At 42.0% G+C, this 60,948-nt stretch overlaps 2 long non-coding RNA genes across 2 annotated transcripts; both read left to right on the top strand.

Moving 5' to 3' along the window:
• Window positions 1–4,360: 4,360 nt before the first annotated feature.
• LOC140002253 (uncharacterized) lies at window positions 4,361–9,315 on the top strand. The gene is made up of 3 exons (XR_011808569.1): window positions 4,361–5,598; window positions 8,091–8,164; window positions 9,180–9,315. It is a non-coding gene; the product is annotated as an uncharacterized lncRNA (long non-coding RNA).
• A 6,999-nt stretch (window positions 9,316–16,314) lies between these two features.
• Window positions 16,315–31,734, top strand: LOC106015305 (uncharacterized). The gene is made up of 3 exons (XR_001187240.5): window positions 16,315–16,454; window positions 17,779–17,918; window positions 28,609–31,734. It is a non-coding gene; the product is annotated as an uncharacterized lncRNA (long non-coding RNA).
• The last annotated feature ends 29,214 nt before the right edge of the window (window positions 31,735–60,948 follow it).

Raw genomic sequence — 60,948 nt, 5'->3', positions numbered from 1 at the left:
TTTGTTATCACTTTGTAGCAGTGGATGTTAGTTGAACGATATGAAGATTTTAATTAGAGCCAGAAGCTTATACATGGAGAGATTAAAATAAAGAAGCAAAAAATGAATATAATTTATAATTTTTAAGGATTGTCTTTAAACACTCGATTCCCTCTTTCCTCAGGTTGATGTGTTTACAGATTTTTTTTCAAAATAATCCCTCTGTTTCTCATTTTAGGAGCCAATTAATTTTTTAGGGATACTATTCTGAATTATATTTGTCAATGCACAAAGCCACAGACCCGTTGCTGACAACATTTTCCCAAGCTGAAAGTACATTTTAATAAGTGAACTCTGCATACCCAATGGCAAGGAAGTCTGTGCAAAATTAAATTTTATTCAGCAAGCATAACAAGATTGTAACTATATGGATATTACTTTTATGGGCACAGATCTGGGCGTTTTAGACAGAAAGCTAATCTGGAGGAAATCTTTGTGGTGTTCAGAGCTGATAAAAAAAAATATTGTGAAGTACAGTATCAGTTTGCAGTTTCTCTTATGAATAGCTCTTCAATCTTTTGGAATTTACTCCATGGGAATTAGCACTGAGTTGTCTTATATTATTAATTCAGCAAGAAGTTCCTTTATTTGTCGTCCCATGTAGCTCTGGGTCCCTACCTTGCAGGGCTAACATGTGCTGAAGATGTTACAGACAGGGAAGTGAGTCAGTCCCTTTCCGTAGGCTGACACTGTGGTACTTTGAACTTGAAGGTCTTCAGTCCTGGGTTTAACTCAACCTTTCCATGATTCATCACCAGCTCTCTCTCAACACCTCATCTCCCTGTATTTGTCATGAACACCTCTTGCCTAATAATCAGGCTCCCTTTTCATGCCAATTGATGGATGTTTCCACGGTCAAAGCTCTGTGGCAGCACAATTATATCTTGGGCTCTGGAAGAGCCATTGCAGGAAAATTCACTGACTGTGTCAGGTGCAATTTCCCTGGTCTACAGCAGGTCTGGTGAAGCACTATATGAATCAAATGGAGTGACAGCCATTGGCATTGGTTTGGTTTTATTCTCTCTCTCTCTCTCCCTCACTCTTTTTCTTCTCACAGAATTAATTTTGGTCACATTTGTCCATATAAAAATGGCTGCCATCAATGCTTGTTAAAAAAAATATAAGTTATTGGACAGAAGACTGCTCAGATGGGAATATAAGGTGTGGGAGGGAGATATGGGAAAAAAAAAAAAAAAAAAAGGAAAAAAAAGAGGACAAAGGCAGAGCTGGAAAATGCGAGATGAGGAAAAGAGTGGGAGGTCAAGACGATGTCAGTGAAATGAACAGCTGGGAAAAACTGCGTGGAGTAAGGCCAGGGAAGATGATGATGGGAAATGGGAAGGACCTTTAGCAAGAACAGAAAGAAAAAGTGAGAAGAGCAGAAGGTCTTGCAGATGCAATAAGAAGCAGATGTGATTTCCTATTCATGTAGGCAAATGTGTATGTGTGACTCATTGAAGACAGATTTACAGGTAATGTGACTCAGATCTGCAATCAAGTGAGTTATTTTTCCCTAAGCTGAAGTTCTGCCAGCTGCAGCATCTAATCATCCCTGGCTGTGGCTGGGAAGTATTCAAAGGCATTTCTGAGGCCAGGTGCATTGACCCACAATGTATCAGGCCAGCAACAGATGGTGCCTAAACTGCAGTCTCTGCGTGGATCCAGCCTGTCCTTGCACTCACGTGAGGATGTTGGGTGCCTGAGTGTTTTGTTCTGCAGCAGGTGGGGGTTTGGGCTCAATTTGGATGTACAGGTCGGTGGAGAACACACCAGGCTGCCCACCTCTCCTAGGGCTGGCCGGAAAGCATACAACAAAGACAAGGACCCTCTCTTTCCCATTGCAGACCAGGTGGAGACACAATGTCACTGCATTTCCTCATGGCATATGCCAGGCGGAAGGGCTGAATTTCAGATAATTTTTTGCATTCTTATTGTATGCAGCCTTTGGGGATTTTGCAGGATTCCTTCCCCAGGGACAGACCCAGCTTGCTGCCAACAGGGAGGCTGTAATGAAATCTCATCCTCCTGCCATGCAATATAAAGTGGAGTTCATCCCAGCTCCCCCCATTGGGGTGCCAGATGTAGATTTGGCTATATTATATCTAATTTATACTGGCCTTCTTTTAGTTTAAATCCATTACTCTTTGTCCCATCACTTCACTCCCTGATAAGGGGACCCTCCCCAGCTTTCCTGAAGATGCAGTTCAATTACGCTGTTGTGGACATTTACTTGAGAATGGGATAAACCACACCCTAAAAACAAGTTTCTCTCCAGTGACTATACAGGGAGAACATACTACTAAATCATAGACATTTGGTTATGAGTCCACCTTTGTATTGACAATGTGTCGTATACACCTACACATAGATATGCATATGCTATTGCATGTAATAATAATTCCTTGGCCATCTCCCAGATTTTGCTTCCTTTTCCTATTCAACTATATTATCAGGCTGAAATCCATCCTTTCCTTTGTGAGATTAAATGCTCTCCTTTCATATGTCATCGTGAAAGATCAGAAATCGCCCCAGTCTCAGGGCCAGGAGGAAGGAAAAGCAAGGAAGCTGTGACTGTGCTGACTAGTAGAGTTTGAGTTTTACTCAAGGCTTCCAAGGGCAGAAGAAAAAGCCTCTCAGGCTCAGGAAAATCAAGCTGAATCAAGCACTTGATTTTTTTTTTCTTCTTGGATTTAGAAAGGAGCTTCGTTCAGAAATATACCAGTATGTTTTTGAGCTGGTACGTCCTACCAAGAGTACATGACTTGAAGTGAGCTTTGAAATCAAAGACCAGTTTTGTCTTCTGTGCTCATCTTAGACAAGATCTGAAACCCTGTGGGTTGATGTATCTTCTTTTGAATTGCTTTCAGACTTTTATGATTGGTGCTAGATTTGGGATGTTAGCTGTTTACAAGTCAACGCATATTTGGAGATCCACTGTTCACATTTTTCTTGGCATATATATCATGTCTGCAGGTAAAGGGCAGGTGACTGAGGATGCAACATGTCTCTGTCTCCTCAGGCTATTTTGATCAAAGATGTGGGGAGAAAGGAAGCCAGACTAGGTATTTATTTTCTCTAAAGAGAACTCTGTCACCCAAGCAATTAAATTAAATGTCTTGGCATGCTAATAAGTATTTTTTTTTTAAGATGTTCTTTTTAAGATGTTCCCATTCTTCCTATTTTTTTCTCAGGTGTCCAAATGTGTGAACAATTAGTCTCCTTTGCTGAGGTTCATTAACCATTGCTGGTTCATAAATTGAGATTCAGCACCATGGTTTCCCAGGTTAGAGCAGACTGAGTCATTAAGAAAAAAAAGCCTGAGTACAGTGTGGTGGGATGTAACTTTCTGATCCTGTCACAGATAAATATTCCTTTACAGCATTCATCTAATGACTCATGCAGTATCTTTGATATCTGGAGAGTTTGTGGCCATTTTGTTTACTGTCCTTAGTATTATCAGTTGAGTTTTTAACTTCATTTTACTTCATTTCTACAAATCAGGTTTTTCAGAGAAGGAAATTGCTATTCCAAAAATATTCTTTGGCTTTTGTAAGTAGCATGCAGGTGTCTAAAACACCATTTCTTTGGTATTAGCAAAGGTATTAGGAAAGAAATATGGTGGTTTGTTTTTTTTTTTTTTTTTTTCTTTACAACTATGTTTTGCTGCCATCTGGAGTGACAAACTCTCTCTCACGTTCCCTTTGCCTATAGGCAGGCAGGTAGTCAACAAGAGGCACTAAAACCACAGAGAAATTAAAACTGCTGAAGAGAGAAACCTGGAGTAATTGAGGGGGTTGAAGAGACCAGAGGAGAGGAAATTTGGAGACAATCTTCTGTACCCACCTAAAAAGTTCTTGAATGCTAATTCTATTCAGAGAAAGAGAGATAAACAAGGTCGCCTTCACCCAGACTGGCCATTATGTTCCCAAGAAATTCCCAAGAAATAACGGGGATGAGCAAATTCCATGCCTTAAAGATTTTCACCTCCAGGGTGAAAAAATGCATTGAAGAGTGTTTGGAAAAAAAAGGGTGAATTTCTAAAAACTCCAGTAACTCTTGAAACTCTCTGCTAAAATGAACAAGAGAAGAGACCTGTGAGACTATTTTCTGCCTTTCCCAGACCTCCTTGGGGGTTTAGTGTGAAACTTGAGTGTGCTTGAGGGACATGGGAAGTTTGAGCCAAGAAACTGGTCTGACACCTGGGGAGAAATCTGGAGGAGCAGCAGCAAGTGGACTTTGGGCAAATTTCCTTCTTGAAAGTGCTCAGTAAGCTCTGAGATAAATAAAAGAGCATCCAATAAACCCACCGTGCCCGCATCTTACCCATCCAGCCACTTGTCCGCATCTCTGCCATGAGGCTGGGACACCCTCTCAGATTTCCCCTGCACTCAGACAATCTTTGAAAGGATGGGAGAACAGAAATACATTCAACCTGTCCTGCAGAGTGAAAATCAACAAAAGCAGCTGCTTTCAAGGTGCCATTCTGATGTCACTCGGTTCCCTTCGTGAAGTCATTGCTTGGCGTTTGTTGCTATAACAACCCCTTGGTCTTTTTCAATATTACTCACGCAATACAAATGCCTGCAGGTGTGTCACCCTTGTGAAGTTTACCTTTGAAATATTCATTTAAAAATATCTCTTCTGTGCACTATCTTACCGGGACAAAGCACGTGGGTTTACAGAAATGTTATTTTTGAAGAAAAAAACATCTCTAATTCATCCTGTGCAGTCTGAAGAAAAAAATAAGTAAACTAGAGGAAAGAGCATTCTTTGGGTGAACTAGCTTCTTTGCTGAATAGCTTTCTCTTTTTTTCAATGTTTCCAAAAGCTTTTTGAAGAGCTCACTTTAACCACTTATTTGCTGCCTTTACAATTTCTTTCTCTGGAGGGGGATTCAAAGCAGCTTCAACTCTTGTAGTCAGGCCAATGGCTTTCTGTATTTTTCTGTATTTTGTATATTTTCTAGGAATGTTGATAAACAGACCAAATGTCTCAAAGGACAGAGTTCATCATTTTTCTGAGCAGCATAAAGCTCATGCCAAATATCTGCCCCTTTGGTACACCAGAGACTAGCAGGAGAGATGCCAATAGAGCAGGTCATGTCATGGAGGGGAAATCCTTTGCAGCAGCACTCGAAATGCCTCTGATGGTTCTGGGCCAGCAATTAACTGTCATGAACGGGTGCAAGAATGACACAAAGCCAGAAAGCTGCAATTATCCACTCGGAAATGCCTTCGTACCAGCTCACTGTGTAAACAAGCTCGTTGAAATAGTCACGGCCCTGTGCTGTGTCGCAGTGCGGCGTGGTGTGACAGGTCTGGGGACCCACGGCTGTGCTGCCACAAACCTTGGCACCTGGCACTCATCACCTGCTCCTGTCCCGGTCACACTCCCTGACAGCAAAAGCTACAACAAAATGGTTAGCATCTGGTTTTGCTAATGCAAATCTGAAAGAGGCGGTGCCAACGAGCATGGGACAGACCCTCAGAGATACTTTTGTCTCTCCATTGACTACAAAAGGTGACAAGCCTCTGGTTTTGGGGCCAGGAGCCAGCAAAGGTATGTGGGATTTCCCTGGCCTTGTTGGCTTTTAGGTATAGTGCAGGAGGAGCTATGGTGAAGCTGCCTTTTGGAGCATTACCCTTTAACTGGTGGAATATATACTGCCAGAGTGTCAGAAGTATGAGGGATAAGCACTGTAAAATAACCACATTCATGAAATGCACAAGCTTTCACACACAGTATTTTAAAGTGTTTGGTTTTTATTTGAATTAAAGCTTTTAAAATTATTATTATTATTATTGATCTTCAAATTTTAAATTGTATTTTATAGCTTTCAATGATTTTGGAGCTTTGAATGATTTTGGAGCTCGAGCTCCTTTTGTTTTATTACTCTTTTCTGTAAAGAATAGCTCTGAACTTCTGCTAGAGGGACATAGGTTTGTCACAGCAAAGCTGGGTACGTGTATTTCCACCCTTCACATCCCTGGGGGTACAGATTTCTAAAATGACAATGGGCACACCTGGCAGGGGACAAGTGACCTGCAGGCAGCCCCTGTGTCCTAGCAGAGGGGTCAGCCTGCAGCTTTTTGGGGGGGGATGCTCAGAAGATCTCTGCCTCCAGCAGAATTTGCTATAACATCTCTAGCAGCACATTTGGCTCTCATCTTGCCAGAATTAAACAGGTTAAACTCTCCAGAGGGGTTTCTGGGAAAAAACACAGACAATGAAAGTCAAAGCCTAATTCTTTTGAATCTCAAAAAAGTCTTCTTATTTCTGAACTCAGGGAAGCAGCATATGAGGTTTCTACTGTATGAGATTCATGCTTGGAAAAGCTGTAAAAGTAAGGACAAGAGGTACTTAAATACATGTCTGATTTCAGAGGGGTAAAAATTCCATTAATGGCTTCATTCTTCCAATTTTCAGTCAGATAGACTTACACCACGTTTTAAAGATGATGCTGCAGGTCGTGATTTACAAATTATTAATTATTTTGTGTGTGTGTGTGTGCTTGTTTGTTTTAATAGACATGTTTCTTGGGAAAAAAAAAAAATCAATACAAAGAAACACATTAGCTAGACGGAAATATTGGTGTATAAAACAATCTCATGCCTCAATAAAAACACCGAGTTCAGCTTGAGTCCCCATGCAGTCATATTCATGTAAAACAAGTCTGGCTACAGGATCCGTGAGTCAGTGTTTCTGCTGTCAGGTTTCTGAAACGTGGGCTGACAGCACTCAGCACGGCCAGCATGCTATCACAATATCCAGAGTAAATAACTGTGGAAATCTTTTTCAGTCCTTGTTGAAGATCGGAGAAAGAAGCTATGGGAGAACGGATGCTGCTTGATCATGACATCTGGGATTAAGCCTTTTTTTATTCGTTTCTTTGTTATTATTGCTTCAGCAGGCTGTTCTCCATTTCTTTCCAGTTATGTGGTTTGACCTCAGTATTTTTTGATTGATATTGGCACTGTAACCTCCTTGGGAACCAGGGAGGATGGTGAATTTTCAATGGCAAGGGAATTTTCACTGGCAAAAGATTTGTACTCATGAACTCAAAGCAATGCACATCAGTGACCTGAGCACAAAACAAAAGTTTGTCTGAGCTCTGTACACCGAGGTGCACATTTTAGTCAAACCCATCCTTCCTTGGGTTGTATACCCACCTGAAAACCAGCTTCTCCACCTCTCTTTTTTGACTGACTTATGACTTAAGATTTGTAGCTCTTCTTTGCTACTGCCTTCGGAGGCAGCAGGAGGATGCAAAATGCTTCAGTGACCCCATTGTAGTTTTGAAGAATCTTAACTTGTTCTGGGCTTGAGGGGGCATGGAGACTTCATTTAAGAGACTTTTCCAGCAGGGATTTTAATTTAGGGGCAAGGGGAATGGGGAACGGTGCCCAGCTGTTTTCACAGCCTTGGCCCACGTTGTCTCTGTGAGGCAAGCAGAAGGAGGGATCCAAAGCCTTGCTTTGCCGACAGAGGGACACATGTCAGGGATGGATAGAAGGGGATGCTAAGTGACCTCAGACATGATGTCTAGCTGTGTTGTGGAGCTGAGACAGTTTTACTACAATTTCACTGCAACTCAGCTCTAAAAATGAAGCAAATCTATGTGGCATAACACTGGAGCACGAAGAAGGGTATGTTCAATCTTTCTGTGGCCCAAAGTGTATTCCCTGTTTAGGTGCATGAGAAGCATCCTAGAAGAGCCTTTTTCTTGCAGGTGAATCTTAAAAGCTGTTTGTAGAGGAGGAATGCACATAGGATACAGCATCTGTGGGTGCTGGCAGGCACAGGTACAACAGCTGCCTGCAGCAGGCAGGTTTCTTCCTAAGGGCTCCTCATCAGCTTTCTCTGAATTACCAGGCAGCTTCTCCTCCTGCCACTGATTTCAAATGATGCCTGAATCGCCTATGCCTTACCCAAAACTTTGGTAAAGGCAGCAACGTGAAAGTCTCTGGGGGTTATTTCCTTGAGGTTTGGGTACCAAAGCCTCACTGGTAATGAACAAACTCCACTAGTAATCCTCCTTTTCCTGGTTGTAGCTTGGTCCTCACCAATTCATAGCCCTCAGTCATCAAAGAGAAATGCTGGATGGAGAACAAAGCCAAATTTCCAGGTATGTGCCTGCTAGACTATCTGCACACTAATGATCTCTCTCTCTCACTTCCCTTCCATATATTTATGAATGTTGCTCCTTGTTTGATGATTTTTTTCCATTCGCTGTTGTCAGATTGTCAAAACAGATTGTGACTCTCATAAATGTATTGCAAGTAATTGCCAGATATTTTTTACATGCTGTACTTGAGCTGCAGCTTAATCATTGAAGATACTTCTGAAATTTTGATCAAACTTTTTCATCGATTTGAAAGCTGTTTGGACTGGAAGCAGAAATTGTGATACATCTTAGTTTACATCCAGGTCCCCATTCCTGTTAATGTGTACACTCAATGTTCTGCAATAATAAAATATAAATGATTTTTAGGACAGTCTACTCTTTATTGTTGTCATGTGCTACAAGGCAACATAACAAATTTTTAACAGGCCCTCAGCAAATACTGTTTCTCTTGGACAGTGTACGTTATGAACATACATTTCGTCAGAAAAGAATATGGTGGTTAAATGTGAAGATGCATTTGTTGGTGTGTTTTGGGATCGCCTATATGGTAAAACTGTGATTAGAAAGTAGTCGTTTTTTTATTGTTTGCTATGAAAGATTTAGTAATGACTTGACCTATAGAGGACGTCTCTGTCCCAGTATTTGGAAGCCTTATGTACCAAAGAAAATAGCTGTTCTTGCAAACTCTGAGATCAAATGGGATTCTGCCACAGATGTCACCAAGAGCGAGCACAGACTGTAGGGTGGTGCTAGGGATTTTGAAGGCAAAACTGGCAGAGGCTGATATTTGAGCACCAGAGCTCCAGCTCATCCCACCTTCTCCTTGTGTGCACACAACTGCCTGGTTTCCACCAGGCTGGGTGGCTCTGACAGCCAAAGAGGAGTTGTTGCTGTTGTACAAGGCGTGTTTGAAATAAATCTCTTTAAACTTTCTCTTCCTAAGATCAAAACATTCACTAATTTCCCAACCCACAACCCACTTCTTTGTCATCTATTAATTTTCTTTATCCTGCAGGAACTTACTGTTAATATTCACTAAATATTCCTCCAAAATGGAATTGTCCCAGCGGCATTCAGCCTGTGAGGATGCTAGCAGTGGATCAGTGGCACAAGGAAAGTTCTCTTTTGCAAGACCCTGCCTGCTGGCGAGTTGGTACTGCCTCATCCCATTGACTATATTAAAAAAATATTCAAAAGGGTGTACTCTGACTAGTTTTGAGTTGCCTATAGACAGTTACTGTGAAATATTTTGTGCAGTGGTTGGAAAATATGATTACTATCTTCCTCATAAGACCTTCTTTTCTATAGATCTCTACAATGTATAATATAAAAGAGTAATTTTATGGGTTCTTTTTTTAATAAGTTTTAGTAATTATACTTCTCATTCAGAGTTTAAATTAATCTGGAAATCTGTAATATGGGATCCTAGGCCTTTGTTCAAAACATAACATTCAATTCCCAAAGCTGCTGCAACTATACATCCTTCTGCAGTCCATATAATCTCTTTCTGTTCTCTAGAGGAAAGGATTTCCCATTTTCCACCAACACAGCAAGGTTCATGTTTCCCCAATATGGGATTACCTTGTCCTGTGGATTGTCTCTAACCCCGTAGATATATTAAGCCACAGATATATTTCTGTCTGTGCTGGCAGCCAGTGTTGCTAACCTCTGAGACAATCCTTGTTCATTGATGAAAAACACACTCCAGTCTCTGAATTCTTCAGGGGAATTATAGCTACACAAAGGATACGTCTGGCAAACATATAACTTGCTGTTGACATGGTTTCTTATATCATCAAATTTCACTAAGGTTAATCAGCTGGCTTTAATTGATACAAAAAATGTTATTGTATATTTGCAAAGGGCTATTCCCAATGAACACAACCCTAAACAAAATTCCTAAAGAAAAATAACAAAATACAACATATTTTTGATTTGCTTTTTGAGTGTTGCAGACAGTTGGGAACAGGTGACAACCTTCACACTCCTAGGCTTCAAATCCCTAGTGAGTTTTTAGTTACCCGTCTGTGCTTCTGCTCTGCTGCAATTGCCTCACCATGCCCTCCTGACTCTCCTCCAGTAGAAGCCATTCTTGTGAAGGGAGAGCTCTTTTCCAGTTGTGATCATTTACACTTGCCCATGCCTAAAAGGCTCTGAATCAGATTTCTTCCTTTCTCCCTGGTTCTTTGCACTGGAATTTTCTTATCTCCTTTTAAAAAGTGTTAATGGTCTGAAGCAATAGCCTGTTGGGTGCTATAAATGAAGCATTCTTGGTTTATCTGGAGGTGCAACAACAGTTGCAAGTCTTCTTGACTACCTGAATTATGTACTGAAAGCAGTGTTCACTATATAAAATATTCATTATACATATGTCTTGCCAAGCTCATATTTCCTAGTCCATTATACACTCTTTTTAGAAATACCATGTGATGTAATAACACTATAAATTTGACACTTAGACTGCTTTCTATGTTACTTTCTCCCTCTCTGTTTCTTTCCTTTATATCTAATGGTAGATATAAGAAACCTTGAAACAGGTAGCCCAGGATAACCAGTCTCTAGGGTATACCCCAGTTGAGACTAAATCCTAAAGCACAAGGCCAAATCACAGAAAGGTAAAAACAGTACATGAGCCACAGTTCAAAAAGCCCATCCGTCCTTTCTTTCTAAGAATCCATAAAATACATCTCTCTAGCAATACAAACATGCTTTCCTAACATAACATTTTTGTTAAAAGTATGAAGATGCTAAAGAAGCTCTCATATGTCATAAATACCATGTCATTCGAGAAGTATGTAGCCTTTAGATGTTATGAAGAAAAGTAATAAAAACATTAACTTCTTTTAATAATGAGGATTATTTTTAGCTTGAGAAGTACCCACTGTAAGCTATCAGAAGAGAAAGTGAATTTCTCCTGACTCTTGTCTTCAATACAGAAGAACATCCTTCTTACACATATACTCTAAAGCAATGACAAGTTTGAATTAGTGAAGAAATTATTGGGTAAAGGTCTATTATCATCTAGGACCATTCTGGCCTAGTTAACGATCACAGAGGGCTATGATATTGTCTAATTAAAGACTCATTCAAGCTTAAGATCCACTCAAGGAACACTCAGGTAGACCTCTCAGGGCTGGTGATGTGACAATGCCAGCATCACACGTTATTACCAGAGTACTGATAGTGAGGGCTGGCTGTCCCATGGGAAGGGATGAGCAGGGAGCCCAACACAACCCTGTGCAAACCTTAGCCTCATCCAAAGGGCCTGATATCAGGGTTCAATAACTCCCAGCTCAGCGAGCAATGAACCAGGACCAGGATACATCCAAGAGCTCCAGCCAGAAGCGAGAGGAAACAGGGACAGGGAAGAAGCTGGCTCTGAATCCATCCATACTGGTGCACCTACAATGTCGCTCCATCAGGGACTGAGAGCTGGAATGGGGATAGTAAGGTGTCGGTGCAATAGGATTTTTATCAGTCAAGCAAAGAAAAACAAATACATTTCAGTTTTTCAGATTCAGACATCTTTATATCACAACAGTTAAGTGTTCATTTTTTGTTGAGTGCTATTCCAATATCAAAAAGTCCTCATAAATAATCCACTAATATTGGACTTTCATTATAAGGTCACTTGCTTAATCCCATGTAGGCAGTGACAAATGGCAAGCTGTGTCTGACTCAACCATTTCCCTGGCACCCTCTCATTACATGCGTTTGGAATCAAACTGCACTGTACCCTGCTGAGTAACCTTTATAAAGCATGCTGCCTGTTGGGTAGGGTTTGAGGAAAGGCAGAGCAATTCAGACTTTGCATGAACAGAAGCCAATTTTAAACTAGATTGAATTTTCACAGTAAGGCTAATAATTTTGATGCTCAAACTCAAATAATTGCTATTATAATTGTTTTCTAGTAGCCACAGGTGTTCTGGCTGCTGCTCAACCTAAATGAAAGGACCAGGACTCCTGGTTTAAAAAGCTCGTGAAGTTCCTACTTCTGTGAAGTTCACTGGAAGTCAGTGGGAATAATTTTCATAGGTGCATAAACCTCCTTGTGAAAGGACACAAACTTTACGTTCCCTTGGGTGTCTGGGAAAGTTTATTCCAGGTTTAGATAAATTTACCAGGCAAAGAACATGCTTGGTCTCTGTGAATGAGCTGAAATTTAAAGCAGCCTTCCTGGGAACCATGAAAATGGTCACACTGGTTCAGAGCAAATATCCATCTATACCCAAACTGCTCATAAGCAGACACCTGGGGAAGAGATAAAACAGGAGAAGTCTGTGTGATACTTCTTCCTGCTGTCATACCCCACTGCTACCGATTTCAGCTTGAAGGATGTCCTGTGCTTGTCCTGATTTGTCTTTTTAGTAACCTCCAAGGGGTCTTTCTTTTATGGACTTCTCCATTCTCCCTGTGGCACCATTGCTTACCTAATATTTCCTTGCATTTTCTTTGCTTTTTTGACTTCTACTAAATACTGTGCTGATGGTTTGAAGAAAATAGCTGTCATTTCCCAGGGCCTCCCTCCTCAGTGGTTATGCTCGGCTCAGAAGACTGTATTTTGTATCCTTGTTTCTCCATGTTTATCTATAAATATGACATTCACTTTGCCCAGAAGGCAAATCATATTACCTTCACAAACTGTATGATACTATTATTATTATTTTTTCATATCATAAAGCGTACTTTTATGTGTGTTCTCCAGAATGTCTGTATAGAAATACTGACTTTAAATATTTAATGTGAATGCATTTGACTATAATCTCAGCAGGCAGCAGTCTTGAATAATTGTTATACTTTAGATGTGGCTAATATCAGAAATGTAATAGAAGAACTAAACTACCAATTCAATGGTTTTCATTTCCCATGATATTTTGCTTATTTTCTCTTCATAGATAAAAGAGTGACTACAGAGAGTAAACTTGTTGAAGACACAGGCTTTCCCTTTATGAAGCTTCAGCATAATGGACAAATAATACATTAAATTGCTTCTCCTGAGTTATCTATGCTGTTAATTAAAAAAAAGCAAGCAAACTGAGGGTCAAATTAACTTGTCACTTATCGCTGCATGACTAGATTTAAAACAAGTGTCCGCCCTGCTCCAAAATGTAATAATCCATGTATTCCACTTTGTGGCCACTGATCAGCTAAATGCAGAAATGAATTTTTCTCCAGGCAGATAAAAAATAAAATAAATGATCTTTCTTTAAAGCTTGATAAGTCCTAAAGCCCAGCAAACATTACTGATCTCCTTGTGCTCAGCAGCACTGCTTCAGAAGGGAGATATCATTATAGTGTCTCTTTGCAACAGAAGACTTTTTAGTTAGTTCAATAAAGATAAAACAAGCTTGGTGTATTAATAAGCTGCAGTCACACTAATATATACTAAGCCTGTTGTCACCAGCCATTATAAATGATGTCTTAGTATGTGGTTCATATCCACAGGAATCTCATACAAAGACAATAAACTTCATTATATTAACAAATTAATTTTTGTTCTTTACCTCACGGAGTTGAAAATATTTCTTTTTAGACCTTCTGCATTAAGAATTAAACTACTCTAGCAGCCAGCAAGTCTAGGCTTGCAAATGCTGCCCTTAAGTCTCTGACTTCTGAAATCAGAGACTTCCAGTAAGTTCTGGTTAACTGTAATTTAATAGTTTTAAAACACATGGAAATTAAAACCTTAGAAGCCATCAAACTCATATCCTGCTTCACCAGACAATAAGGAAAAGATGTTTCAAAATGAATAGAGCAGTGGTCTATTATAAAAATTCAGAAGATATAACCCAAAGACCAGGATTTAAATGCAATTAGACATCTGTATGTCCTCTAATTGCCAGTCTTGCAAATATGTCATAAGAATGGTTTCTCACGGTGCATGCCAACTTTTTTTTTAATGTAATTACATGCTTCCACAGATTCTTATGCCTACTCACACAGAGAAAACTTGTCTTCAACCAGTATGTCTATACTTCCTCCGTTATGCAGGCTGAGAGCATCTGCCTGTGGTGAGAGCGCCCCCAGCTTAACCAGAGAGTGGGTCTGGGGAAAACCAGCAGCAATGCATCCCTCCACATCTGCCTAGTTGCCCAGGGCAGATCATAGAATCACAAAATGGTTTGGGTTGGAAGGGACCTTAAAGATCATCCAACTCCAATCCCCTACCATAGACACCCACTAGATCAGGTTGGCCAAGGCCCCATCCAGCCTGGGCTTGAACACCTCTGGGGATGGGGCATCCACAGCTTCTCTGGGCAGTCCAGACCAGTGCCTCACCACCCTTACAGTGAAGAATTCCCTTCTAATGTCTAGTTTAAATCTATTGTCTTTTACTTTAAGACTTGTCCTATCATCATCTACCCTTGTCCTATCATCATCTACCCGAGTAAAGGGTCCTTCTCCATCTTTTTATGTCCCCTTCAAGTACTGAAAGGTTACAATGAGGTCTCCCCAGAGCCTTCTCTTTACCAGGTTGAACAGCCCCAGCTCCCTCAGCCTTCCTTCATAGGAGAGGTGCTCCAGCCCCTTGATCATCTTTGTGGTCTCCCTCTGGACTCGCTCTAACAGCCCCACATCCTTCTTGTGCTGGGGGCCCCACACCTGGATGCAGCACTCCAGGTGGGGCCTCAGTAGGGCAGAGCAGAGGGGGACAATCACCCCCCTCCACCTGCTGGTCACACTTCTTTTGATGCAGCCCAGGATGCAGTTGGCCTTCTAGGCTGCTAACGCTCACAGATGTGCTGAATCATTTGGCAAACAAGATCAGCATTGCTAATAACAATGAACTGATGTGAAGCTTCTTTCACTTCAATTGTTTTTGATTTGGAAATGACACAATCAGTAAATATTCATGCACTGAGCTGTATTACGGGCAAAGGGTTCTGCATGCCAGACCATTTTCTTTCATGGAAGTCAATGAGTTCATGGAAAGCATATGGATGAGACTTTGTAAATTAGAAAAGCCCTTATGTGAAAAGAAAACCTAGATGATATAACATAAGCAGGCAGGTATAATTAAGTGCATTCATAGCTATAAATAATGCATGATTAGGCTATTACAAAATTATCATATTGCTATCTGTCTTATGCATACATAGTTACACTCATGCATAGCCAAATATCATGAAAAATGAAATAATATATAATAATAATGGAATTAATATCTGCAAATTCACTCTGCGTTTCCTTCCCTGCCGACTGGAGACATCCTTCCAGTTTTGAAGCCAGGTAAAACAGAAGTGCCCGGTGTTAGATGCTAGACTAGATCCTGGCTTTAGTGAGCAGCAGAAGGGAATGAGGTCCAAAAAGGAGACACTCCATTTCTTCAAGGATTTTACTGTTCAGCCCTAAGTGTCTGGCCTTGGGGACAGCAAGCAACAATCTTCTCATGGACTGTGGTGTCCCATGATGGTCCCCCTCCCCAGCACTGCAGCCTCTTGAGGGGGACAGGGATGGTGGTGGGGATGGGGACACAAATGATGACAGCTGTGGGCCCTGACTGAAATTACCCCAGAAAGGGGTGAAAGCCAACTGTCCAACAGCTTGCTCTGCACCAGGCTTGTTTACAAGCTCTAAGCCAGACCCAACGTTAGGCACTGGCAGTCAAAACGTCAGCTCCACACTGAGTTGTGCTGGGCAAGGAGCATTTACAGAGGGGATTTTTATAACATACATTCACCTCTTTCCTTACTAGTCATTCATCCACACAAGGATGTGTATCATTAACAGTGTTCTTCATCCAGGCTTCTTTAACGAAGGCTGGATTTAATAAGCCACATTTCCATCACTATTTATTGCATGGCCAAACCCCCAGGTAGCAGCACTCAGCACGGCTCACATCTGGCTCCTTCAGAGCACTTGAAGATCTGCTGAAGAAAAAGGTCATTTTCAATTACATTGGGCTTCAAAGTAGCAGTTTAATTTGGGGGAAAAAGGTCAATCTATCCCCTCCCAACATTGAGAAGGCAAAGCCCACCTGATTGCTTTCTCCCACCAGCATCTGTGGGCTGTTATCACTGTCTGACCAGGCCTTGCAGGTATCTATCTTTCAGAAGCATTTTGATTATTAGCTGGCAGTCTTGTTCTCTCACAGCAGGCATTAACGAGGAGCCATCACAATGGGGACTGTGGTATAAGTGTGCGCACCAGCTAGGAGTGCCTGGATGCCCATACTCTACTTTCCTACTCTCTCTGCAGGATGTGCTCAGCTAAGATGCTTTGTTATAGGTCTGCTTCCTGAATCAGACTTTTAAGAAACAGGAAGAAGGGTGTAAGAAAAGGCCTTGAGGTAAAGTTTTCCAAAATATCCAAATCTTATATGCCAGAGGCAATACAGAAGTGAAGTAAAGCCAGGAAACTGGGCACCAGGGAGAGGAGCTGCTGGAGACCTGGTGGGGTGGTCCCTGAGGAGCTGCAGATTAATGAGTCTTTCTCTGATACGAGACTTTGGGTCATCCTGTAGTGCTTTGGACTGGCCATTTTTCTCATTTGGGCAGCCCTCTATCTTCTGGATGGAAGAGGAATGTTCTGGCATAGACAAGGTGGTAGTGCTTCCTTTTGGGAGAAGAACAGAAAAGGGATTAGGCAGCTGATGCTGTGGAGGGTGGCAGGATGAAAGTCTGTGCCTTTTATTTCTCACCAGAAGGGGATGTGCCTGGAACAGGCAGAACAGATAGCAAGGAATGAAAGGAGCAGGCAAAGGGAGAAATGATCGTAAATTCAAACTATGGGACTAAGCAGCCTCCAGATACTCTGAACTCATCTCAACTTGGAAATGCCACCAAATCCTTCTCATTTCTGTGCTGAGCCTGCAGAGCCAGACAAATCCACCCTGGGGAGCAGCTGAAACCAGAGCAATATCTTAAAATGGCTTTGTGAGACAAAACAGGGTCTGCAAAAAGGCTAATAACTCCTCAGTCATGGCAGTTTAAGTTTTCCCTGCAGGAATTAGAGACCCCAACTGGCCCAGGTGCTGTTTGGGGTTGGCAGATCTATCACACATGATTTGTACTTTCTCCTGAAAGGTCATTCTCTGTGGGCCAAGGTGAGGGGAGTTTTATGAGTCGACAAATGGTTGGGTTTGCATGCTGCTTGGGGGAAACCTACATCCCCATGCCCCTTCTCCAAGCAATGCAGGCAGCAGAGGGTGAGCATCCTCCACTGAGCTGACATCGTGGTCCTTGCTGTGTGACCAAGGCAAATGGAGCAGGCTCTGGGTGCAGCCTTGGCTGTGCAGGGGATGTGGAGCTGCACTGGATGTCCTTGGCATCCCATGTTGCTCCAAGGCTGCAACCCATTCCCCAGGCTGCACCTGCTGGGCTCTGGATCATTACTGAGAAATTGGAAGGATTCAGTGGCTTTTCCATACTGAGGTGAGTTCAGAGCATTCAGAGACTGTTCTGACTATAGTTTTAAACACTGTAGTTTGCTCTAATTCACTTGCCATTTTGGCTGAAGTTAATTATTTTCTTATGTCCCCCATATGGTGCCAGTGTCTAATGTAATCCAGAAAGTAATTAAATGCATCAGAAGTCCTTCAGTTCTCTTTCTGTGTTAGCTTATCCTTCAGGAAGCTGGCTGTTTAAAAACTCCCTTTTTGTGTCTTTTATTAGTAAACGTTAGAGTAAAAACCTGCATTGGCCCATCTCAGTCCTTCCCAGCTGGAAGCACTGTGGTTCTGCAAGAAGACAGCAGAGCTGGCAGGGAAAGAGGTTGGAACAGAAAATGAGCTGAAACGTAAAGACAGATAAAGGTAATCACCTATATACTCTGCAAAATTATTACTCGTTTGTAAAATACGTCACCCACAAATAAGTAACACTTTTGTCCACTGTAAGTGGAAAAAGACAAGGAGTAAACTTTTTTTTTTTTGGCTTTGTGATATTAAAAGTCAGTACACAGTCATTGCAATGCTGTGGTCGGTTCCTATCATTATTTCATTTACTTGAAGATAATTTTTACATATGATTCAGAGAAATCAAATATAAGCAGCTGGAGGCTGTTTATTATTATTTGCTGTTTGCAATGTGGTCCAGGGGTCCCGCTTGGAGCTTCAGGCTCCTGTGATGCTAATGGTCAGATGTGTATCCAAAAAGTGGCAAATTGGTTTCTGCCCTGAGAAGCTCAGAGTTTGTGAAATGAATAAATTAATAAAGGAGAGCCTGTCCTCTCATTTCATATTTACACATCACTGATTGACGGAGCCCCTTGTGCTGGGGAGAGGTTCACACAATTGGCTCGTGCTGTCGCCAGTTTGTAGTGCTGCACCCCAGCATTTATGCTGTGATCTGAATGAGGAAAATGCCATACAGCTGTGTGATAGTCAGCAGCGTGCAGCTGGATGGAGATCTACCCTCACTGGGAACCCACTGGAAGGTGAGCTCTGGGGTGCAACTCCGAAGGATAAACCCCCCCAGCTTATGTCCGTGCTGCTGTGTCATGATGGGATGCAGAGGGATGCATGCATGGGAAAAGGAAAAAATCAACAGATGTCTGCAAAACAGTGTAAGATAGAAGAGATCTTAAAACATAGGAGAGTCCACAAAGGTTGTCAGACTTTGAGGACCAATATTGTATGTGAATGCGTTTTTATTTTTGTTTTAAAAAGCCAAATTGATACTGTCTGTTTAAATCAGATCATCGTAAGTGGATTATTACTGTTTATCATCACTTGCTTCATTAGCAGCTGCAGACTTCTTCAAAATCCCCAGATGACTCCTGAGCAATATATAAACAGACATTGTTCTGTATAGCAAAAACCTTTAGTTCCTAAGACTTGAGGTGTTCACTACTGAGGTGAAGCTACCTGGATTGCTCTGCAGACTGCCACGGTGGCTCTGAGGCCTTTCAGGCAGCTGCTTTGGTTTAGTCTGACCTATTTCCATTCTTCACAAATTTCCATTTTAATTGGCTCAGCCCTGTGCCTGGGCTTGCAAAGGCCAGGGATGGTGTCACCTGTACTCGCCTTAACTATGCTTGAAGGAAAATTTCTCCAGTTTTAATGGAGAAAAAGTGTGAGGCGCTAACCCGCCTGTGGCTATTGGATTGATGGACTTCAAAAGCACATCTAAGGAGAACAGGAGAAGAGGGAGGAGAAGCACACAGTAAATAAGCATGCTAAATTGATTTCAGGAGGTGGCATTTTTCTCTTTGCAGTTTCTGGCTGTCAGGGAGCAGCTGCTCTGCAGGGAAGGGGAGCTGTGCACCCAGGGCAAGGCCAGGCCTGCAAGGTAGTGGCCAGCGAGCACACTTAAGTCCACACCAACAGGGCTGTTCCCTGGTAAAACCAGAATCTAAATGAGTGTCCTGGGGCCAGGGTTTAGCCAAGGGACAGCATAAATGACCCAGGAAGCCCTATCTCACTGCTGCCAAAGTGTGGTGGTAAACCCAGGCACTATGAGTTAGGTGCAAGCCAAATGGGAGGCTGATGGTGATAATCACATCACAAATTCCTATGACCCATTATCACTTCAGTCACGTAACTGACAATACACATTTTGGTCTTGTATTTGGTCTATTGACCAAATTTTTAATTGGCAAGCAGTATTGCTTTTCCCTGTTACTTACTGGAACTAAATAGCTAGCATAGGGAGATCTGGTTTATATACCGGTTGCAGGCTCTCTGCAGCTATAAACAGACTTCACAGCACAAAGGCCAATCTTTATGAAATGAAGAGATGTTACCTCTGTGGGAAAAACAGCACTTCCAGAAAATATATTTAAGTAAACTTGCTTCATCTGTACTTCTCCAAAAATAAATAAATAAATAAATACTGAATAAAGCCAGATGTCAGGAAAGTCAACAAAAGATTTTACCCCAAGTGATCTGATGGCATTTTGTATTGACTGAATGGTGCCCTGTGGGGTTCTCGTTCTAAATTACATAGATTCCCTCAAGTAGGACAGGTTTAGAAATCTGGATGGAGAAAAAATGTGGAGCTCTATAGATTACAGCACAGCATCCCCCCAGCACTCTGACCTTGACATTTACAGCATTGCTCTTATCTGAAAGAAACAGTGTCTTAGAGCAACTGCAAATAGGTCTAGTGAAATGCAGAAGATAGCACTTTCATGGTGCAGAACTAATGCTTTGATGTGCACATTTTAAACCTTTATTTTGGACAGACCTCTGCTTTCAGACTGAGAGCCCAGGTGTCTCTTGATTATAACAGTCCTATATTCTACCTGTATATCCTTCTAGACAGCTTTCACACACCATTTATGGCCTGTGCATACTTCTCAGGACCTCATCAATACTAAAGAGCCCAACTGTGTGAGCTGAAAATGTGAGATTTCTTACATTTTGTATGTTAGTGGTACTAACCACTTCTTCTCCTTTCCTTCAGGGTGCATTTTGGCTAAGACCTCCTCCTACCAGCCTGTTATAGAGGATAGGTCAGAGAAGCAGTGGCCTCTCCCCCAAAGGGATGTGTGCCACAGAAGGAGTATTTCAGGTGGTGAAACCTGCCCCTGGCAGTCTCCAAGGGCAAAGTGTTTAGAGAGGAGAGGAGAAAAGGGAGAAGGCCATCTCTCTTTCAAACAGCCAGAGAAACTCTCTCCTAAAGTCGTCTGCTAGATGTTTCTCTTTAGGGGGAGGGATCCAAAGCTTTTATTCTGGTTTGGTGATTGTAACAGTGTGCTCTTGTAGGAAGAATACAAATTTCACTTTAATATACTGTTGTTTTGAGTTCTTGAGTTCTTTCTGTATGTGAGTTCTTGCCTTCGGAAGCTGCACTGTAAAGAGCATGGGTGAAAACTGGCTATTACTAAAGGCACTTGAAAAGCAAACTAAGGGAAAGATGTGGTTCATGTGCACAGTACTGGGGGCTAAGCCACCAGGGGTCCTGCAAGTGGCCAGTGCACCAGCAGGGATGGATGCTCTTGTCCATTTGTTCCCAAACAGGTGGCTGGGAGCTCATCTGAGCATCTGATGGGCAAGCAATGGTGGTGGGCTCTGGGCTGGTGAAAGCTTTCAGAGAGGTGGGCTGCAGACACTGACACTTCCTGATAGGCCCCCAAAGTAAGCTTTCTCCTCTTTTACTAACTCCTGCAAGTTTCATGGACCTCAGCTCCACCTATTTTTCATGCCAAATTACCACATTCTCTCTAATTTTATGCCCTTAATGGGGCAAGAAGCTCAAACCTTTACCTCTGACACCATGTTCCACCTTTCTGAGGAGCCTGTGAGCTGCATAAGTTTATGTTGCTGCTATGCAGGGATATACAGCTCTCATCGTGTCAGAACTGCTTAGTACTTCTACAGTCTTTTTTCCTTTCTACTCCTTTCTGTCTGCTTTTCCTTTTTTGTTTCCTTTGTGAGTGAGCATGGTTTCCCTTCTGTGGTTTGCAACTGTACAAATGGAATGATTCATCAGTGAAGAGGTGCTAAAGCCATTAAACATCATTATTATATTTAATGGAACTATGAAGAATAAAACTATATGATCCTTATTATCTGGTCTTATATGCACAGAAAATGCAAGCATAATTGCAATGGTCTGTGGTTATTTCATAGAAAGGTTTCAGTGGAAATATTAATGGATTGAACAGTATAATCAAAAGGATGGAAATGTCATAACATTAAAAATGATTTTTTTTTTTTTTTTTTTTTTTTTACTTTAAGAGAAAGTCATCTCTCTGAGCAAGATTCTGGAAACACTTTAATTAAGCCTAACAAGTTTTAATACCTGCCCTTTATCTCATTCCTTTCAGACAACACAAGCATAATTGTAATTACTGGCAACTTCTAAGTCTAAAAGATCAAAAATGGGACATTACTTATGGCAAGGAACATGAAAGAAGATTGTTTGGAGGAATATGTATATCTATCTATCTATCTAATGCTTCTCACATGCTGTTCTAGGAATGTTGTTTTCATTTAGGTGAATTTCCTTCTGGGAATGGATGGAGTAACTCTTGTGGAATGTATTACACCAGAAATTTATGACTTTACCTTGTCTCTGCATTGTGCTCATTTCAAACAATCAGCTAGTGAGAGACTTTAAAATATTACAGCGAGCAATTAGATGATAAATATCTTTCAGTTTTCCTTTTTTCTTACTCTCTGCCTCTTCTGTGATTTTAAAGACAGGGACTTATTGTAATATTTTAAAATTAAATGTGTAAGCTTAAAAAAGTAATAATTATTAAATTCTACTTCTTGTTTTCTCCTTCCACAAGTGTCACTGTTTACCCACAAGTGTGGGTCACACTGCTTGCCTGGGAAAGTCTCCAGCTAGGCACACCACGACCCTTTGTGTCATATGTAGTTATCAAAGACCTGCAGAGGTAATTTGGGTTTCTTCATTCTTCAAGATGGAATACGCATAATCTTTCCCCTAGCAGAATGGTGTGTGACCTCATCCCAGCCCTGGCAATGTCCCAAGTAAACCTCCAGACAAATTACAGAAAATTATAATGCCTAATTTCAAATATGTGGGGTGTTACTATTGACAACACTGTGGTGATATATGTAGGAACTCTTAGATGCTTGATTTTCTAATAGAGCCTCATTTCCAGCTCCAGTGAGCACACTTCTGTCTGGTCTTTACAAGTCTCTGAAGTGTTAAAATAGTTGTGTCATCTATAGATTTTGGATTACATCTGCTAAACAACATGCAAGTCTACCTAGAGTTTCAATGCACTATATCTAATTTTCCAATTGCAGGATTTTCTCCCCGTGATGCAATTACTGCTGAAATGACATGGTGTCAATTTTTGAATGTATATGTTACAAACAAGTATTGTACCTGTACCATCGCTGTCAGCGATATATTCAAAGCTGTGCTTGGAATTAAGAGATGACTCAGAGCACGTTGATGATCTTACATTTGCTAACTGATGATTTGATCAGTTACAAAAATTTATTTGGCGTTTACCTTCCGTATCTGAGAGACTTTTGTGCTTCCTGGAAGAAACTGAAATTTTAAACGGTGCTTTTAAGTTGTAAAACAATACAAATCTGTTATGAAAACAACCGAGTAGATTCTGTAAAGTGCCAAGTGTTATCCACAACCTGCAGATGTGTTTGGTTTTATGGAGTGGGTCTGGGCAGACTCTGCCTCGTGTTCATGCACGGTCTGCAGCGTGCTATGAGAATCATCCATCACGGTGATAGAAGAGGAATTCCGGTAATGTAGGTAATAAACAAACCCCATGTTAAACTCAAAATAGCGGTCATCAGTGGGAGGCTAAGAAGCAAGGTCAGAGAAAAGAATAATGCCAGTATTGAGAGGGACATGGACAGAAATGGAAGTGGCATCTTTTTGTTCTGTCAGGCAGAATTTGGGGATAATAGCCTGATTTTGTGTGATAGTGAATGCCTACTGTTATTTTCTCTGTGAGACTTGATTATAAGCATGAATGAGAAGATTTATTTTAAGGGCTTTTGATTGACTGGGCTGGGGGTGGGAGGAGGTGCAACCTATTTTACAGAGTGAGATGCAAAACTGATACAGTTATTAATAAACATTGGCGGTTGCATAAGCCCAGAGCAGCAGCTGCTGGCATGAAGACCACTTTGTGCAAGGGGCTGTATGGATGTACAGGGACCTAAAGACTGTGCTTTGAAGAGCTGACCTCAGAAAGAAGGTGTACAATTGTTCTGTTCCTTTACCTTTAGCATGATTTTCCTTGTTTGAAATCTAGATGCCTTCACTATGATCAGCAGGTCTGCCCACTCCACTATTTACATGGTCCTGCATTTAAGGATTCATATAGCTGCAGGGTCTCCTAATATTTCATACTTTGGGTGAACATGCCAGTGCCATGCCCAGGAGCCTCGCCATCCTGCAGGATGTGCTTTTGTTGCTGATTGCCCCAAATAGTTGCAGGCCAGCCATTTGGGGTGCCTTGGCTTTGGCCGTTGCAGTTGATTTGTGCAAGCTGACAGAGAGACGCTCTTACGTCCTCTCGTGCAGGAGGGCCGGCACTCCCTAACAGACCCTCCACACCATATTTTACAGAACACAGTGCTCCACTCCCTTTGGATGGGATGTGGCACCCCGAGTGCCACTGCTCCTGCAGCCTGGCCAGGTGTAAGCTGTATCAGCTGCTGAGAAGGATTTTTAAGGCTGTGTTCCTGTGGGTCTGCTGGCAAACAGAAACTCTAAAATGAGCTGTTTGACCTTTTCACACACCCCTTTGTAGCATTACATCTGAAAAAAAAATAATCCTAGAAACACAAGTATATTAAGATAAACTCACCTCCTTAGCTCCAGTAACTCTATTCTTCCACTGCAGCGCAGCACTGTAAAGCCAGGATATATTCCTTATCCTCACAGCAACGCTCTGCTGTGCTGAAGTATCTTCCACTTCCCAGCACTCTCTCTTCTTCCCTTTCTTTTGTTTCTAATTGACCGTCTTTTGAAAGTCAAAAACATATTGATGCCATTTAAGTAAAAATAAATAAATAGACACCCTCTTCCCTCCCACCCACACACAGATCTGTAGCTGGTTCAGGCGAGATGATTTCCACCTACAAAGAGTGCTTTCTATTTTTCCTGACTTTGTGATAAAGCACTCTCTGAAGTTAAGCTCTAGATTTTATTTTTTTTTTAATTTTATTTTTGTACCTTAACATGCCTCGAGGAGATTAAACAGGAGAGTATCTGAAAGTGAAAAATCCAACATCAGTCACAGATAGAAGAACATGATTTCTCTCCAATTAATCCCCTTAATCCTTGACAGTTTTATTCCTGCAGGTACATTTTTCTCATTTCCATTTTGGTGCTGAAACAGAAGTTGATATTATCTGAGCAGGTGAAGCTTCAGGCCAGTATCTTTCATCTTCTCAGCTGGGCAGTGCGACCCTGCCTGGGGGCACCAGGGTCAGTGGAGCTGTGGCCACCACTGCTTCCCCCAGGGGGAAGGTTTGGAGAGGAGTTTTTCTTCACTTCTTTCCACAGGTATTTTGGTCTATGCCTTCTTACCAAGGGCTGCCAACAGTGCTCCTTGCATGCGTGATCACTATGATGGTCTGTGCAGTCTCAGCCTCCATGGGCTCCCTTTGCTGTTTTCCTAGTTCTTCCAGCTAAAGGCAGGTCAGATAGGCGAGGAGCTGTATAGTCCATCACCCAATTTCCCTCCTTTAAACTAAGCTTAGCCTCTAAAAAGCAAGGAAAGATTATATAAGCTGAGCTCACAATAGAAACTGTGGAACTTCCTTGAATTAAATGTTTATTTCTCTGACAATGGCCTGAAAGCAGATTTGGAGGAAAACAATATAGAACTAGGACAAGCCCACATTATATCTTCTCTAAGAATTCCTAGCCTTCACCCAGCATTGTCAGAAACTCTTTGAGCCTGCATCACCTTTATGTGTTTTGAACTCTTCAGTGGATTTCTCAGTGCACAGTATACATTGGTGACTGTAAGACTGAGGAGAAAATTATCTCCTAAAGGAATTGCTGCACAGCTAAGCTTGGGCATTGTGTCTGCCTCCATCTTTCTTCAACAGCTCCCTGAGTGGCCAGGGCAGGGATCGATGCTCTCAGCCATTTCCCAGGTGAGGGGAGAGATCTCAGTTTGAATCACAGGCATGATGCTTTTATTTCCATACAGTTAATGTAAGCCTTTCAGTGCTAAATCTGGATGGTAAATTGTTGCTACCTCTAATCTGTGATATTGCTTGGGTTGCCATTGCTGGAATTGGATTACTTTTTCTTTTAACAACACAATTGTGAACGATTAGCCAATCCCCACCTTTTAAAATCACAGCAGGGCAGCGTGCCAGGATGCAGGAATTAGGCACTCAGCCTCTAATGCCTCTCATTTCCTCTCTGGCATCAGCTGAGATTCAGTCTTTGCTGGCATTTTACCAGTGGTAGCAGGAAAGCATTAGAGTGCAGGTTTTAAGTGGTTTCTTCTAAAATCTGTGTGTTTACTTTTATTTGCTAAGAAGAAATACAGATTTGTTCATCCCAGGTCTATTTGTGAATTTGGTCAATTGTTTGTTGTTGTTTCTTGTTTGTTTGGTTGGTTTAAATACTTTTTAGCAATCGGATTCTCAATATCAGAGCATGATGCCTATTACACTGGTCCTACCCATTTATTTTCCCCTGTACTCACAAAATGACTACAGCCCCCTAAAATGTACCAGATGTAGGGTCATTTTTTTCCCCTTTGCCTCAGAGGGTTAGGCTAAATAAGCCAAACTGCTAAGATTAATCTATAAGAAAAGCTCTTCTTAGCCTAGCCATCTCAATTGCCATTCACCCATCTCTTTGAATCTGCATGGCTGGAATACTACATAATCCTCAAGGTAAGGTATAGTTTCACTGCAGGAAGCATTTTGCATTGTTTGACCCTGTTATAAATGAGGTCTCAACTCAATCAGAATTTTGTAATATTTATAAAACAAATATTTCTAAAAGGTATAAAAGGCAAGTAAACAGCGCTGGGTGTGCGGGGAGTGTATGCTCCACCAACATGCACACACGAACATCAAACATTCTAAACATATAGAACAAACATGGCTTTTACGTACTAAACCCGAGTATACCTAAACATGTGTACAATCAGAAAAGGTAACAAACAATCCTTTAAGTTCCATGACTTTACAGTCTCCATTTTCCACTCCTTTTCTTGATTACATACAAGTCTCCATTTTCCATTCCCTTTGAACAGTATGTCTTGCTTTACGTTGTCAAGCAACTCGGTCTTCAGGCCTTATGTATCCCGTTCTTCCTGGACCAAAGAAAAGCACATCCATCTCCTTGTGAAGGCCAAGAGGCCTGGGTCAAAAGGCACGTCCAGGTCACCATGGGGTGGGAACAGCAAAGACCTTCGATGGTGTAGCAGTCGGATCAGTAAAGGAGCCCGCAGCTCCCCCACTATCTGGCAAACCACACGTTTCTGACTGTGGTCCCACATGGCTCTTTAAGGCCTCAGAGATTGCTCGCCAGGTGCTGAGCAATCCCACCGCAACCTCGTCGTTTTTAGTTGCAGAGTCCCACACCTTGACCTCAGTTTGGTCCCATGTTTCAGGATCATAAACTATCCGATTGTTAATAAGGAGAATAAGCTGTAAGGTTACCAGGACAGTCTTTGTTTCTAAGGACGTATGATTCCCCATAATGCGCAACTGCTTACCAGCGAGAGGCAGCTGTGTGCATGGGTCCGCTTCTCTCAGCTTGAGCTTCTCTCCAGCTCCAGTGCGCCCATTTCCAGCGACTTTCTGTACAAGCTTCTCTGAGCGATTTGCTGAGTTTGGCCGAACCTCTCTTCATGAGGCAATCAAAGCGCCTGTTCCCATCCTGGTCTCCATTCTGCCAGCCTGTTCCTCTTCACTTCTTTTTCCTGCTTCTTTATTGATGTAACTTCATCATGTTGCCTTTTTTTTTTTTTCTTCTTCTTCTTGAGGGCAGGCTCCCCTCTTATACCCTTCTCTCCATAGCAGTTCTTTTCAAAACAACTTTTCATTGGTCAAACAACTTTGAATGTAACAACAGCAAACACCCAGAAACATCCATGCCTTAATGGCTGGAGAACAAGAGAACCACCTGGAGAACAAGAAACCCCAGGCTGCATGGAGTCTCCTGAATCACCCTTCTTTGTTCCCTCTAAACTCTTTTATATTCCTGATGGCCTCGTCGTTAAGAGTCTACTGGTATCTCAACCACGGGGCTTTCCAACCCCCATGACCACATTCCCAAATCTCCCCCTTCTTTATTAATATCAACCATTTTCTCCACACGAATTACCACTCCAAATATAACAACCCTAAACAAAAACTGTTATATTTTCTTTCACTTAGAAAAAGGTTTTGCTGTTCTCCTAATGGGGTAGACCGCTCCAAAACCTGCCTTGAGTGTTTTGCTTTGGCAAAGAGCTGAATTGATAAAACAATTATTATCCTATTAGGTCCTTTCAGATGTTGTTTGCTTGGTCAGCACATTTACAAGTATTTTAAAACCCTTGAAATGCTCCTGCTCTCTCCTAAACCAGCCTTACCAATGCGCTAAACTGCCAATTAGGCCAGAACCCATCTCCCATCAATCTAAATGGGAGAGGCAGTAAATACCCACACAGATCTATGCCTTGTCTTGATGCCAGGTTTATAAACTGCCTAGACTGTGTCTAAATGCACTCAGCCAGGCAAAGCCTAGGCTAGCAGATGCCAAGGGAAGTCTCAATCCCCAAACAGTTCTGCTGCAGTTTTTAAAAGACAGAGAAGGGGAGGACAAGCTCTGTCCTGTTGCACACTGGATTCAAAAGCACTTTGGCTTCGTGCATTAGCAGCTGTTGCAGCTGTCAAAAACACTGCTCCGAGAGCTATCCCCACTCCTGTAGATGTAATTGGGGGTGATGCAGCTGATCAGGAAACACCATGAGGGAGAGAGATCTTCAGATTTATTTTTGTGCATGTGTTTATTTGTTTGTTGGTTGGTTTTTAAACTCCAAAATACAGTAAGCTGTAGGTCACAGTATTTTTGTTATTACAGGTGCTTGCAGATCTACACACAGGAGTGCTTCCTCTTTCATGCTCTTCTCCTCACCTGTGAGTGCCAGCAATGTGAACGCAAACAATCGTTTTTATGGACACTGAAAAACAAGTAATTATGGAATAAAAGCCCTTCTGTTTCTGCTGGCAGTGGATGAAATGACAGGAACCTTAATTATGCTCAAATTCACGGTAATATAGAATTCAGGAAGTGAGAAAATCATCAGGGCTTAAAAAATGGGCTTTTTTATGATGTGAAATTGTTCTGGACGTGGGCCAAATCCACTCATCAGTGATGCTGATGTAAATTAATAGAAGCAGTGTTTACTTACAGCGAAACCTTAACTTGCATGTTAACTCGTGTAACTCAAAGTGTAACTTGAAGCACAGTTTGCACTTACCCCAATGGGAAGGTAATTTTCACCAGCTGTCTAATTGCATGTAAAGCAACTAAACAATTGTCCTCCATGTCTTTGCAATTTGAATTCAGCGCCGGATCTGAACTGTGGTCCTCACATACCTCTGAGAAAGGCTTCTTGATACCATAAAGAGATGTAGTCTCTGAAAATCTGAATCCCAGAGGTTGAAGTCCATAATCAAATGTCATGTCCTGAGCCTCTCTCAGTAGAAATGAGAGGGAACCCAGCAATCCAACGAGAAAAACAGCATGAAACTCAAATACAGCCAAATGGCCAATAATGCCACCAAAGTGAGTCAAAGAGATGCTGATCAGAGAGCTGTGTCAGAAGGCATATTTCAAACAGCTCTCCACTTTTGCCTGATTTAAATATGTCTAGTCACTTTCTAAATCATATTAATTTATAAAATATTAGACACATCATTTTGAAGTGTGAATCGAAGTGTAGAGAACAACATTTTCAGCAATGAATTCCTGAGCGTGGTCTGTGAAGTTTGCAATTGTACCTGTCACCATGTTTTTTACTGAGAGGCTTTTAAAAGTGCTGATAATTGACCTTGGAATTGAGAAGGAAAAAGGAAAAAAAAGAAAAATGAAATGTGGTGGAATGGTTGGAGCTGGGGTCAGTTTCTGGGTGACATGAGCAAGCCACTTCAATCTAGTGCAAGCATTGGAGGTTTTGTGGTTGTTAATATATATTATGTTAATATATATTATGTTAATATATCACATCAATCAGTAAGAGATGATATATTTTTATGAAGTATCATTATAAAACTTTTTGTTAAGTGAAATGGTCTCTGGGAAGGGTAACCTATATATGTGTTCATTACAGTATTACCTATCTAGAGCTGTACATGGCATTCCTAAACTTCCCAGCCCAATATCTCAGTGAAACACGTTGGAATAATTAAAAAGCCAGTTGTTTCAGTGATTGACTGGTGCTGAAAAAAAAAATAGATTTTCATTATATCTAATTCCATTTTTCAATATGGATAATATTAAACAGAACTACTCCTTATTTCCCAGGTCACAAACTGGGATTCTGATGCCAGCTGGAGACATTCAAATTATCTCTATATTAAAAAGACCAGACCTTTGAGATAAACCATGAAAATACTGTGTCATGATTTTAAAGTATGTTTTTCTACTCCATTTTGTTCCAGTCTTTTTTTTTTTTTTTTTACTCAGGGATTATAATTGGACTGAAAATGAAACTAATTGTAACTGTGTGCGCAAGATGCTGGGAGTGCCTAGCTGAGCGATCCAACCACTTATTTATAAATGAAAAACAAAAGGAACATAAGATATTTTTGACTTAAAAAGGTTAAGAGTCTTTAAATATTAAATGTTTTCTCTGTACAATCCTATTGTCTCCAAACATTTTCAGAAAAAGCCTTTTCAGATGCTCTGTATTCTATATGAAGAGGATAATACAAGCCTATAATAGCAATGTTGTTTATTCTGGCTGGGCAAAGCAATGTTTTAAAGTTTTCTAAAAATAGTGTTATCAAATGACCTTTGAAGAAGAGACAAAAATAAGGCACATGACATAAGCAAACAAAAAGGAAATTGAACATGAAGAAAGTAAAAAATGATTTGTTTGTCTAGCTCATCATGGTGTCTTTGCTGAAATGCTAAAAAGATCTGTCAGTAACACAATTATTTAAAAAAAAAAAAAAAAGAATTTGAGTAAAATAATGCCAAAGTACTGAATGGTATAGAACTGAGCCTATGCTTGGGTACCAGCTGAGATATGGGAACCTTGCTCTATGCTTTCCAAATGTCTTTTCTTTTTTTACATTATTTGTTATGTGGAATAACTCTCTTAGAACCTTGAATGAAGCAGTGTTTCAACCATACTCTGGCTTGTCTGTCAAAAGGTCATTCTCTAAATGTCAGCCAGCCCTTTTTTCTGTATTTACATTGAATTCAATGATTTCTCTGGTGTGTTTCCCAGCAGATCCCTCATTAGACAACCAGGTCAAAAAGAAAACAGTGAGCTGAAGAGAAGCTCAATAAATAGTAGATGGGGGTAGAGGATGATTTGGGAAAACTGCAGCTTTATGGACTCTAGCAGATTGAAATTATACATTTTAGGTACTTCATTACTGCAGTTTCTTCATACCTCAGGTCTATGTCAAACAGGGAAAGGCTTCTAGGTCCAATTAGTATATGTTTAATGGAACATTAACAGACTAAGAGACCCCAAAACCGCTAAAATCAGAGAACTTTTAGAACGTCTTTCCATATGTGTAAATGTCTACCTTAAGACAAGAGGAATTGGATCTCAGATGCATCCTGTTCTTCTGAGAACAGACACAAAAGGATGGTGGGTGACTCACTGAGGTGTAGGTGTTTACACTGGGGACCTCGGGGTGATTTGCATCACATCAGAAGTAACCTGTCTGGACACAGCAAGGTCCTGGCACCCTGGCTTCCCAAGTCCTGGTTCCTACCCTGCCTCAAGGACTGCCCTTCCTTTCCTAACAGACAAACAAACAAAATCCCTGGAGAAGGATGGGAGTTTGTTCCTTTGGGTTAACATAATGCCACAGTTTTGAAGCACAAATTCAACTCTGGGTATCCAGCTCACAGAGATCTGCCGTGCATCTCAGTGCTGAGTGCTCAGTGATGCTGAAGATACTGTGAAAACTGAGCTGCAAGACTGTATTACCCACAGCAGGCAAATGAGTAAGGATTGCTCTTCTTGGAAATTCCAGGGTCATATACATTACTGAGTCACTTTAACAAAGCATGTGTATGAATCAATATCCTGTCCATTTAGGCACATGAATTATGCTCAGATTTTGGCACCTAACAGGACATCTCTACAAAAGATATATATATATATATGTATATATGTATATATGTATGTATGTATATATAAAGTCAGATTTTATAACTAGTGGGGAGAAATAACTGTTTGAGAACCTCCAGAGAGAAATCCAATCTGCTGAAATGAAGGTATCTAAATTAGATGTCCAGTTCTGAACCTGTGTAAATTTCTAGTGTATCCCTTCATTTCAGTAATATACCAAGCAGATACTAAAGAAAAATGATACGGGGTCAATTAAATTTTCTCTTCATGGACACATAGTACAATTCTATACACTGTAGGGTGTGCTATCCAATCTTCAGATCCAGCTAGAGAAGAGTGCGGGTCTCCTGTAGATCCAAAATCCTATCTGCACAATCGCATGGACATCCCCTGTACCCTCTGGGATGTCATTGCATACATGTATGTGGGCAATTAAGTCATGCCCTAAGAATGATTCATCTTGATTAAACCTGGATTTCTGCACACGAGAGGTCTGCCTCAGCACTAGTTACACTCAACTGCCTTTTGGTTGCTGAGAGAACCCGGCACTTTGAGTGTGCAATTCATCAACCTATTTCAGAGGTCTAGATAAGAGTGCAATAAATTGCACTCTGCAGGTGTCCTTTTTGCCCACCGAATACAAAGGGAGTCAAAGTTTAACAGCCCAAGTGGAGATATAGATAATTTAGGTAAATTAATCCCATGCTAAGTTACTGACTCAAAAACAAATCAATAATGCAAACCAAAACAATGTCTTTCTCATCATTAATAGCCTGGGTCAATCAGTCTTGACATATTTCTCTTTAAGAAATTGTGTATTAAAAAAAAAAAAAACAAAATATGAGTGTGCTTTAAATAATCCCATCCCTTTCTGAAGTCATTTTGCCCTACTTAGTTACAAGAAAATAGTTACAAATATGTTCCTGTACTCCCACTTATTCCTTTTATATGCAATTGAAGTTTATTATTCTATTTTTTCCCCCTTTAATCTTTCAGCATATATTTTCTTTATAAGTATTAGAAATTCTAGGGCGGTGGGAGGCAATGAATTTAAATAGCTGATCGAGAAGTTTTACCTGGTTTCTTTTTGTTTGCCATTCCAAATATTTTCTTTGGTTGTTTGATTTTAATAATTTGTACTAAAGGATTTAAAATCTCTTTTGATTTTAATTTGTGAGAAGTGTCCTGTTTAATATTTATCTTTCCCCATCAAATAGATGTTTACAGAGCAGTTTTGTTCTGAGTCTGAAACAAGTCATCCCATGAGCTTTGAAGACACAGTGTACAGGACGGTAAAATGACATTTACACTGAAAAACAAAGATTATTTTCCAGGTAAGCTTAACGTCATAGCTGCATATTTTGTCAAAGAGAAGTCCTCACTTGACTCCTTCACGGCAGCACACAAATCTACAGGTACTTGTGCAGTCCATTACTGTCCAAATATACAAGCTGCAGTTAACAAATTCAGCTAATTAAAAATTGTTCAGACTCTTCATGACTTGTGTTGTCTCTGATTCTTTAACAAGTTTACTCATTCAGCTCAGAAAACTCTGTCTACACAGAAATTTTCCTGATGTATTAAGAAGTCTTGATATCTATCCATTCCAACCTCAAAATAGTTTGCTTTTTTTTCCCCTCTCAAAATCTTTAACAAGTAGAAATTCTCTTCTGGTAGATACCTCCAGTTTATTAAAAGCCAGTTGAACCCAGGTGTTGGATGCTTTGGTACATGCTGAAATTAAATTAATATCCTGACAATTATGCTTTTGTACATATTATCTGGGCTAATCTCAGCCAGAAGCTATTGCTGTTCAAGAAAGACTTTTTCGTGTCTGACTGTGTATCTGAGTGCATCTGCAAATTAAAACAAAGAAACAAACAAATGTGATTTAAAAGAATTTTATTTTGTAACTGGATTTGTTGTGCATGAAGTGAAATTTCAAAACATTGCTGTTTCCTTTTAAGTGGAAGTCCCAGGCTTTGTTCAACAGCTCAGTACCAATTACTATGCAGACTGCCTGATCCACAGAACTCACATTGACCATGCCTGTGCTGTGTGTAAACACGAGTCTTTAATGTGTCCAGAGTCAGCAATCTGGCAGTTTTCATGCATACTAAAGATTCGCTTAAGGAGATAATGTTACAGAATAATGAATTGTTCCCACAAGCCATCTGTTCTTCTCCTACGCTACAAAAAGATCTGAATCCAATTCCTTTGTTTTGATTAAAGATTTCTGTGCAAATTATTGTTTCTGAGCTTCAAGAAACAGAGAAGGCCTTAATGAAACCCTGGATTGGAAGAGAAATGTAATTCTTGGTATATTGTTAATAAATGGATGTTACTTATCTGTGGGCTGTTAACAGCTTTAGGAACCAAGCCTCTGTATTTTTGCTGTAAAACAGTGAAGCTATTGTTTATATCCATCCTGACAGAGAGTTCAAGAGAAAGAGAGTAAGAAAATCCCAGTGTACAGATCTGCCATTCATGTGAAGCTTTGGCACTGCTGCTTAGGAAAAAAAAAATAAAATAAATGCTTTTTTTGTATCTAGGAAAGGAGCAAGTTTTTAAAAAGTCACTTTGCATGCCATGCTTCACAAACTTAGTCAAAAAGCCTGTCTAACTTTCTCACCTGAGACATGCTCTGTGCACACCTCCAGGTGCACAAGATGTGGGACCATACCTTCCAGAAATCTGGAATTAATGTCCATTAATCTGGAATTATTTCTGATCAGATTCAAGTCATTGCTAGTAGAGGCTTCTCACCCTTTTTGTCCTTCCACAGCACCAAGGAGATCTCCAAAAGGTCACCTCAGCAAGTGCCCATTTTGGATGTAGTAACCCCATTTTTTTCTTCGGGTTGACCTTCAAAGTCTAAAGAAGAAAACCTATCCAAGAAAAATAATGGACCCCTCTGCTCTGGATAACATCTGAACACATTTGTGCTACTAACACTACAGGTCTCAGGGCATATAAAGTCTGTCTGTTGCCTAGGGCTCCTCAGCCCCAGAGACACCGCAGGTTCTCCCTCACACACTTGGTTGAAGCAAGAATAAAAATCTGTATTGTGCAAATCCTCCAAGATGCACAACTTTTAAAAACTGATGACATACGTTAAGCGGAGACAGGAAAATTATCTGTCTTTCTTGTAAAGTTAGTGACATTCTTTCCAGCTTCCAATATATACTGCTTATTATGTTTTTTTGCTGTCAATAGCCCACTTCTGTACTTTTTTTTTTCTCCATGCTCGATGATAAAGATGTTCATCCTTAGCTCTTTCTACATCATTTAATATACATGAAGAAAACATACCAGAATTTTGCCTTAACAAAGATGCCTTCTGAGTGCCAGTGAATGTAAATCAGGACAATCTCCACTGAAGCCAGCAGTGATATATCAGCAAAATCAGTGCCGTGAAGATACATTTAGAGGAGACAAACAATAGGGCCTGAACCAAACCAGACTGAATATTGCTGAGGGCTCAATACCAATATTTCATAAACATTTCCTTTCTGTGAAAGGCTGTAGTGCAGGATCAGGGGAAATAGGGTTGGAAGGAAACCTTTGGAAGACTTTGTGCTAATAAGGCAGGCAGGACATGGGTCTGTTCTCTGGCACTAGCAGTGTGTGGCACAAAACTCCTGGTGTCCATAAAAATAAACTTCCTCCTGTCCCAAATGTATATATATATATACGCGTATATAAATGTATATATAGTCAAATATCTTAACTATACTGCATACAGGGATATATATATATCCCATATTATCCAGAAGTGCTATCTGGGCGTGGGCTCTGGACACCATAATAAACCATTATGGAATGTGTGATAACAATTAAACATTGTGGATGGTCATATAAATGCACAGGTTCTTAGACCCTTGCTCTGACCCTATTTAGTTTATTAGCTTAGCTGTAACCTTGTAAAGGCTCAAGAAGTCCAAGGGTAGGATCAGCTCTACCACCTATGATATTCCTGCAAATCTATTTAATCTTTTCTTTTAAAAACATCATACTGGGAACTATACTTGCTCTAGGCAACCAATTCCAATGCTCCTTACATACTCCAAACAGATTTTTTTTCCTGTGGTCCCACCTAAGTCTCCCACTCCCTCAGTTTGTGTTCATTATTACTCATCCTGTCCACTGAACATGCAGACACAAATATAGAGAGTTTGCAGCACATATATGTCATAGTCCATCACTAGCTTACTTTGAAGTGTAGAAATATGATGAAGTAAATCAAATACCACCATAAATTCATGTACCTTTACATGCCAATGGAAAGGAGTAAGTACTATGCCATTTAATGAAGTCTATTACCAAATATTATAATTTAAACATTTCATCTTAAGATAAATAAACTGTGAATGAAAACTCTCCATGGTTCCACTTAGAAAAAAAAAAAAAAGATCCAGTGCTACAGTGCAGGAATGGTCTTTACTTCTGGAAGTTCAAATGAAACTATGAATATTTCTTTTTGCATCTTTGTTCATTTATAAAGTGCCTGTTGCTATAGCAGTTAAATGCTAGTAACAAACACGGATAAACAGAATTCTTGTTATCAGAAATGTGTTCTAATCATTAATGCCTGATTTTATTCCCATTTCCCAACTAAATACATACCATGATCTGACATATGTTAAAGCATTGGCCATTGGGATTGCAAAGGCTATATATAGAGACACTTTCATTTTATCCCTGTCATGCCTCTGCAATAATAGATATAATTCTGTGGAAGTTTCCACTGCCATTTAGCAATTTAATAGAATAAATATCTGTAAGAATGTTTTGGAAATTTGTTATCTGGATGTATAAAGCACTCCGCTCCTGGGATGAAGGACTACATACACTACCAGTAAAGAATGACTGCAGTAGTCCTGCCCTAATTTGGAAGCGGCATGTGGAGGAATACAAAAGCATACACCAGTGATCTACAAGGTCTTCAGTCCAGCATGAGCTCAGGCAAACAAAATGCCTGAGAAGTGTGTCCCTTCCGGAAAGCCCTGGTGATGCTGGTCCTCTGAAACTGCACCAACAGGGCTGTGTGTAGGAGCTGTTGGAGGCAGTGTCCTTTGCCCTTCATCCTTTGGTGTATTGAGCATATCCCCAGGGCGTGCTCTTTCTGCCAGACCTGCACTTGCCCTGCTGCGGTGATGGGAGCACAACCCTGCATAGAAATGCCTTCCAAGATGAGTTGCTTGCCAGCACAGACTGTTCTGGAAAGGAAAGCAAACATCACTTGGCAGTAAGAAATGATAACAAGCATGTCATTAAGGGAGTCAGGCTGCTCTACACCTGACTGACTGCTCTGTTTCACCACGTCTTTTGTCACTGGGGACACGTTTGTCCAAAGCAAAGGCTTTGCAGATCTCATATGGCAGCTTGTTCAGGAAAACTTCTGACAAAATCAACATGGAAAAAAATATATCCCCCATCTGTTCAGATGCCACGGATACACAGATGAAATCAAGCACAGGAAGGGTGATGGAAGCAAGGACAGGAGTGCAGGAGTGAGGCAAGACAGCATAGCCCAGGAGAAACCGGGGATAGGACCAAGTGTCTGGCAATATTTCCTCTGCAAGACGGGTGTTAAAAAGATTTCTGGCTTTGCTGGCTGTGATGGGAATGTAATGCTCAGGGATTACTTACACAGCTGTGGGCAGCACAGTGACAGTGACAGTCCCTCACTTCTCTCCTTCATGGGTTCTTTCCTCTGATGGGTGTCAGCTTGTGCAAGGCTGTAGTTCCGTGGTGGAAACACCTAGATTTTCTCATTAGTGGGATCACAAGGCAACCGACAGGTCTCATACTGAGCCTGATCACTGTAAGGGATACAACAGCTCAGGCTGGGGGAGCTCCTGGTGAGGCAAGGAGCTGGCCCTGAAACCACTCCCCTGGCTGCTACTTTCACTAATTTGCTTGAGCCCCCTCAAACAGGGCAGTAACCAAGAGTTGGTTTTACCCTATTATGTGTTATTTTGCATTATGATGTTCTACCCAGGCAGACTGTATCACAGGGGTGTGGATCAGGTTGCCTAGAGAAGTTTGGAATTGTTTAAGGCCAGGTTGGATGGGGCTTTGAGCAACCTGCTCTGGTGGGAGGTGTCCAGGTGATCTTTGGGGTCCCTACCAACACAAACCATTTCGTGACTCTCAGCTTCTCCTGGAGGTGCCTCAAGGAGCCAATAGAGCGTGTAATGTGGTATGTTGGATCTGGGAATGATGTGTGTATTCTTGCAAATTGTGGTGGGATGACCCTGGCCAGCAGCTAACCCCCCACCCAGCCACTCGTTTACTTCTCCCAGCAGGATGGAGAGAGAACTGGAATTTAACACTGGCATGTTATCCATGCTGTTTTAGTTACAAATCCAAAGCACAACACTATACAAATTGCTGTGAGGAAAATTAACTGCATCCCAGCCAGACCCAGTACATATTCTCACATATGTTTCTAGCATAGGTCCCTTTACTTAGGCTCCCTCACTGTTTCTTAGGGCTTTTATTTTGTTTTATTTTAGGACACATTGGTGAAGTTAATAGTGTTGTTAATTATGTCATTCAGCATGTAGTAGAGAACAGCTAATGTTTTTTCATCAAAAATAGAGCTTTTTTCTTACAAAGTGCTAAACAGCAAGGGTCTGTCATTCTTCGTAATATCCCAGCAGATGGGATATTGCAACTCCCACTGAATGGTGTTTTTCTCTTAGTAGCTGGAACTACATCCAAAGGAAGCATGCAGGTAGGGAGCATTTTGGTTAGGAAGGGCGTCGTCTGCAGTAGCACAACCTATCAGCTGGGGGAACTGGAATAAGACACATATTGTGACAGTTAGAGACTCATCACTTAATTTGACCAGATGCCATTGTTTATTTCAAATGGAAGTGCAAATTAATTTGATTTGACTGTAATTACTCTGACAGAATTTTGACAAAGGAATGTTTGCTGATTCATGAAACAATGATGATATTCTTCAGTCTGAACAATTCCTAGATCTACATCAGTAACACATAACCAGTTTTAAATAACTAAATGCAGAACTCAGAAACAGGCAGTGATGGATAGAGCTGATAGGTTTTTAATTCTTACTTGTACAAAAGGCAGAATTTTTATTTTATCTTATTTTATTATTTTTTTTGCCACCCCTGTAGTATGCTTCTTTAGTAAGCTTCTTTTAGTAAGACTTTGGTATATGCAGTTGCGATTCAAAATGTGCAATGACTGCTGAAGGTACACAACCAGTGAAAGGAACAAAAATATTTGAAGACTGCAAAACATAGGAGACAAATTATTTACCAGTTTTGCAGGTTGTAGCAGATTTTCCATTATGGAAAAATATAGCCAAGCTTTTTGCTGGACTCAGGAAGATGTTGTAAATGGCATTTGCCAGTACAACCTGCTCCAAAGCGCCTTTCATTGTGGTAAGTTCAGTTCACCTGCTTGAGGATGTATCTGTACATGCAGTAGGACCCCAGTACAGACCTGATCCCAAGTGCCCACAGAGTCCCTGGCAGTGCTTGGGCTCACCACAGGGTTCAGTTTGGATGGCCACACTGAGGAGAAGACATTTATCAGCTGCTCTCTGCTGGGCTGATAAGGAGCTTATATACATGAACAGAGGAGTAAGTACTTTTAATCTCTCCTTAACTGGAAAAAAGTTCTCTACATAAAGCAACTAGGTGTGTGTACACCTGTTGCATGGACTGAGAAAGTGCCTACATACTCTGAAATGATTCCATTCTGAGCAAAGGGTGCTGACGTGAGGAGTACCCGCTGCTCCCTGCAGAGCTCTGGCACTGCAGGTCAGTGAGCGGCAGGGATGTGCAGACTGGGGACCCACCTCCCCAGTGGATGTGTTATGCCTCAAACTGAGTCACTGATGCCAGCCTGAGAGCCATGACTAACGGCATGGGGCATCCAGCTGACCTGGGATGAATGAGCAGCTCCCAGACTACTTCAGGGCACGAATATGACCCAGGATAACAGACCCAGAGACATAAGTGTGGCTCACTTTACCTGGAAAAGTTTAAATGCCTCCTCCCCCCCCCCTCCCCCCCCAAGCCTCCTTGCAGGGGATTTAGCAATCTGCAGATTCAGCCAAGACAAGGAAAGGCAGCATTGCATTTATCTTCTTTTGAGGTATTGACTACAGGAAAGTCACCTCAGGAAAGAAAATTTCCCCTTTTTTCATCCCTGCGACTACAGCAACCAGAGACAAAGCTAACAGGGTTTTGCTCATTTACAGACAGTAGCAAACAACAGGTTTCACAGCACAACTCATTGATAAGTTGTCAGGAAAACACTGAGGGACTGCCTTCCTCTTACATTTCCACACAAATATTGATGACAAGGCTGCTGAAGCAAGAAAACAAACAAACAAAACCTTAATCTTGTCCTCAGGGCTTTCCCAGTCAATTTGTGGTCCAGCTGGTGTACGTAGGTCACCTCAGACATGGTTGTCTGTGCTGAGGACATTGTGACCATGTCACACAGCTCCCAGGCAGCTGGACAGCCCTGTAACACTGTGTCCTCCTGGATCCAGCTGTGGCTGATGGTTATTGCATTTCTCACTGGTCGGGGTACTTTTTTCTATTGTATGTCCCTTTCCCTTCCAGGTAGATGAGAGGGATCCCTTGAGAGTGAGATGGGCGCTTATTTTGTGGCCTGGCCACATCCTAGCTGCAAGGCAGCAAAGCCACAACCAGGCACAAAGTGTGCAGTGCTTTGGCACCTCTCAGTAGTGCAGAACACATTTCCTCACCTGTGCAGCTACCTGCAGACCATCTGACCTTTCTGCCCGTATCTTGAGTAGCTCCTCAGAGAAGTCCGAGGCAAACACCCATTTTCAGCCCTTACTATTACAGAGTTTTATGGTTTGAGGCTAAGGATATGCAGAAGGCTGCTTGCAGGCTCCTGCAGCCATGCAGATGGCTGTTGCCAGCTTTCCTCCTCTGTTGCACCACTTTTATAAGGAGAAAGCTCATCTGAGCAGAATTCACCAAAAAATCATCCTGAGACTGTTGAAGCTCCCCAAATGGCTGGGGCCTCACAGACATTGTTGCTGTCAACTGTAATGGAAAAGTTCAATTTTTCAGCATTCTTTTCTGCCTCAGATACACCATAAAATTGCTTATTAATAAGCAAACCTTTACCAGCAAGCTAGTGCTTTGTACCACTCTGGTGTTGCTAGAGCTGGGATCTGTGCTGCCTGGCTGGGGAGGAGACATTGGATGCTTGCGGACAAGGTCTTCAGAGGGGTCAGGAGCAGCTCAGGCGTGTGATGATGCATTACATTTCTCCACTGTTGTCAAAGTCAGTAAGAATCTGCTGCTTGCTGGGTGAAAGCTTCAGACAAGAACCCTAAGTAGCTCTACCTTAAAAAATACTGTCTAAAAAAGTTCATAGTTAATTCCTTTCTGTCTGGATGTTGCGTCCTTGAATCTTCCTCACTTACTTTATTCTTTGACAAGGTATGTGAGAAAAGAATGTACCTCAGGGTGAATGCACAGCTGAGATGGGCCTCCAGCCTCTCTGAAGCCCTAACTGCCAAGGAGGTGAAGTGAGATTTGTATTTACAGTGATCAGGAGGCTTATATAACCCCTTTAGGGTTACCCCCTGGGACCTAGACAGTCCCAGATCCTGCCTGTTGCCCCCCCCAAGTGGCTTCTGTATATAACCACGGCATGGATGTATGCTCAAGGGAGAGTGGTCGCTAACACGCTAAGATGAGAGGGAGTGGGCTCTGCCTGAGGACCTGGCTCTGAATTACCAGAATCCATGCTGGGAGAGGCTCGGAGCTGGTGTCCCTCCTCCAGCCTATGCAGTGCTAGGAGACCTTCCCTATAAAAGAAGAGAGCTGATTCCTGAGCACTCCTCATCCCCAGTTTTGCTCCTCACTGAAAAGCCAATGCTGTCCCCATCTGCTCCACCTTTGGTGTTTGAGTGAAAGCAGTTGGAAGGTATGGTGACTCATCTGCAGATACAAAACACCCCACAGCCTAAGCCTTGTGTTGTTGACTACTTGGGAGTGTTGGATTGAAACACAAAGTTTGTAAGTCCCAAAAGGACTGATGTGTGTGCTGAACTGATGAGATCTGCCCAGGTGATGCTGTGAGGGCTCCAGGACTCTCCCAGACCCCATCATCTCATTGCCACACTGTCCAGGTGCTAGGTGCTGGGGAATGGGAGAGTACTGGGAGACGTTGGCAACAATATTGCACTTCTTTGGTTGCTGCAAGAATCGCAGAATCACAGAATCACAGAATTTCTAGGTTGGAAGAGACCTCAAGTTCATCGAATCCAACCTCTGACCTAACGCTAACAGTCCCCACTAAACCATATCCCTAAGCTCTACATCTAAATGTCTTTTAAAGACTTCCAGGGATGGTGACTCCGCCACTTCCCTGGGCAGCCTGTTCCAGTGTCTAACAACTCTTTCGGTAAAGAAGTTCTTCCTAATATCCAACCTTAAACTCCCCTGGCGCAACTTAAGCCCATTCCCCCTCATCCTGTCACCAGGCATGTGGGAGAACAGGCCAACCCCCACCTCACTACAGCCTCCTTTAAGGTATCTAGAGAGTGATAAGGTCACCCCTGAGCCTCCTTCAAGCCCAGCTCCTTCAGCCGCTCCTCGTAGGACTTGTTCTCCAGGCCCCTCACCAGCTTCGTCACCCTTCTCTGGACCCGCTCAAGCACCTCGATGTCCTTCTTGTAGCGAGGGGCCCAAAACTGAACACAGTACTCGAGGTACGGCCTCACCAGAGCCGAGTACAGGGGGACGATCACCTCCCTAGCCCTGCTGGTCACACTGGTTCTGATACAAGCCAGGATGCCGTTGGCCTTCTTGGCCACCTGAGCACACTGCTGGCTCATATTCAGCCGACTATCAACCATCACTCCCAGGTCCTTCTCTGCCTGGCAGCTCTCCAACCACTCATCTCCCAGCCTGTAGCTCTGCTTGGGGTTATTGTGCCCCAGGTGCAGGACCCGGCACTTGGCCTTGTTGAACTTCATGCAGTTGACCTCAGCCCATCAGTGCAGCCTATCCAGATCCTCCTGCAGAGCCTTCCTACCCTCGAGCAGATCGACACACACACCTAGCTTGGTGTCATCTGCAAACTTACTGAGGGTGCACTCAATGCCCTCATCCAGATCATTGATGAAGATATTAAAGAGGATCGGCCCCAGCAACGAGCCTTGGGGGACGCCACTAGTGACTGGCCTCCAACTGGACTTGACTCCATTTACCACAACTCTTTGGGCCCGGCTAGCCAGCCAGTTTCTAACCCAATGAAGCATGAGCCAGTCCAAGCCAAGAGCAGCCAGTTTCTTGAGGAGAATGCTGTGGGAGACGGTGTCAAAAGCCTTGCTGGAGTCAAGGTAGACCACATCCACAGCCTTTCCCTCGTCCACCCAGCGCGTCACTTTGTCATAGAAGGAGATCAGGTTTGTCAAGCAGGATCTGCCTTCCATAAACCCATGCTGACTGGGCCTGATCGCCTGCTTGCCCTGCAAGTGCCGCGTGATGACTCTCAAGAGGATCTGCTCCATGAGCTTCCCTGGTACTGAGGTCAAACTGAGAGGCCTGTAGTTCCCCGGGTCAGCCCTCCGGCCCTTCTTGTAGATGGGCGTCACATTTGCTAGCCGCCAGTCAACTGGGACCTCCCCCAATAGCCAGGACTGCTGATAAATGATGGATAGTGGCTTGGCCAGCTCCTCTGCCAGTTCTCTCGCTGTTCCTGAGTTGATGGCTACAAGTCGTATGGACATAAAGAATACTGAGAGCACAACTGTATCTTTGCATGACTGAAAATATAATCACTAACCCTTTCCTATCTTATGCCACCTACCAGACCTTTGTCCTGGCTTGATGTGTGTCCTGTAGATAAGTGTCATCCTTGAAGAGCTAAGCTGAAGGGATACAGATGAGTTAATACAACAAGTTAATTCAATAAGTAGGGTCTCCTCCTTGGAGGCCTTCAGAAGCCATCTGGCCATGGTGCTGGGCACCCTGCTCTGGGTGGCCCTGCTGGAGCAGGGGCTGGGCCGGGGCCTCCTCAGGTCCCTTCCAACCATAACCATTCAGTGATTCTGTGAGAAGAAACTCTATTGTCATGAGTTGCTGGCTTACCCAGTATGGAGCAAGTTCCCCTACCACCTGGAAGAATGTTTCTTGAGGAAACCTCAAGGAAACAGCTACTCGGGAATACATGGCTATGTGTTAGTACTGCACAGTAAAACAATGAATTTCAGAGAAGCTGTGGATAAAAAGCCTTGAACTCAATGTTTTGATATATATATATTTTAAAATGAATAGATAAAGTGGTGTGAAAATAAACAAGTTGCACAAACCTTCTTCCTGGATGATTTACCAGTGAGAGTGTTTATAACTGTACTATTGCATGTAAATCCAAGAACTGGAAAGGCATCTTGGTCCCCAGCTGAGAGCTGGTTTATAGGCACTTTAGAGGTTTAATGACTGTTGTTATTGCAGTGTTTAAACCATTTATGAGATAAATGGCTGAGATAAAATCCAGATATCACTATTTCTTAGAGCTGTGGAGATACTTTTATGCCTAGACAGGAACTTCTTGCAGACAGTTTGTGGAGGTCATTCGCTTCTGAAAACTCACTTAGGGTATCTGATCATCTGCCTTTGATCCCTTGCAGTCAAGGAGAGGCAGCAGAAGTAAAACCCTGCTCTTAATTCACACCCTATCTCTGTGCTAGTGAGTTGCGAAGGAGCTGTTTTGTAGGGTATTGTGGAGAAAGCTATTTATCAACCTTCTCCTCCCATTATACCTCATTCCTATAGTGAAGGTAAAATGCTGCATTGGAGACAAGTAATCTCCCAGACCTTAGAGGGCACCATGGTCAGAGGGAGATATCACAGGAGGCAGGAGGCTCCTAAATTTGCCTGGTTCAAATGGAAGAAACTTGGGGGATTAGTCTGCAAAGGTTCTGGCAAGGTTTGACCCTTCCTCTGCTCAGTAAGCGAAGCTGTCCTGCAGCAGCAGCCCAACCATGAGTGGTTGGCTCTTGTCCTCATTATCTGGCTGGAAGGTGCCTCTTCCCTGTCAGCCCAGGGGTCTTGGGTTCCACCACCTAGAATATATATTAAATATATATATATTTTTTTCCTGTAAAATTCCTGCTTCACCCACCCGTGAGGATGAGATGCTGGGATGAGATATTATTGGAGCACTAAGCCTGACTTGTTCTTTGATGCTGCAATGAAAGGAAGGTTAACTGAAGGCCAGGCAAATAGAAAGGATAAGACTTGGACTGTGAGCCAATGGAAGTGGTTGTTCAGCTTTGTTCCTGCCGCTAAGGTAGAGATAGGACTAGGGGTTCAACTTCACAACGGAGAGCTATGTATCAGAAAGGCATTCATGCTTGTCATGGTGTTTTTTTCAGGCTTCCACTTTCGTCTGTGCAGCTGAAAGTCATAGGAAAGATAAAATGTTTTCTAAGGAACCATTTACAAAGGACAGCTCTGTTTGAGGAAAATGAAATGACAGCAAAAGGTGTGTCTGAGAATCAGCCTGATGCAGGGCTAGTTAGTGAGGCAGACCTACACTGAAAGAGAAGGTGTGGAGCAGCCATGAGAAATATGCTCTAAAAACCCAGAGGTGCTCTTCTCCTAAAAGTACAGCTGTAGAGCATGGTTACATTGCAGAGTGATTGCGATTTCTGCACAACAGACAGGGAATTTCAGTAATGTGCACTTAATGGGGAAAAATCTTCCATCATCCTAAAAGATGGATAGGTGGCTTTAAAAAAAAAGAACGAAGGAGATTAATGGTGATATAACAAAGCTATAAAAGGTTATTGAGTGGTGCAAAGTTACAGTCTTTGGTCTGTGTCACTGGAAACTACTCTCTAGGGGGTTTTCTCAGGCAACGCACAGCAACCTGAATGCTGAGGACAGCAGCTGAGAGCAGAGAATGGTGCTTTCAGAAGTAGCTGTCTTATTTCGACAAGACATATGCCTCTAAGTGGCTTGGGCACTTCTGAGAATAGTGTCTACTTAAATACAGGCGTGCTGACACTCTGTGCTCGAGATGAGCTAATACCCTGCAGTGTTTAAAGTGTGATTCAGCCAGCCAGGCATCTGTGCTGCTCCATCACTTGAGAGGGCATCCTCTCCCCTAAGGTACTTTTGCAGCATGTCCAGAAAGGCAGCAGCTTGGGATAGGTAGTAGTGGGAGGTGGAAGGAGCTGGCAGTGGAAGGATCATTTATATATATATATATATAAATATATATATATATACATATATATGGGAAATATATATATATATATTTCCCAACTTCATTCAAAACACTCTGCTAGAAGCCCCATCTTGTTGGGAGAAAATATGTTTTCTCCATTAGCTGCAGCTGTAACAGTATCACCTCTCCTATGCTGCACTGTGCTAAAGATTTGTTGGTTAAGAATGGAAATGGTTCGTGTTCTCTGGATCTGAAGTTGCATTTGATAAGAGTCAAGAGTCTGTGATGATGAAAATAAATAGGCCAGTTATTCAAAGGTAGCATTCCTGAAATAAAGTGTGTAAACACTTTTATGTATAACTGATGCATTTCAAATGCCACTTTTCAAGGAAGGATTGTTGAGTGGAACCAAATTTTTCTCAGGATGATGGGGGAAGGGGCTCTTCAAAGAGCCCCAGTGAACTGGGATGGGTCAGGTTTTAAATTCTTGCAAAGTCTTTTCTAATTTTTCTTGCCTTTGAATAAGATTTCAGAAAGTACAGTTTCTGGCTAATGCAAATGATCCTCATGTGTTGGGCTGTGAGCACTGCATATTACCTATGGAAAATTCAGACTGGAAGTAAAATTAGAGAATACACAATGGCAGTTTCTGAAGTTATTCCAAGCAACTCTTGTTCTTCAGAGTTTCTTTCAGCTCAGGTTTTAAAGCATTTTGCACACGTTAATTATGCCCACCTGCCATGTGGCAGGATGTGAGAAGAAATGATGATTCAAGGAAAAGAAATAACAGTACAAGACAGGCTGCTTGGCTGTTAGAAGATGCCCTTGGCCAGGCTGAGGTCTGTCCATAAAGCTTCACAGTCCTCAGTTAAATGATGCCAAATTCCAATTATTTTCAACTGCATTCTTAAAATTATATCCATATCAATGGCACTATAGACATGAATGAGACAAATACAGGAAACTGGGAGTTCAAAAGAAGTGTCATTAAGAACAGCTCTTCTCTTGGAAAATGTATCAACTCTGGGCCCACTTACAGCTAGTCACTTAGCATATGTTTCAGTGCTTCAGCTATCTGGGAATTGTAGGTCTAAGTAGCCCTAAATACCCTTCATTCTCCCTGTCCCTGATTATATAATTACTTTTAAGAGTCATTTATCTACTGAAGTGTCTTCTCTCTTGTGAAAACTCCATGTTATTTGTGAGTGAAGGGAGAGAAGGCAATACACCACTTAACAAAATATTTATGATAAATACCATGGCCAGAGCTTCAGTACTGAAAGTCTAGGATAAAAAATGATGTCAAATAAGGCTGGCAGAAACTGCTTTATCCTTCTGCCCAAAAGCAGGCTAATGCCATGGTCCAAGGCTCTTGTCCTTGTCTGCTTTCTTCCTTGCCTCTTGTAGCAGGGGCTGTACAGACTGATGAGAAACCCATTCCTATCCTGCACCAATTTCTCACTCCAGAAAGCTTTCAGTTATTGAAAACTGCCTTGCTGTGGTTAAAGCCCATTAATCTAAGCTTTCTATGCTGAGCACAGGGAAGAATATATCCCTTTATGTACTTGAGCACTGATATCTCTCCCTCAGGCTGCAATGTGATAGTAGGTTTCAATTGGCAGGAAAGCTGGCTAGAAGTGGCTCTGTGCTCTTTGTTGCTGGGTATCCCCCAGTTTCCCTTGCTCCTGCCAGTTTCTGTCTGCCTGAGGCTCTGCTGAGAGCCCAGCAAGGTGACAGGTTAGACTGTCTAAAGACAATCTTGGACCTGGAGCACAGACCAGCCCTTGAGCTGAAGGGGCAAACTGCTGTGGAGAGGCCACTTCTGGAGGCATCATAAACTTGGAAAATACTACAATATTGATATTCTGTTTTATCCAGCTTTAGAAGCCTGCCTGACTCTTCTTAACTGTGAAGTCCATGAAACACAGAGCCAGAAGCAGTGTATAATTTATCAATCCCAATAACCGCTTGTCACAATGGAGAATTTTTCCATGTATCTTAAAATGCAGCACACCTCTTCATATTTCTTAGTATGCTTCTCAACGTGTCTTATTCTTTCATAAAAGCATTACAGATTGATTGATGTCCATCTTGTGACCTACTGTGTTTAAATATTTGTCTTGACAATGTCCTTGTATTCACCCAAAGTGCCCTTGAGTATACAAAACATAGTTGTTTTTCTTATTATCCTCTGCACGATGGGTTTATTTCTGTCTGAAATTAAATCCGTAGGGGAAGAAACGTCCTAAAGCTAGCCTGTTTGCTTTTTAACTAAGTCTCTTCAACATCAAGGACAGCATGAATGATGGAAACTCTTAACGTTTTGTTTTGTTTTGTTTGTTTCATTTTAATATTTAGGTACTATTTGGGTTGTCTTCTTAGGCTGTGTAATTATTAGGCATGTAACACATTAAAATTATTCCATTAAATAAGTGCAGACCTGTAGAGAACACCCCTGGGGCTGTACTGAGCTTGAAGCCTCTGGCACAAATGTCACCTTCTGTGGCCCCTAACTGAGCGTTAACAATGATACCACTGCTGTGGCATCAGAAGGAGGTCCTGCTGTCCCAGGGTGGACAGGGCTGTGCAGAAACATGACATCTTAAATTCTGCCAGCCTGTGGCTTATTGCTCTCCTGTATCTCTCAGCAAAGCCTAAGAAAAGATGCCTATGTGCTTGGGGAAAATGAAGGGAGCTACTGTAGTAATGTCACCATTGCCTTTTTGAAATGTGATATGAAAGAGGAAAAGAAAATCAAAAAGTCCTCCAGCAGATCTGTCAAACATTTTTTTTTTTTTTTTTCCCAGCAAGAATTTAATGAGATTCAAGAGCTTCTTGTGGTAACGGTGATGACTTCATACTTTTTTTCTTTTATTATTTTTTATTTTTCTGAACTATATTTGACAGCAGCGGAACAATCAATAAATGCCACTTGTTAAATAAGCGGAAACATTTTATTCTATTTCCTAGAAGAGACCCACTTACTGTTTGTCAAGACCAAAGTACTTCTAGGAATCATGAAACCTCTGTCAGGCAAAACACAGGGCAAGTGAGTACATCTGATAGTCTGCTTTAAAGAACAAGGTAGAATCACAGAAAGTGGCTTGTTCATATTCTCTGCATTGCTGTTGCCAGTGCTTGAATCACTTCAAACTGAATGAAGATGTACTCTTGTGCATATATTATTAGCAAAGGGCTTGTGTGTGCAGGCTGGAATATGAGCAAACTGGGGCTCTAGATTTAGCCTTGTGTTTAAGCAGCATGTATATAACACCTACTTGCTCTAGGGTATCAGATTCATCATTGCTTTATCCTATATGCCCTACATATATGAAGTATAGATTCATAGAATGGTTTGGGTTGAAAGGGACCTTAAAGATCATCTACTTTCAATCCCCTGCCATGGGCAGGGACACCTCCCACTAGATCAGGTTGCTCAAAGCCCCATCTAACCCAGCCTTGAACACTTCCAGAGATGGGGCATCCATGACTTCTCTGGGTAGCCTGTTTCAGTGCCTTGCCATCCTCATAGTGAAGTTCTTCCTTATATCTAATTTAAACTTACCTTCTTTCAGTTTAAAGCCATCATCCCTTGTCCTATTCCTACATGTCCTTGTAAAAAGTCCCTCTCTAGCTTTCTTGCAAGTGCCCTTTAGGTACTGGAAGGCCACTGTAAGGTCTCCCTGGAGCCTTCTTTTCTCCAGGCTGAACAACCCCAACTCGCTCAGCCTGTCTTTGTAGGAGAAGTGCTCCAGCCCCTTGATCATCTTTGTGGCCCTCCTCAGGACTCAATCCAACAGGTCCACGTCCTTGTTATGGTGGGTGAATAAAAGACATCTTATTTGTGATGAGGATGCAAGCCTCAGTCTCACTCCAAATGACCTGTATGCTTAATGGTGTCTTTTACAGTTGCTTTATACAATGAAATACAGTCTTTAATATTTTGAAAATAGTTGAATCATCCTCCTTAACTTACATAAAGAAGTCTGACAAAGACAGTTATGAACATTTAACCTATTTTCCTTCTGAAACATATGATCTTAGAATCCTCATAAAATGCTTTGAAACTCTTTGTCATGTACCAGTAACTTACACTGGCCATGGAGTCCTAACTCTTGCGACCGTAACATGGGTGTGTAAGTGTCCACATGCACTTATATCTGTATCATACCTCAAGTTTGGTGTTGCAGGTTCTTGACTCGGAATCTTCTACTTAAATGACTTTAACAGAAAAAGTGGTGCCATTCATTTCAGGAAAACAACCTGAATGAGCCTGCTATCTTAAATAATTATAATTGTGTACCTCTTCAGTGAGAGGACTCATATTTTGAAGGCTAGTAACATCTGAACAGAGGCTTATAAAAAACTGTGGCCCATAAAAATGTGACAAATTTCAAGGGTGAACATGAAACAAAGCAAAGGAAATGTTCTTTTCTCTCTTAAAAAATAGCAAACTGAATAAAGATGGTGGCATAAACTTAATGTTTTGGAGCCAGGATGGAATATTTTATATAATATAGAACATAACCTTTAATTATATCCCTTCAGGAAAGGTCTTAAACATGTCACTAAGCACACTACTTTATGATCATCTCAAGTTCAAAAATGTGGAGAAAATAATGAATCACTTTTGATAGCTATTCAAAGGCAAAAACCAGTGAAAGCAATGTTGAGACCTGTGGGAAAGATTGGTGCTTATACTATAAGCACCAATCACTAATAACAGGAGAAAACAAACACTTTTTTAACCTGAAACTAGAAGCAGTGAAATAAGAAAGCATTACAAAGTTCCCATCAGCGTAATGTTCTGCAAAATCTCCCCAGTGTCTAGAAGAGTCAGTGTATCCACCACTGTTTCTTCACATCCTTCATGTTCCCTTGCCCCACAGAAGAAATTATCATAGATAAAATATCCCACATTTCCCAGTGTCATGTGTGAGTGGCCTTGGTCATGCAGTTATACTAGATCAGTTGTTGAAGCAGTTGCCTTGCTGGAAGAGATGGGGTAAAACATGGGGTTAAACTTGCAAACATCTTGTGAGAACACCTTAACCACTCTTCTTCTTTCCTGCCCTTTCTAAATGGCCTTTCTTCATGAAATCCTAGTAAACTTGACAGTCATTCTTCTGCTTTCTTTCGCTTAGCTACATCAATAGAGTCGAAAAGTAAAAAGCTTCTGTGAGTAAGAGCAGAGGGAGATCTACCCAGGCATCCCTTGTCACTGGCATCCTGGGTAGATCTTAGGGAGGTCAATTACCAAGTTCAAGACTGCTTCAAATTAGACAGAGGGTCCAGGACTACCCCCTGTGCTGACAGCCCAGCTATTCAGCTCTCTGGCTGTCCTGCTTCCAGCATTAGTTTCAATTGGGTTGGAAAGGCCATCTTGAACCCCACTGAACAGGAGAGCAAAAGCCAAGTCTGGTGTGAAAACTTCAGCATTTCAGTACTGGAGGGCAGAGCTGCTTTCTGTCCAGTGTTGCAATTTTTGTAAATATTTGGGAAAAAACCTTCAGATGTGAACTTTTGCTTTTTAGCAGTTGTTTTGGGGCTGACCCTTGTCTTGCAACCTTCAGACAAGATCAGCAACCTGAATGGATCCAAGTTTCAAAGCACTGTACATCTCCTGCGACAAACCAGCACTTCTGAATTTCATCATTTATCTAGCAGAATCCCAGACGGACTGTTAGGCTGTTCTGGTTATGACGAAAACCATGCTTCCGTGAACTAAAAGCTACTGATGCGTAGATGTACCTTCTGAAAATCTGCACCGTGGGAACGTATTTATTTACCTTGTTAAGCTCAGGAGTCTGGTGTGAATGGCTCAACTACCTGAAAGCAAATACTTTTCTTAAGTGGGAATAAGATGATGGCTTTGAATGAGCTGTCAATTTAAAGTTATGATCTACAGCAATCAGAAAACCTTTTGAAAAAATTTAAATTTTGGAATAATCTAGCAGGAGTTTCTTCTCTGTTTGGATAGTTATATGAAACTTATTTTGAATAAGTTCTTGGAAGCCTGTTGAACCTATTTCTTTCCTTAAGTAAACTCCCCATTTTCAGGTCCTCTCTGGGCTGGACTTAACCCTCTCACATGATCTACTTCACTGTTACCTGTCATATCACAGCCTTGAGGGAACTTACTGTTTTTCAAGAAAAAAAAAATAAAATAGCAGCATGCTGAAAGATGGGAGATGCACACTCTAGGAAGTACAGGATGACAAATAAAGAAGGATTAACTGTGGCCAAGTCTCATTTGATCAGGCTGGTAGGACTCTTCTAGCTTCTTGATGTCTTGAGTTGTGTTGGAAGCAAAGCGATGCAGTGGGTTGAACCTAACCAGCAGCCATACAACCATACAGCTGTTTTCTCACACACCCTCAGAGTGGGATGGAGGAGAGCAAAAATGAGAAAACTTGTGGGTTGAGATTATTGGAGTTTGCTAAGTGAACGAAAGAGGAAAAAAAAAACATGTGCTGCAAACTCACTGCCTCCCACAAGCAGACTGATGCCCAGAGAGTCTCTGACCAATGTCTACCTTGGAAGACAAAACTCCCCAGCTTCTTATTGCTGAGCATGACATCATATGGCATGGATCATCGCTTTGTCCTGTTCAGATCAGCTGCTCCCCTCTCAGCCTATTCACTGGGGTGGGAGAAGGAAAAACAGAAGGCCCTGATACTGTGCAAGCACTGCTCAGCGACAGCAAAAACACTGCCGTGTTACCAACACCATTGTGTTCTCAAATTCAAAGCATGGCACTCATGGGTTGCTATCAAGAAGGTTAACTCCACCCCAGCCAACAGCTGCAGTACAACAGCAGACGGCGGACTCCATATCAGATAACATAACTTTAGTGAGAAAGCTGGTGGCAGGTGGAGAAAGTGGAGGAGGAATTTTTTTCATTTTCATCATTGCCAGCAGGGAGCAGATTCACATGAAATGAAGCAGGCTTGCTCAGCACCCATGCTTGGCAGAAGATGACAAATAAGGAACATGTCTGGGGCAAATTTCTCAAGCTCCTATTTGTCTTGAGAAATCTTAACTTTCAAATTATTTCTCCTTATTTTTTCCTTTTTTTTTTTTTTTTTGTTAGAGAGAAAAAAAAACATATAGGATATCTCAAAATTCCCATTCCCTTCATGTGAAGTGTTGATGGACTGGCAAAGTAAATAGAGTTTGAGTTTTCTATTTGTTAGAGTGAACATAAAGGGGTCATCATTCTTTTACAAAAAGTATGAAGTCCCCATCTCATGGATACTTTGTGTTCTTATCAGTTGCTTTTTGTGGGTTGCCTGTTTAGTGAAGTGATGTGGTAAAATGTGATTGTATTTACTGAAATTACAGTGCTGGCCTACAGCCCTTTCTGTAAGCCCTGGTGCAAGGAGACTTCCAATTACTGCATCTTGCCAAGGAGTAATGAAATTAGTTCATAATGTGGTGCTCTAAAGCAGTTGGTTCCACAAAGCCATTTGACTAATCGCTCTAATGCAATAAAAAATGAAAGGTTCTCTGTATTTAAAAGTGAATTTGGAAAGCTGTTCCCCTTGAGGTAATTGCCCAATAATTAGAGATGGGTTGAAGTGGAGAACCTGAGGACAGGAAATTCCTGGGTTGTGGAAAGGCTCTCCCTGCTGCTTCTATTGCCATTAAAAGACAAAAAGGTTTCAGTAGGCTTTAAAGGTCAATGTGATATCCAGCTTCACTGCTAGCTGTAGTAGGGCTTCACTGTGGTCTAGTAGGCCACATTTTAGACTGAAGTCTTAGGCCTGGAGAAATATACTAACTGACTGGTGAAGTTAAAGTCAAATAGGTTAAGTTTTGCAGTCTTGGCTTCACAGATGGAACTACGGTGGGCAGAGTGATGAAACACTGACAACAGGCTGCCCAGAGAAGCTGTGGATGCCCCCTCCCTGCAGCTGTTCAAGACCAGGTTAGATGGGGCTTTGAGCAACCTATCTAGTGAAAGATGTCCCTGCTCATCACATGGGGTTTGGACTATGTGATCTTTAAAGATCCCTTCCAAATCAAACCATGAGTCTATGATTCCACAAAGGCCTGGTACCTGGTAAAAGCTTCATAAAGTCTGCAGCCAATACACAGGCTTACCCATAGCCTGCGACCAAGATATTTGTAAGGTCGCTACTCTTCCTTGTTTTCACTTGATGACCTCCTCACTTGTATATTGTATCTCCTGCTGTGTTTTCGGTAATTCTACATGGGCCTTCTACCCAGGCAAAGGTTTCTGCTGGTGCTACATAAGATCTGGGAATGACCAGAGGTTAGACATGTCTTATCCCCAGCTCAGAGGCACTGGAATCCTCACATAACAATATATGTAAGTAAAAGGTAAATAAATTTTGACTCTGAACATCTCACTGCTTTTTTGTCACTCCCAAAATTTGGATACTGCTAATGGGGCTGACACTTCCTTCTGGACTTGTCCAAGCTATGTGTGCACTCTGCCACACTGCAATTAAATTAAATTAATTTCTTAGGACTATAAAGGTCTGATTCAGAGTCCAACTCAACCTATCTGGTGAAGCAGGGTCCTAAAGCACATGCTCTCTCTGTTAATTTTGCATGGAATGACTGAAAATTACATTATTAGTTTATCAATCCTTCCTTATTTCGCTGGAGAGAGTTGTCTGGGAGACGAGGAAGGGTCATTACCCATGGACTCTTTGTAAGAGTGAACTATCTGCTATGTTAGCGCTTAAAGGAAGGTCCTGCCAACAGTTTTTCATTTTGTAGAAAGGGCTTAATTCCTTTTTTGTGTTGCCTTTAAAGCAATACACATTACATGTTTCATAACAGGAATAAGACAGGATTTAAGACAAGGCAATTGTCTCAGCATCCTTCTATTGCTGCTAGTGGAGAGTGTCTAGTGCTCAAACACTGCCTGAGTATCTACTTTGTGATAAGTATGATGTCAAAGGGTGACTTACTTGTACTAACAACATCCCATCTTCAGTTGATTGATTGATGGATTTTGAGATTCATGTCAAGCTGTAGCTGTAACAACTTTCAGGAATAATATGCCTTTCCTACGTGTAATTCTAATGAAGGGTTAAGTTTAGGGAGACCTTGGTTCTACAACTCACTTTGGCTCAGTTATTTCAATGATACTTTTAATATAAGATGGAAATTATCTGAAATGATAGGTAAGGCTCACATGCCTGGGATTAATACGTTGGTGTTGGGTAGATCCCAATGCTTCTGATGTGAGTTCAATTCTAGATTAAAACCCCTAAATATAAGCAAGTAGATATAAAATGTCCAAGATCCTATTACTATTAATGAAGATTGAGTTAAAACAAGCAATGAACGATTCAGCTGATCAGTCACTAGGTACCTACTCTGTGGTGAGCTGAATTGCTCTTCAGGCTCCAGTGACTGTAAATGGGAACTTAGAAGCCCAGCACACCTGAAAGCACTTAAATTTAGGTATCTTCATCTCAAAGTGATTCCTGTACGCAATGTTCTCTAGTCAATGAAGAACAATGGACACTTTTAGAGAATGCTTCATTTGACCCATTTTAGAAGTCTGCCTTAGGGAATGAATTCATTTCCTCTTATCTAACAGAGAAGTGAAGTTACACCTTTAAGACAGCTGTAAAGTTAAGCAATCCTAAAACTTTACAGTTAACTCAATTCCTATATTGTCATGACCAGAACTTAAACTAAACTGCAGTTCTTTTTACGTGTACAGGTAGGGTTAAAAAATATGGCTCACTTTTCAGAACTGTTAGTTTAATGGTAATACTTCTTGAATTCCTAGCAGGAAGGTAAGTTGTTACATAAATTAAAGATGTGAGACCTGCACAGTACTCTGAATGGCAGCTTTTGGAAAATGATGGACTAAGTAAGACAATACACTTTTAATTAAATCTGTTATTTTATATATGGGCATGGAGCATTCTGACTTCTACATTTTTCGTGTACCACAATTTAGTACCAGTTTTATTATTCCTTTTGATACAAGTAGTTTTCAAGATGCTGCAAAGTGACAGGATACTGTCCTCTTCTTTAACTAAAACAGTATTCATTATTCTGAAAAGATGAGCTTTTCAGCAAAAGGTGTGTGATCAGTAGGTCTTATGTAAGCCAGCCAATACAAAGGAAACAACTCTGTATTCAGTGGAAAACCTGTGCCTCTATCAAGTGATGCAAGGGAAATCAAGCATACTAGAGAAGTAAAAACTCTTCACGATGTGCACCTGGTGTCCATTCACAAGACTTGAGTCACTAATGAAATGATGCTGAAGAATCCTTTTGAGATTTAATTATCAAACTTTCACTTGACATTAATTCCTCTTTATTATTTACTAGATGCACCATTAATTTTAGTGTTAGGCATTTGCTTGTCCTTATAGCTAAACTGCTTCTTCTGAAATACACATCAGAAAGAATCAGCCAATGGTGAAAAATAAACTAATGAGCCTAGTCATAGAGGAGCAGAAGTCAGTTCCTATTGGAGCTGTTTCCCACTGAGGGTGGAAAAGTTTGCCTGTGCTGAATAAAATGGATAGCTGAGCTAGAGATGTTCAACTATTTCTTTAAAGAAATTTCCCTGATGTGACAGAGATCCCAAACTGATCAGCTGCAAAAATGTTGTTGTCCTATCTTGACTGGAGAATGCCTAAAGAAATAGCCAAGTTTTATTCAAGAAGAAAAATAGATATTGGCTAACTTCCAAAAGTACTGAGTTTTACATTATATTCTTCTGCAGATCATCTTTCTGGTCACTTTGTGACTAGTGATGTAACATGAAACACCTAAATATTGGAGGCGTCAGGCCAACAGCTGCAGTGGTACCTCTTGTTCTGTCCTAATCTTCGTATTCTACAACATCCTCCTGAATATAAACTCTGGCATTTAAAAATGTAACCCTTTCTCATGCTTGACTTTCCTCACCTTATTTAGGGCCTCTGAAAAATAATTATCTTGGCTTCATGTCAGGAATGGCAGACTCTTAAGTCAACATGTCCATCCACCCTCTTTTTTTTTTTCCTAGTAAAAGGAAAGTGTTGGGAAGAGTGCTTTTTGGTGCCTTTTTTTTTTTTTTTTTCTTTTTCTCTATGGATTATATTTGTCAAGGTTTACACATTTGAATGTTATGCACACACACACATGCAAACACTGCTATTTTGGTCTGAAAGTAGGTCCCTGATAAACATTTTTAGAGGTTTTTTTTTAGCTCCAATTTTATTTATATAGCAATGAGAGTGTGAAGATCTCTCAAAGAGAAAATGAGACTTCCAGCAGAATAATTAGCTCTCTTAGAACAACAGGCAAACCTCAGGAAGAAGGTATAAGGGGTCTGTAAAGTGCAGGCATGCAAAATGAAACAAAACAATGAAAACCCCACACTGCTAAACCTGGCGAGGCAATGCAATCCAGTTCTGCCTCTCCATGACTCACCAGGACTTTGACATAATACCACATATTTGCTATTGTTACTTCATAGCTCTTCAATTATGCAGGACCTCAGGGATTCTGAGATTGCTTCAGGAAGGGTGTGATTGCAGGGTTTTATTATAGACCTGGACTGAGCAATTGGTGTTATCAGATGGAGACCTTCTTGGTGCTTGTGCTTCTCAGGTGGGCAGTGTTGTTGCACTGAGTTGCACTGCAGCATGTTTTCAGAAGTGGAAAATCCTACCATGACAAAGCCCATGCAGATGTGGGGATGTATGGGGTACTCTTCAAGCAAGTTTCTGTACTGATTCAGAGTTGGTAAGTATGGAAAGAAAAAGTCTCTGCATAAGCTTGGATGAGATGTTGCATAATGCTGTTGCACATACTGGTTAACTCCACCGACTTAGTTATTTTTAATTTGGGGCTAAGACTGAAAAACAGAAAAAAAGAACTCCTCTGTTTTTTGGCATCGTTGCCTGAATGCTTCTGTCAGTGGTTATCCAGATAATTGCTCAAGTGCAGCAAAATATTTTAGAATAACTGCTCTAATTGTTAATAATGGCATTTTGCCTCAGTAAATGTGCACAACATTAGTGCCAAAAATTTTAGGTGTTAGATCATAGTCAGAGAACAAGTAGTGATTAAAGAAACCCTTTTATCTGCTTACTAGGAAGACTGCAGGTATTTTTATGACGTGGAAAGACTAATCTTTTGTTTCCCTGATTATAATCTTACAACTACCTTAACTCTTAGTTTTATAGGCTGGATTTAGCATAGCAGTTTTTACTCATGGATAAAATAAACTTCTCACAAAAGGCCAACCTGCTGGCCCATGCAAGTCCCAGTTCCATCAGAATGGGATGTGATCTTTGGTCTCCTACTTACGGTATCTCACCATTCACACACAAAGCAGGATTGCTGCTGGTTGTGCTTCTTTATACCTGGCAGGAGATGTCAGTCTGCCTGGAGTCACAGTGTTTCAGGCATGGAGTGGCTGGAAGTAATTTTTATTAAATGAAACTCCTGAGAGCTCTACAGCTAAACCTCACCATGAGCACCATTTCAGCAGCTGAATTCCAGGAATACATAGACAGTTCTTTTGCAGAATGACCTTTTTCTTGCTGCAAAGAGCTCTGTATCTAGAATTACTCAGTCTTTTCATTTCTGAGATGTGCTACTATGTGTGCTGAAGCCTTAACTCAAGCCAGTTTTGATATATATGTATGACTTGGACCTGGGAGTTGCAGATCAGCCCTCCCTAAGGGGTTGCAGGGGCACGTGGTGAGCTGGGCTGGGAAATGGCCCCTGCCCTGGACCATGCTGCAACTGCTCACTGCATTTGGGCACCCAGACAGCCCAGCCTTTGCCAGCTCCGAGCACTGAGCACAGCCTGGGGAAACGGGCAGTCACAGCTGCTTCAGGCATAGGGGCAGCTCATGCTGGCTTAAAGCAGGTTTTTGAACAGCAGCCTGAGGCCATGGCTCTGACAATGGTATTTTTCCCTCTGTGGCACTAACAGTTCCTCCCTGGAGGCCACAACAAAGCCAGCAAGCAAGGATTGCATGTCTGCAGGGGTCTGCAGCCCCAGCTGGGCTGGCACAACTGGTGCATCACCCAGGGATGGGAAGAGATGGAGCAAGAGCCCATGAGCTGGTCTTGCTGCTGGAGCGAATGAAACATGGAGCTAGACCTGAAGCTGCTGCAGCTCCAAATGCATCTCAACAGGCTGTGTCCCTGGTTGGCAACTTCTGTCCCCTTCCTTCAGAGACACAATAGGTTCAGGGAAGTGGGAGCTCAATGCTGCCAAGAAGCAGCACCCAAGGAGCAGCACCTTGCCCATGAAATCCGGGTTTGTGCAAAGCCCTCCTTGCTTTTGGAGATGTGCATGAGCAGCTCAGCACCATGACACTGCCCTCTCGCTCCCCACCCTCAGAAGGACAGGGGCAGAAAATAGAATGGAAAAAAGCTCATGGGCTGAGATAAGAACAGGGAGATAACTCACCAATTATCATCACGGGCAAAACAGACTCAGGAAAGGGAGATTAATGTAATTTATTGCTTATTGATAACAGACTAGAGTAGTGAGAGCCAAAAGCAAACTAAAAACACCTTCCCCTCATCCATCATCTTCCATCTCCTCCCCCCAGACAGCACAGGGGAACGAGGAATGGGGGCTGCAGTCAGTCCCTGAAGCTTTGTCTCCACTGATCCTTCACGATTGCTCTCTGCCCCTGCTCCACGTGGGGTCCCTCCCATGGGATGCCATCCTTCCCAAGCCTGCGGGGGTTGCCCACACGCAGCAGCTCTTCAAGAACTGCTCCCACATGGCTCTGTACCACAGGGTCCATCCCCCAGGAGCAAACTGCTCCAGCACGGGTCCCCCACGGGTGGCAGCTCCCCCCAGACCCCCTGCTCCTGCGTGGGCTCCTCTCCACGGGCTGCAGCTCCGGCCCGGGGCCTGCTCCTGTGGGGGCTCTCCATGGGCCGCAGCCTCCTCCAGGCCACATCCACCTGCTCCACCGGGGGCTCCTCCATGGGCTGCAGCATGGAGATCTGCTCCATGTGGGACCCATGGGCTGCAGGGGCACAGCCTGCTCCACCAGGGGCCTCTCCACAGGCTGCAGGGGAACTGCTGCTGCATGCCTGGAGCACCTCCTGCCCTCCTGCTGCACTGACCTTGGGGGCTGCAGGGCTGCTTCCCTCACGTGTTCTCACTCCTCTCTCCCAGCTGCTGTTGCATGCTGTTTTTTTCCCTTTCCTCGGTCTGCTCTGCCAGAGGTCCACCCAGTGTCACTCACTGTCTCTGCTCTGGCCAGCAGCAGATGCCTTTTGGAGCCGTCTGGAGCTGGCTATGATCCGGCATGGGGCAGCTGCTGGGCTCTGCTCACAGAGGCCACCCCTGCAGACACCTGCTACCAAAACCCTGCCATGTAAGCCCCATACACTGGGATGTCCTGACCATAACTGACTGTCCTTGGTCATGAACATGGCACCGCACTGTGCTGACCACTTCTGTTTGGGCTGTCTGTTCCCCAGAGGTGAAGCCACCACAAGCAATGCAGGTGCTGTTATGTGATGTTATTTTGCCACAAGGCAGAGCCAGTGTGTACACCAAGAAACACATTGCTGCAGCTCGTTTGGGACTGGTCCAAAGTCTATTAAAGGCAATGGAAAGACTCCATTTTTCCACTGCCCTTATTATTATCCTTTATTTCTGACAGGAACCATGTTTCTCGGTGGATGGCACACACTGTCACAAACCAGTAAGAAGCAGCAAACTTAATATATGGTGCCTAAAGGTTCGTATTCAAATGTGTCTTATCTAGCCAAAGCACATGATCTGAAAAGGCTATTTCTGGACAAAGGTTTCTGCAGACTACTGCTCTGTGTTTTACTCAACAGTTTACAACCTTTCCTTCTGAAGTCAAAATCTCAGACTTGAGGCTTACGGGCCCTCTGAAAAATGCCTG

Source organism: Anas platyrhynchos, chromosome 3, assembly GCF_047663525.1.
Source record: "Anas platyrhynchos isolate ZD024472 breed Pekin duck chromosome 3, IASCAAS_PekinDuck_T2T, whole genome shotgun sequence".
NCBI classification, from domain to species: Eukaryota; Metazoa; Chordata; class Aves; order Anseriformes; family Anatidae; genus Anas; species Anas platyrhynchos.
The sequence above is the reverse complement of the archived record's forward strand: the minus strand, read 5'-3'. Positions and strand labels throughout refer to the sequence as shown.